This window comes from Macaca nemestrina, chromosome 20, assembly GCF_043159975.1.
Source record: "Macaca nemestrina isolate mMacNem1 chromosome 20, mMacNem.hap1, whole genome shotgun sequence".
In the NCBI taxonomy this organism is placed as follows: Eukaryota; Metazoa; Chordata; class Mammalia; order Primates; family Cercopithecidae; genus Macaca; species Macaca nemestrina.
The window spans coordinates 62,827,604-62,887,599 of record NC_092144.1 but is presented as its reverse complement, the minus strand read 5'-3'; the positions used below and the strand labels follow the sequence as shown (position 1 = coordinate 62,887,599).

Below are 59,996 nucleotides of genomic sequence, written 5' to 3'. Positions count from 1 at the left end.
CTCCCAGGCTGGAGTGCAGTGGTGTGATCTCGGCTCACTGCAAGCTCCGCCTCCCAGGTTCACGCCATTCTCCTGCCTCAGCCTCCCAAGTAGCTGAGACTACAGGCGCCCGCCACCACGCCCGGCTAGTTTTTTTTGTATTTTTAGTAGAGACGGGGTTTCACCATGTTAGCCAGGATAGTCTCGATCTCCTGACCTCGTGATCCACCCGCCTCGGCCTCCCAAAGTGCTGGGATTACAGGCTTGAGCCACCGCGCCCGGCCAGAAAAAAGGAAATTATCTGGGTGTGATGGTGCACACCTGTAATCCCAGCTACTCTGGAGGCTGAGGCAGGAGGATCACTTCAGCCCAGGAGGTCCAGGCTGCAGTGACCCGAGATCATGCCACTGCACTCCAGCCTGGTCAACAGAGCAAGATGCTGTCTCAAAAGAAAAAAAGGGGCAGGGGACTTCATTGGATATGATTAGTTGTGATATGTTGACTTCTATGTATATAATCTAATAACTTAAAATTTGTTTATATAGATGAGATTGAGAATTTTAAAATTCCTATCTCTAAGGCATGTACATTCTATAAATCTTGGCATCAGAGGTCAGCTTCCACTTGGAATCCTATTCAGCCCCAGGGTTCTGTCTTAATTCACTTGTTAGACATTCTCTTTCCTTTTCCCAGGGTGGAATAGGAAGTGGGGCAGTGAAGTGCGAGAAAAAAATCACTTTCTGTTATCATGTAATAGTTTTAATTTAATTAATTAATTGATATTTTGAGACAGAGTCTGGCTGTATCGCCCAGACTGGAGTGCAGTGGCGTGGTCTCCTCCAACTGCAGCCTTGCCCTCCTAGGCTTAAGCGATCCTCCTACCTTAGCCACCGGAGTAGCTGGGACCACAGGTATCAGACATCAAGCCTGGCTAGCTTTTGTATTTTTTTTTTTGTAGAAAAGGGGTTTCACTATGTTTCCCAGGCTGGTCTCAAAATTCTGGGCTCAAAGAATCCTTCTGCCTTGACCTCCCAAATTACTGGGATTACAGTTGGGATTCCATAGAGGAGCCACTGCACCTGACCTACATCGTCTTTTTTGTTTGTTTGTTGTTTTTGAGATGGGATCTCGCTCTCATCCAGGATAGAGTGCAATGGCACAGTCTCGGCTCACCGCAGTTTCCGCTTCCCGAGTTCAAACGATTCTACTGTCTCAGCCTCCCGAGTAGCTGGGATTACAGGCATGAGCCACCACGTTTAGCTAAATTTGGGTATTTAGTAGAGACGGAGTTTCTCCATGTTCGTCAGGCTGGTCTCGAACTCCCGACCTCAGGTGACCCGCCCACCTCAGGTGACCCGCCTACCTTAGCCTCCCAAATGCTGGGATTATAGGTGTGAGCCACCACGCCCAGCCCATAGTACTTTTTAAAAGGGACATCAGGGTGCAGTGGCTCACGCCTGTAATCGCAGCACTTTGGGAGGCTGAGGCGGGTGGATCACAAGGATCACAAGGTCAGGAGTTTGAGACCAGTTTGCCCAACATGATGAAATCCTGTCTTTCCTAAAAATTCAAAAATTAGCTGGGTGTGTTGGCACACGCCTGTAATTCCAGCTACTCAGGAGGCTGAGGCAGGAGAATCACTTGAACCCAGGAGGTGGAGGTTGCAGTGAGCCAAGATTGTGCCACTGTGCTCCATCCTGGGTGAGAGTGAGACTCCATCTCAAAAAAGAAAAATTGAAAAAAAAAAAAAAGGAACATCAAAGCCAGGGGTGATGGCTCATACATGTAATCCCAGGACTTTGGGAGCCAATCACCTAAGGTCAGGAGTTCACGACCATTCTGGCCAGCGTGGTGAAGCCCCATCTCTAGTAAAAATACTAAAAAAGTAAGCTGGGTGTGGTGGTGTGCACCTGTAGTTCCAGCTGCTCGGGAGACTGAGGCATGAGAATCGCATGAACTTGGGAGGAAGAGGTTCCAGTGAACCGAAATGGTACCACTGCACTGTAGCCTGGGTCTTCATCTCAAAAAAACAAACAAGCAAAAAAATAAAATAAAAAGCAAAAGAGACATCAAAAGTGCTTTTTTTCTCATTGTGTAATAGATTTCCTTTTTTTTCTTTCTGATTCCTCTTCATTTCTTTCTTTCTTTCCTTATTCTTTTTTTTTTTTTTTTTTTTTGCAGTTTGAGATAAATCTTAATTTTAAAAATTCCTTTTTAAATACATAATCACTTCTTCTGAAAGATGCCTTTGTGGCATCCAAAAATCAGCTCACATCGTTCCTTTCTCTACATGTATATGTTCTAGTTATTTTCCTGTTGACATCTGAATTTGTTAGATTTCTTAAAAACAATTTCAAAGTAGTTTCTGTTTGAAATTAGTTGTGTCTGTTTCAGATCGAGGTCTGCATGCTTTCTACTCTTTATTATTTATTGGAAACCTTTAACATCAAAATGTAGTTTAACCAGTTAGTCTATTTTTCAGTTTTCTTTCCTTATGTCATCTGTCAAAATCTTGAGCTGTGAGCTATTAAGTGCATGTTTCCCTCAAGGCACCTCTGGTCTATGTGGACAAATGTTGAAAGCCCAACTCCTCACTGTGGCTCCACAGCCCTGTGTCCAGGGCCCCTGCCAGTGTCCAGCCTCCTCCTGGGAGCTTGCCTCCATCTCCTGACTCCCTCTGCCCCAGGCATATTGCTTTTCTCTTTTCCCAAACATCAAAACCCTTCCTGTCTCAGGTCGCTGTCCCTGCTCTTACCCTGTGTCCCTAAATGATCATGGCCCTGTCCCTATCTCCTCCTTCAGGTCTAGGTTCAGAGCTGTCTCCCATGCCCTCCCACCCCCACCTGAAGTTCCCTCTGCCCATCAGTCTTTTTCATGTTACTCAGATTTTATTATCTCTGCATCAGTCATATCAGAAATGCTCTTTTTATTTTTTTTAATTTTTTTTTAGACAGAGTCTCACTCTCATCCAGGCTGTGAGTGCAGTCTCGTGACCTCGCTCCCTGCAACCTCTGTCTCCTGGGTTCAAATGATTCTTGTGCCTCACCCTTGCAAGTAGCTGAGATTACAGGTGTATGCCACCACACCCGGCTCATTTTTGTATTTTAATTTTAATTTTATTTTACTTTTGAGTCTCAATCTGTTGCCCAGGCTGGAGTGCAGTGGCACGATCTTGGCTCACTGCAACCTCCACCTTCCGGGTTAAACCGATTCTCCTGCCTCAGCCTCCCGAGTAGCTGGGATTACAGACACCCACCAAGCCCAGCTACTTTTTGTATTTTTAGTAGAGATGGCATTTAACCATGTTGGCCGGGCTGGTCTCGAACTCCTAACCTAAAGTAATCCACCTTTCTTGGCCTCTCAGAGTGCTAGGATTACAGGCCAGAGTCACCGTGCCTGCTCCTATTTTTGTATTTTTGTATTTTTTTTTTTTTTTTGAGACGGAGTCTAGCTCTGTTGCCCAGGCTGGAGTGCAGTGGCCGGATCTCAGCTCACTGCAAGCCCCGCCTCCCGGGTTTACGCCATTCTCCTGCCTCAGCCTCCCAAGTAGCTGGGACTACAGGCGCCCGCCACCTCGCCCGGCTAATTTTTTTTGTATTTTAGTAGAGACGGGGTTTCACCGTGTTAGCCAGGATGGTCTCGATCTCCTGAACTCGTGATCCGCCCGTCTTGGCCTCCCAAAGTGCTGGGATTACAGGCTTGAGCCACCGCGCCCGGCCTATTTTTGTATTTTTAGTAGAGACAGGGTTTCACCATGTTGGCCAGGCTGGTCTCGACCTCATGACCTCAGGGGATGCGTCTGCTTGGCCTACCAGTGTGCTGTCATTACAAGCGGGAGCCACCGTGCCCACCCAGAGATGCGTTTCTGCATGGATTATTTTGAGTATTTTGTGTCTCCGTTCATTGGAGGATACCTGTTTCCCATCTTGGCCACAGGACAACTGCAGCATCTACTCTGGGGTTGTGGTTCAGATGCTGAGGTGTCCTCAGGGAACACTGAGGCAAGTGTGGGGATGGTCCCACATTTCTTCTGGAAATTTCAACTCTAATTGGTCTGAACTTCCTGTGGCTATTTATTTCAGTCAAAATAAGAGGAGAAGGCCTCACTAAGGTCAGAAAAGCCCAACAGACCAGACCTTGTGTCCTCCGGCAGTGCCAAGGCATCCCCATTTTTGTCATCTGTCACTGCCTCACTCCAGCTCCCGGGTCTTCCGTGCTCTGCACATCACCAGGGCCCAGTTTGGCCATTATGGGCAGGGGCTTTGCCACCAGCAGGTGATGCACTCAGAGTCAGGGGTCCTGGATTCCCTTCAGGAAGGGTGGGGAGAAGATCAGGGTCCTGAAGGGCATGAAGGACACACCTCTACACAACTAGTTCTGTTCTGGAGGATCTGGAGGCTCCATGACTTCAGGAAAGATTCTTCCAAGGATCTTCAAACGTCAAATATTTCACGTTAAAAGCTACGGACCTTTAATTCTGAGCCTTGAGATGAAGGTGGTCATGCAACCAAAGTCCAGTGGCATGCAGGCGCAACTTTTTTTTTTTTTTTGAGACGGAGTCTTGCCCTGTCACCCAGGCTGGAGTGCCGTGGCGCCATTTCGGCTCCCTACAAGCTCCGCCTCCTGGGTTCACGCCATTCTCCTGCCTCAGCCTCCCCAGTAGCTGGGACTACAGGCGCCCGCCACCACACCTGGCTACTTTTTTGTGTGTTTTTAGTAGAGACAGGGTTTCCCCGTGTTAGCCAGGATGGTTTCGATCTCCTGACCTCGTGATCCACCCGCCTCAGCCTCCCAGAGTGCTGGGATTACCGGCGTGAGCCACCGCGCCCGGCCGCAGGCGCAATTTTTTAGAGTTTTCCTGGCCAGGCGTGGTGGCTCAGGCCTGAAATCCCAGCATTTTCGCAGGCAGAGGCAGGCGGATCACTTGAGGTCAGGGGTTAGAAAACAGCCTGGCCAACTTGATGAAACCCCCTCTCTAGTAAACATACAAAGCCATTACAAGGTGTGGTGGGGCGTGCCTGTATTCCCAGCTACTTGGGAGCCTGAGGCAGGAGAACTGCTTGAACAGGGGAGGTGGAGGTGGCAGTGAGCCGAGATCATGCCCCTGCACCCCAGCCTGGGCGACAGAGCAAGACTCCATACCAAAAAAAAAAAAAAAGGGTATACAATTCAGTTTCCTAATATCAATTTAAAAAAAAAGTTTTGACCAGGCGAGGAGGCTCAAGCCTGTAATCCCAGCACTTTGGGAGGCCGAGGCTGGTGGAACAAGAGGTCAGGAGTTTGAGACCGGCCTGGCTAATGTGGTGAAATCCCATCTCTACTAAAAATACAAAAATTAGCCGGGCATGGTGGCACGTGCCTGTAGTCCCAACCCAGGAGGCGGAGCTTGCAGCGAACCGAGATCACACCACTGCACTCCAGCCTGGGTGACAGAGCGAGACTCTGTCTCAAAAAAAAAAAAGTTTTCCTGTAAATAATTAGGAAGACTAAGCAGCCCCAGAGACAAGACCTCCTGGCATCATTGTCCCTTCTTCTGGAGTGATAAAGTAACCTTCCTTTAAGTGTATTAATCTGTCACCAGTCAAGTTGCTACAACTACTGGTCTTGAATGGAAAATGTGGTGATTCTGCTAAAGCTTCTCTGTCTTTCCCTGTGTGTGTGTGAAACATTAACGTCTCTACTTGGGAACACGGACCCCCTTCATTTGGAATTGAGGTTTCCAGGTGGCTATCCTCAAGCGTTGTGTTCACATAAACTCTATACTTAACCATGTATTCTAAATTTTATTATTTATGGCTGACGTCAGTTTCTGTCGGATTGTAGGGGCCTCACTAGAGAGGGCACCTGTCGCTATGTTGTAATATCACACTTGCCAAAATGACATGGATTAGCATTTTACCCCCTTCCTTTGCATGAAGCTAATTAGCTGACGCAGATGGTCACCTCCATTACCAAGTAGAGCCACAATGAACTATGTGTGACCAAGGGTGTTGTCAAGCCCTCTTCCCTGAGGACTGATTAGTGTTTATCTGAAAACATACACTTAGGCCAGGCATGCCTGTAATCCCAGCACTTTGGGAGGCCAAGGTGGGTGGATCACCTGAGGTCAGGAGTTTGAGACCAGCCTGACCAAGAAGGTGAAACTCCGTCTCTACTGAAAATACAAAAATTAGCCCAGCGTGGTAGCAGGTGCCTGTAATCCTAGCTACTCGGGAGGCTGAGACAGGAGAATTGCTTGAACCCAGGAGGTGGAGGTTGCAGTAAGCCGAGATCGTGCCACTGCACTGTAGCCTGAGTAACAGTGAGACTCGTGTCTCCAGAAAAAGAAAAAAGAAAACATGTACCTAAAGGGTTGTATAGAACAGTGAAGTTTCTTTCTCTGTTTTCAACCTCTCAGCTGTTTGTCTCTATTTCCCATCACATTCAGGTCTAAGGCTCTTTATTAATAAAATGGTTTTTCCTTCTTTCTTTGTTTTCATAGTGAAGATGATTTTTCATCTGGGGAAGATTTTTTTAGTTTTCATTATATTTTCTCAACATTTAAAAAGCGAAGTAAAGAGTATTTCTTGGGCCTGGCATGGTGACTCATGCGTGTAATCCCAGCACTTTGGGAGGCCGAGGTGAGGAGAGCAGCTATTTCTCTTACAGTCTCCTGTTTCTGAAGAGGAGGAGGAAGTAAAAGTTGAAAAACAGGAATGAAGTCAGTGGCAAGACCAGCCAGTGCCACTGATGACCAGACCTGGAGGTTAAAAGATTAACCCCCAACTCTAACCACATGTGCTCTCAATCTAACACGACCCTTTCACGTGGAACCACTTAGAGCTGTAAGCCCTTAAAAGGGCCAGGAACTCTTTCTTTGGGGAGCTTGGCTCTTAAGACGTAAGTCTGCTGACGCTCCCGGTCGAATAAAAACCTCTTCCTTCTTTAATCCGGTGTCTGAGGAGTTTTGTCTGCTGTTCCTCCTGCTACATTTCTTGGTTCCCTGACTGGGAAGCGAGGTGATTAAGGAGGCAGCCCCTTAGGCCGCTTAGGCCTGCCCTGTGGAACATCTGTGTGGGGGACTCTGGCCAGCTTGAGAAATGCGGATCCTGAGAGCGCTCCCGGGTAGGCAGTTGCCCTGGTGGAAAGCCTGTCGGAGCGGTGCACAGCAGGCCCCCACAGAGGATCAACCCAGTGGCTGAACACTGGGAAGGAACTGGCACTTTAAGCCTGGAAATCTGAAACTTGGTAACACTGGTCTTTGGAACTTGTCCCCTCCATTTGAGTAGAAGTGTGGCCTGATCACCCACGGTGTGCCTGTACCAGCACCTTGGTTTTTGACTTGACTTGGATTGCTTGATACTTTGGATTTGGTTTTGACCTGGCTTGGATTTCTGGATACATTGATTTTGGTTTTGATTCTCGTTTGGTGTAAACTGAAAAGGTGCGTGTGTGCCCTTTTTACCCGTTCTTTGTTCTGTGGTGTGCGTGTGGTGTTAGTGTGTTTTGTCTCGAGGAAACATGGGTCAGACACAAAGTAAGCCCACTCCGCTAGGAACTGTGTTGAAAAATTTTAAGAAGGGATTTAGTGGAGACTATGGGGTTGCTATGACACCAGGAAAACTTAGAACTTTGTGTGAAATAGATTGGCCAACATTAGAAGTGGGTTGGCCATCAGAAGGAAGCCTAGACAGGTCCCTTGTTTCTAAGGTATGGCACAAGGTAACTGCTAAGTCAGGACCCTCAGACCAGTTCCCATACATAGACACTTGGTTACAGCTGGTGCTAGACCACTCACAGTGGCTAAGAGGACAGGCAGCAGCAGTGCTAGTAGCAAAGGGACAGATAGTCATGGAAGGATCCCGCTCCACCCGCCGAGGGAAATCAACTCCTGAAGTTCTGTTTGACCCAACACCAGAAGACCCATTGCAGGAGATGGCACCAGTGATCCTGGCGGTGCCTTCCCCTTACCAGGGAGAGACGCTCCCCACTCTTGAGCCCACAGTGCTTGCATCTCCGCAAGACAAACATATCCCTAGGCCACCCAGAGTAGACAAGAGAGGATGTGAAGCCTCAGGAGAAACCCCTCCCTTGGCAGCTCGACCAAAACTGGGATGCAAATGCCCCTGAGAGAGCAGCGGTATACCGGGATAGATGAGGATGGGCACATGGTGGAGAGGCGTGCTTTGTGTACCAGCCCTTCACCTCTGTCGACCTTCTCATCTGGAAAAACAATACCCCATCCTATACGGAAAAGTCACAAGCTCTAATTGATTTGCTCCAAACTATTATCCAGACCCATAACCCCACTTAGGCTGATTGCCACCAGCTGCTCATGTCCCTCTCTAACACAGATGAAAGGTGGAGAGAGCTCCAAGCAGCAACCAAGTGGCTGGAGGAACAGGCACCGGCTGATTACCAAAACCCCCAAGAGTATGTAAGGACCCAGTTCCCAGGAACCGACCCCCGGTGGGACCCAAATGAAAGAGAGGACATGCAAAGGCTGAACCGACACAGGGCAGCTCTCCTGGAAGGATTAAAGAGGGAGCCCGGAAGGCCACAAATGTTAACAAGGCCTCTGAGATCATCCAGGGAAAAGAAGAAAGTCCAGCACAGTTCTGTGACAGGCTATGTGAGGCCTATTGCATGTATACTCCCTTCGATCCTGATAGCCCTGAAAATCAGCGCATGATTAACATGACTTTAGTCAAAGTGCAGAAAACATTAGAAGAAAAGTGCAGAAACAGGTTGGGTTTGCAGGAATGAATACGTGACAGTTATTTAGAAATAGTTAACCAGGTGTTTGTAAACAGGGACGCAGTAAGCCATAAGGAAAACAGCAAAGAGAATGAACGTTGAGCCCGGCGAAACACCAACCGGTTAGCTGCAGCAATCAGAGGGGTCCCCCCAAAGAGGCAAGGGAAGGGGGGCCCCAGGAAAGAGACTCAGCCTGGCTGTCAGAGCTTGCAGCATAACCATTGTGCTTATTGTAAAGAAATAGGACATTGGAAGAACAGATGCCCTCAGCTAAAAGGAAAACAAGGTGACTCAGAGCAGGAGGCCCCAGACAAGGAGGAAGGGGCCCTGCTCAACCTGGCAGAAGGGTTATTGGACTGAGGGGGACTGGCTGGGGGGTATAACGGGGAAGAGAGAATTTAACAGGGAGAGCTCAGGAGGTGCAGAGATGGGAGAAGAGGCGGAAATAGATGGAGATTGAGGATGATCTAAAGATTGGGGAGAAGGAGCAACAAGAAGTTAAATAAGTTGTGGATGGAACCCAGCTAATTTTTGTATTTTTAGTAGAGACAGGGTTTCAGCATGTTGGCCAGGCTGATCTTAAACTCCTGACTTCAGGTGATCCACCTGCCTTGACCTCCCAAAGTGCTGGGAAAACAGGCGTGAGCCACCACACCTGACCACCCATGTATTCTTGATTGAAAAAATTTGCTTATGTCTTAGTTCAACTTTCCCTGTTTTCTTTCCTTTCCTTTTCTTTTTTTGAGATGCAGTTTTGTTCTTGTTGCCCAGGCTGAAGTGCAATGGCGGGATCTTGGCTCACCGCAACCTCAACCTCCTGGGTTCAAGCGATTCTCCTGCCTCAGCCTTGCTGAGAAGCTGGGATTACAGCCATGCGCCACCACGCCTGGATAATTTTTGTATTTTTAGTATAGACGGGGTTCCTACATGCAGGCCAAGCTGGTCTCCAACTCCTGACCTCAGGTGATCCACCCACCTCGGCCTCCCTGTTTTCAAGGTCAGTAGTTGTGTGTTTACACTGCTGCATTTTGTAAATGTTACTGTACTTTTCTCATAAGGAAAAATTAAATGTTAGGAATTAAAGGCATCAGAACCTTGCAAAAGAAGTTTCTTTAGCCCAGGTATGTGAAAGATGCTTCTCTAATTCTAAAGGATAGGGTGATAAAGACCAACCCTCCCCATTAGCCCTTCCAGCCCCCCATGTAAGAATTCAGTCACATCTTCGTACTCATCTCAGACCTTCTCAGGGTAACTCTGTGAAAATGTTTTCACTGTGAGGATAGCACAGCTAAATCCAAAGCAGGTCATTCAGTCCCCGGCAGGGAACCCTCCACCGGCTTCCTGTGTTCCCTGGGACAAAAGTCCAGCTCTTCACTGTGGCTCCACAGCCCTGTGTCCAGGGCCCCTGCCAGTGTCCAGCCTCCTCCTGGGAGCTTGCCTTCATCTCCTGACTCCCTCTGCCCCAGTCACGTTTGCTTTTCTCTTTTCCCAAACTCCAAAACCCTTCCTGTCTCTGGTCATTGTCCTGCTCTTACCCTATGTCCCTTGGCAGCTCATTTACGATGCTGTCCTGTCCCTTTCTCCTCCTTCAGGTCTAGGCTCAGAGATGTCTCCCATGCCCTCCCACTGCCATCTGAAGTTCCCTCTGCCTGTCAGTCTCTATCACATTACTCAAGTTTATTATCTGTGTCAATCACATCAGAAACTAGGACTTTAAAAAAAAAAAAAAAAGGTCTCACTGTGTCCTCCAGGCTGTGAATGCAGTCTCGTGATCTTGGCTCACTGCAACCTCTGTCTCCTGGATTCAAGTGATTCTTGTGCCTCAACCTCCCAAGTAGCTGAGATTACAGGTGTGTGCCACCACACCCGGCTAATTTTTGTATTTGTATTTTATTTTAGAGTCTTATTCTGTTACTCAAACTGGAGTGCAGTGGTGTAATTTCAGCTCACTGCAACCTTCACATCCCAGGTTCAAGTGATCCTCCAACCTCAGCCTTCTGAGTAGCTGGGATTACAGATGCCCACCAAGCCCAGCTACTTTTGTATTTTTAGTAGAGATGAGGTTTCACCACATTGGCCAGGATGGTTTTGAACTCCTGACCTCAAGTAATCCACCCACCTCGGCCTTCCAGAGTGCTAGTATTATAGGCTTGAGCCATTGCACCCGGCCCAATTTTTGTATTTTTAGTAGACACAGGATTTCACCATGTTTACCAGGCTGTTCTCGAACTCCTGAGTTCCAGTGATGCTTCCACCTCAGCTTCCTAAGTAGCTGGGATGACAGAAACACAGACGTGCACCACCGTACCTGGCTAAGTATTTGTATTTTTGGTAGCGATGGGATTTCACCATGTTGCCCAGGCCGGTCTCAAACTTCTGAGCTCAAGCAGTGTACCCCCCTATGTCTCCCAGAGTGCTGGGATGACAGGCGTAAGTCACCACATCCAGCCTCTGCATGGGGTTTGGTCAGGGCTGGGTCTGTGCTCTGAAGGGGAGCTCATTCCACCCCAGCTCCCCACTGCTGCAGCGTGTGTAGGGGCTTCTCCAGAAGGGGAGTGGGAGTTTCCTATAGGGGTTTATCATCCCTGGTGTGGTGGGCAGCAGGGGGGACCGTACTTCCACAGACTGAGGTCTCCTTTGTATGTGTCATTGTGTTACAGGGAGGGGGTGTGTTGATTCTGAGCAATAAACAGCATATTTTTAACATTCAGGATTGATTTCTAAAGATTCTTGGTACGTGAGGAAGAAACCCTGAGGAAGATACCTGGAAAAGGAAGAGGAAAGCAGAGGAGTCAGGGATGGCTCTTCCTCAGGTGAGATGATATTCTCGGTGGATTGTTCTGTCTCCTTCTTTTCAGAAACGCTGGGCCTTGGAGTTGGGAATCTTCTCTGAGTCTGAAGCGTGCTGCCTGACAGGTTTGCTCACACTCACCCATGCCTTCCCTCAGTCTCTCTCATCTCGCTTGGATTCCATCTCTCATGACCCAGTGACATGAAGTTGGGAAGAGGCTGCACTGGGCATGGGCCTGGGAAGGGCTCACACCAGACATGGATGGAGATGGGGTGAGGGTCCCGTGGTGTCAGTGCTGTTGGGCAGCAGGGATTGTTCAGGGGCCACATCTGGATGCACTGTCAGCTCTCTGTGGACGAAGATTAGAGCAGCTGCCAATGGAAGTCACGTATTAATGTGCACAGAGAACATGGTAAATTCTAGAAAAGAAGACCAATAAGGGGAAATGTTTTCTGCCTGATTTTAAACTACATTTTTAGGTAATTGAGTGAGCCTGACCAACTTGGAGAAACCCTGTCTCTAGTTAAAATACAAAATTAGCCAGGCATGGTGGCATGTGCCTGCAATCACAGCTACTCAGGAGGCTGAGGCAGAAGAATCACTTGAAATCGAGAGGCGGAGGTTGCAGTGACCTGAGATTGCACCATTGCACTCCAGCCCAGGCAACAAGAGCAAAACTCTGTCTTAAATAAATAAATAAATAAAATGGAAATGAATGATACATGAATGATTCCATCATCATGTTAAGAATATAGAATCAACATAAATAATAGCAGGAGATTCATTAAACTATTCTTAGCACATTACGCTTATGGAGACAGTGGTGTTACTATGGAGAGACTTGTGAAGCAGGCTTTTGGTAAAAATGGTTATATTTTTTCTCAAATATGGGAGCAGTACTTATTTTTTTTTTATTCTAGAGGATAAAGCCATACTCTCATTCCACCTATTATTATTTTTGTTATTTGTTTCTGAAACAGAGTCTTGCTCTGTCACCCAGGCTGGAGTGCGGTGGCATGATCTTGGCTTACTGCAACCTCTGCCTCCTGGGTTCAAACTATTCTCCATCCTCCAGGCCAGGCAGTTGAAAGGGTGATTGCTTCCTCTAGGAAGCGGCGTTTCCTGTCTTCTTAGATCTGACAAGATTCCCCCCTGCCCCCAACTGCCAAAGTATCCTTTTCCAGCAAGATGAGATTCTTCTTCAGTTAAACAAAACTTGCTACTTTTTGTATATTTAAAACCTATATATTTGTGTACATATGTACACACGTGCGTACATATGTATACATATATGTATACACGTGTGTACATATGTATACATATATGTACACACGTGTGTACATATGTATACCTACATGTATGTGCGTGTGTGTACACATGTATACGTGTGTGTACAAATATGTATACACGTGTGTGCGTGTATACACACGTATACACGTGTGTGTATGTATGCACGTGTGTATGCACGTGTGTATATGTGTATACATATGTGTGTGTGTACATATGTGTATACATGTGTATGTGTGTATGCATATATGTATACGTGTGTATATGTGTATATATACATGTATATGTGTGTATATGTGTATGTATATATGTGTGTATATAGACACCCCCACACATATATACACACACATACATATATACACACATATGTATATATTTTGAAAATCTTTTATGGTTTGAAAATCTGGGACAAATGACAACCCTTTGTATTAACATTTAGTTTTTTGTGAATCTGTGTAGGTTTTGTTATGTAGCAGGACGAGCCGCAGACAAAACCCCTCAGACACTGAGTTGTAGAAGGAAGGGCTTTATTCAGCTGGGAGCCACGGCAAGCTATCGTCTTAAAATCTGAGCTCTCCGAGTGCACAATTTCTGTCCCTTTTAAGGGTTCACAACACTAAAGATTTCACATGAAAGGGTCGTGATTGAGCAATCTAGGGGATACGTGACAGGGGTTTCATGCACTGTGTGGTCAGAGTGAAACAGAACAGAGCAGGGAGTTTCATAATGTTCTTCTATACAATGTAGTTGATTTTTAACTACTAGGTTTAGGCCAGGTAGGCCCAGGCCTGGTTTTGGGCCTGGTGCCGGGCCGCCTGTCTGGTTTCACTTCCTTGTTTTTTTTTCTTAAAACAGGTACTGAGTATAAAACAATGTGAGAGGATCTCTCTCTTCCCTCAGTTATTTTGTGAACATTTACAAAATGGATTTTGTACTTTGAGTAATTTTGTTTTCGTGTATTTTATTTTGAGATGGGGTCTCACTTTGTTGTCTAGGCTGGAGTGCCCTGGTGTGATCGTAGCTCACTACAACCTCCACCCTCAGGGTCAAGCCATCCTCTCATCTCAGCCTTCCAAGTAATTGGAACCACAGGTGCCTGCCATCACACCTGGCTAATTTTTTATTTTTTTGAGATGGAGTTTCTGTTGCCCAGGCTGGAGTGCAGTGACGTGATCTGGGATCACTGCAACCTCTGCCTCCTGGGATCAAGCCATTCTCCTGCCTCAGCCTCCCACGTAGCTGGGATTACAGGCGTGTGTCACTGTGTCTGACTGATCTTTCACTGTGGGCATTGTCATCTGTGAAGACATCACTCGTGCTTGGTCTCATCTAGATACTGAATGTCACTTGGTGTGTCCATAAAAGTTTCAAACATTTCTATAACAGAAACTCTGCGTTGATTTTTTAATTTATTTCTTGTATTTTTTACAAACATAAGAAATTCATACTGACAGGGTGTCTTGACCTCTTCAAAAAGTATAATAAAGACATCATGTGAGGCCAGGTGTGGTGGCTCATGCCTGTAATCCCAGCACTTTGGGAGGCTGAAGCAGGCGGATCACAAGGTCAGGAGATTGAGACCATCCTGGCTAACCGGTGAAAACCTGTCTCTACTAAAAATACAAAAAAAATTAGCAGGGCGTGGTGGCGGGCACCAGTAGTACCAGCTACTTGGGAGGCTGAGGGAGGAGAAGGGCGTGAATCCGGGAGGTGGAGCTTGCAGTGAGCCAAGATCATGCCACTGCACTCCAGCCTGGGTGACAGAGTGAGACTCCATCTCAAAAAAAATAAAAAGAAAAAAAAAAGACGTCATGTGGTGAAAAATCCCTTACTTGGATTTGTCAGAACATTCACTACAATTAAATCCACGCTTTCCCCTCTCTCCTCTTCTCATTTTCTTTAAAGATAAGAACTCCTCCCATAACCATTTGGTTAAAATATGTTTTCATTTCAGGGTCTATTGACATTCAGGGATGTGGCCATAGAATTCTCTCAGGAGGAGTGGAAATGCCTGGACCCTGCTCAGAGGACTCTATACAGAGATGTGATGTTGGAGAATTATAGGAACCTGGTCTCCCTGGGTGAGTTTAACTTCCCTCCTGGGGATGTGCCCTTGTGAATCTTTGCATTTTCTCTTGTTTCTCTTGGGTGCCACATCCTTGCTTGACTCAAATGGAAGCCATATTGATTTTGAAATGAAAAGCTTCATGATGTAGCATCTGGACTTTCACTGTCCCCTTTGTTTAGACGTTCTGCTTTCTTCATGATACCTCAGTGGGGGCTTCAGGACTAAAGTAGGCATAAAACTTTACAGCAGGCTGGGTATGGTGGCTCATGTCTGTCATCCTGGCATCTTGGGAGACTGAGGCGTGTGGATCACTTTAGATCAGGAGTTCGAGACCAGCCTGGCAAATATGGAGAAACTCAGTCTCTACTAAAAATACAAAAATTAGCTGGACGTGTGGGTGCACACCTGTAATCCCAGCTCCTAGAAAGGCTGAGGAAAGAGAATAACTCAAACCTAGGAGGCGAAGGTTCTAGTGAGCTGACAACACACCACTGCACTCCAGCGTGGGTGACAGAGCAAGACTCTGTCTCAAAAAGCAAAAATAAAACCTTTTGGCAGACTTTAAACATCTCCAGTTCCCTGTTTGCTTCTCCTGTGCTTTCAATTCAGTAGTTCTTGGAAGAGAGCTCCATGTCCACATATTACATATTACAACGTTCCCCAAGCATTCAGAAGGAGGCAGTCAGTGGAGCAATTAGTGAAATATTTTCCTAGATTCATCTGTAATGTCTTCCTTCCTACAGAAACGTAGGGCTGGGACTCTAGAAAAGCTCCAGCACGTCATGGTCCTTTCTTTTTATAAGCAGGAGTCTCTTTCTGACCTGCTGTCTCCATGTTGGAGCAAGAGAAAGAGCCCTGGACGGTGGAGAGTGAAGTGAAAATAGCAACAAAATCCAGCTGGGAGGGAATGTATTACAGGTGTAAAGGCAGGTAAGCCCTGCCCGCTCAGATGGGCAGAGTGGAAGTTCCACCTTCCAATAGTATGTGGAGAAACTCTGCAAGTGGGAGAATTCTATGGGAAAATAAAAGTTTAAATCCTGAGATCTTTGAAAGGACGTCTTTCTTTGCCCTTGCTTATCTCTCCGCTCTTTCTTTTCTTATGACAGAGTTTCACTCTGTCGCTCAGTCTACAGTGCAGTGGTGTAATCTTGGCTAACTGCAGCCTCCGCCTTTCAGGCTCACAGGATTCTTGTGCTCCAGCTTTCTGGGTAGTGGGACTGCAAGCACTCACCACCATGCCCAGCTAACTTTGTGTTTTTAGTAGAGATGGGGTTTCACCATGTTGGCCCGGCCGGTCTCAAACTCCTGATCTCAAGTGATCCACCTGTGTCGGCTTCCCAAAGGGCTGGGATTACAGGCGTGAGCTGCCATGCCCAACCATTGTTATTATTGTAGATAGTTTTGTCTTTTAGTTCTTAGTAAACATGTAAGTGGTTGAAGCATGATTCCAGGGTGAATATAACAACCACGTTAGTGTCCATTCCTTTCAGTATGCAGAAGTGAAGTGTGTTGTATAGATATTTGGGCCAAGGTTATTGTTGCAGGTATGTTAAACATCTTAAACTTATAGTATAATAATGAAACTTAAAATTTCTGTAACCTGGTCGGGTGCAGTGGCTCATGCCTCTAATCCCAGCACTTTGAGAGGCCGGGGGGTGGGGGTGGATCACCTGAGGTAAGTTTACAACCAGCCTGGTTAACATGGTGAAACTTCATCTGTACTATAATTACAAAATGTAGCCAGGCACAGTGGTGGGCAGCTGTAATTCCAACTACTCAGGAGGCCGATCCAGGAGAGTCACTTGAACCCGGGAGGTAGAGGTTGCAGTGAACCAGGATCACACCATTGCACTCCAGCCTGAGCCTCCGTCTCAAAAAAAAAAAAAAAAAATCCATAATCTGCAAAAACTACTTCTCCAAGAGAACTTTTTTATTTGTCAGAATTATTTCTGTGTATGTTCCATTTTCATTAACATATTTTTACAGTGTTTTTTCATGACTTTTAATTTTAAATAACAAAAAAAGTTTAGTTATGAAGAAAAGGTACACATATGCAAGTTTCTGTATCTGTCCATTTGTTAATTTATGTATTTATGAGACATAGTTTTGCTGTCATCACTTAGGCTGAAATTCAATGCTGCGGTCTCGGCTCACTACAACCTCCGTCTCCAGGTTCAAGCAATTCTCCTCCCTCAGCCTCCCGACTACCTGGGATTACAGGCATGAGTCGCCATGCCCAGCTAATTTTGTATTTTTAGTAGAGATAGGGTTTCTCCTCGTAGGTTAGGGTGGTCTTGAACTCCCAACCTCAGGTGATCTGCCTGGCTCGTCCTTCAAAAGTGCTGGGATTACAGGCATGAACCACCATGCCCGGCCTATCTGTTTTTTTATTTACCTTTACTGGAAAACTTTGTATGTGCTTGTGGGTTGCAGTTACTGTTTAGCCTTCTTTCATTTTTTTTTTTTTTTGTTTTGTTTTCTTTGAGACAGTCTCAGTCTGTCACCCAGGCTAAAGTGCAGTGGTGTGATCTCGGCTCACTGCAATTTCCAACTCCCAGTTTCAAGCGATTCTCCTGCCTCAGCCCCCCAAGTAGCTGGGACTACAGGTGACTGCCAACACACTGGGCTAATTTTTTGTGTTTTTTAGTAGAGATGGGGTTTCAGCTTGTTAGCCAGGATTGTCTCAATCTCCTGACCACGTGATCCTCCTGCCTCTCAAAATGCTGGGATTACTGGCATGAGCCACCGTGCCCAGCCTGCCTCAATGTTTTTAAAACATGGTATTACTGGCTGGGCCCGGTGGCTCACGCTTGTAATCCCAGCACTTTGGGAGGCCGAGCGGGGCGGATCACTAGGTCAAGAGATCGACACCATCCTGGCTACCACGGTGAAACCCCGTCTCTACTAAAAATACCAAAAATTAGCCAGGCGTGGTGGCAGGCGCCTGTAGTCCCAGCTAATCTGGAGGCTGAGGCAGGAGAATGGCATGAACCCGGGAGGCGTCGGAGCTTGCAGTGAGCTGAGATGACGCCACTGCACTCCAGCCTGGGTGACCCGAGACGCCGTCTTTAAAAAATAAAAAAAATAAAATAAAATGTGTTATTGCTATTAGATGGTTTCAAGTATTGCAAGTTTTACAGTACAGACTCTAAACTTCCTTTGTTTCATTAGATTTGTCAGGCTTTGGTGATATTGATGATGAGATGCTCTTTTTCCTGTCTCTGTCATTTCACTGTCTTGTTAGAAATAGCTTAGACTGGCCAGCTGGGGTGGCTCACTCCTCTAATCCTAGCACTTTCAGAACCCAAGGTGGGCAGATTGCTTGAGGTCTGGAGCTTGAGACCAGTCTGGACAACATGGTGAAACCTCGAATCTACTAAATGTCAAAAATAGGCCAGATGCAGTTGCTCACACCCATAATTCCACTTTGGGAGGCTGAGACAGGCCAATCACTTGAGGTCAGTAGTTCGAGACAAGCGTGGCCAACATGGTGAAATTCCATCTCTACTAAAAATACAAAAGTTAGCTCTTCATGGTGGTGCGCACCTGTAATCCCAGTTACCTGGGAGGCTGAGGCAGGAGAATCACTTGAACCCAGGAGGTGGAGGTTGCAGTGAGCCAAGATCACGCCACCGCACTCCAGCCTGAGTGACAGAGTGAGACTCTGGGCTGAGGAGGGAGAATCACTTGGGGTAGGATAATGGTGCCACTACACTCCAGCCTGGGTGATAGAGCATGACTGAGTCTCAAAAACAAAGAAAAAAGGAAATAGCTGAAACTGGGAGGCTTAAGATACAGAAATTTATTTCTCATGAATTTGGAAAGCAAGAAATCCAAGAGCAAGGTGCCAGCCACATTGTTTCCTGGTGAGAGCCTTCTTCACGGTTTAACTTGGCCATCTTCCTGCCGTCTCCTGATATGGTGGAAAGAGGAACAGGAAATGAGCTCTTTAATGTTTCTTTATAAATGCACTGTTAGTATTCACCGGTAGTTAACACCCATGGCTCAATTCTCTCAAAGTCCCTGTCTGCAAGAACATCCTATTAGAGAATGCCAAATCTACCAAAGCTTCTTTAAGGAGAGTCGTTATTTATTTTATTTTATTTTTTTGAGATGGAGTGTCATTCTCTCGCCCAGGCTGGAGTGCAGTAGCATGATCTCAGCTCACTGCAACCTCAGCCTCCCAGATACAAATGATTCCTGCTTCAGCCTCCCAAGTAGCTGGGGTTAAAGGCACCCACCACCAAGCACAGCTAATTTTTTTGTAATTTTGGTAGAGATGGGGTTTCACCATGTTGTCCAGGCTGGTCTCGAACTTATGACCTCATGATCTGCCTGCGTCAGCCTCCAAAAGTGCTGTGATTACGGGCATGCACCACTGCACCTGGCCGTTACTCAATTCTTTTTTTTTTTTTTTTTTTTGAGACAAAGTCTCTCTCTAGTCCCCCAGGCTGGAATGAGGTGGCACAATCTAGGCTCACTGCTGCAACCTCTGCCTCCCAGTGCCAAGTGATTCTTCTGCCTCAGCTCTTCAGAGTAACTGGGATTACAGGCATCTGCCACCATGCCCGGCTAATTTTTGTATTTTTAGTTGAGATGGGGTTTCACCATGTTGGCCAGGCTGTTCTAGAACTCCTGACCTTGGGTGATCCACCCACCTTGGACTCCCAAAGTCCTGGGATTACAGGCATGAGCCACCATGCCCAGCCATAGTCAATTCTTATTCCTTATAATGCTGTGTATTTTCTTGACCTCATGTATTAGAAGGTAGTGATCTTAACATGTATTTCAGCTCTTATGTTGTGTACTGGTCGTAAGAACAAGTTGTGGCTTTTTTCTTTTAGTTTTTGTTTTTTTTTTAAGACGAAGTCTTACTCTGTCACCCAGGCTGGAGTGCAGTGGTGCGATCTCGGCTCACTGCAGGCTCTGTCCCCCGGGGTTCACACCATTCTCCTGCCTCAGCCTCCTGAGTAGCTGGGACTACAGGCGCCCGCCACCACGCCTGACTAATTTTTTGTATTTTTAGTAGAGAGAGTTTCACTGTGTTAGCCAGGCTGGTATCGATCTCCTGACCTCGTGATCTGCCCGCCTCGGCCTCCCAAAGTGCTGGGATTACAGGCGTGAGCCACCGTGCCCCGCCGGCTTTTTTTCTTAAGAGGGAATTGTTTAAAATTCTGTAGGCTGTATAAATCTACTTATTAGTTTCTTGCTTGTTTTATCGAGGGTTACAATATTTTATTATTGATTTTTATGACTTTACATGTGAGTTTTCAGTACGTGGTATGCAATATAACTGATACATTCCACTCATTAATGTGAAAAGTGCCTCCAGGTGCAGTGGCTCATGCCTGTAATCCTGGGATTTAGGAGGCCAAGACATGTGGGTCACCTGAGGTCAGGAGTTTGAGACCATCCTGGCCTACGTGGTGAAACCCCATCTCTACTAAACATATAAAAATTAGCTGGGCATGGTGGGGCAGGCTTGTAATCCCAGCTACTCAGGAGGCTGAGGCAGGAGAATTGCTTGAACCCTGGAGGTTGAGGTTGTAGTGAGCCCAGATTGTGCCATTGCACTCCAACTTGGGTGACAGAGCGAGACTCCATCTCAAAACAATAAAAATACGAAAACTGTTTTAAGAAGTCACAGAGTACCTGTTCCACGTGGATATAGGTAATTTTGTAACAGTTATTCAGAAAAATATGGTATTAACGTTTTCTTTTTTTTTTTTGAGATGGAGTCTCACTTTGTTGCTCAGGCTGGAGTGCAGTGGAATGATTTCAGCTCACCACAGTCTTCGCCTCCCAGATTCAAGCAATTCTCCTGCCTCAGCCTCCCAAGTAGCTGGGATTACAGGTGCCCGTGACCACGCCCGGCTACTTTTTGTATTTTTAGTAGAGATGGGGTTTTACCATGGTGGCCAGGCTGGTTGTACTCCTAATCTGAGGAGATCCACCTGCCTTGGCCTCCCAAAATAGTGGGATTACTGGCGTGAGCCCCCACGCCCTGTCTGTTTTTTGTTTTTTTTTTTTACTCGAAGTCTCACTTTGTCACCCAGGCTGGGGTGCAGTGGTGCGATGTTGGCTCACTGCAATCTTTGCCTCTTGGCTAAAAGTGATTCTTGTATCTCAGACTCCCGAGTAGCTGGGACTACAGGCACGGGCGACAGCACCTGGCTAATTTTCGTAATCTTTTGTTGTCTTCTCAGTGCTATGATTGTTTGATAATAAGAATTTCCATTGATTTTGATTATCCTTACAAGAGCTTGTTGTGGATTATTTACCAATATAATACATTGTCCAGTCCTTTAGCATTTATTTCTATACAGTAAATATGCTGTAAATATGAAGAATATATATTTTTCTTCTTCTTGTGACAGTGATAAAATTTTTGCAAACTATGACACACTTTAGGGTCACAGTGGACAAACATTTCTTACTTTATTTGTGCCCTATCAGTGTTTTGTCATGATACTGGAAATAGAATTCCATAGAAATGATTTGAAGGACATGTAATCACCCTTCATTTATTAAAGAATATTCCTCCTTTTGTGTTCCTAAACTTTGAAGCTCATGTTTGGGAAGTTTAAAATAAGTGTTGTTTTTGGTGTCGTATTTACACATTTCAGTATTATATACCATCTGTACTTAATTGGAAACCTATTGGTGTTTATATTTTGTAGCTATCTCTTCCAAATGCAGGATGAAGAAGTTCTCATCAACAGGGCAGGGCAATACAGAAGTGATCCACACAGGGACATTGCAAAGACAAGCAAGTCATCACATTGGAGAAAGTTGCTTCCAGGAAATTGAGAAAGATATTCATGATTTTGTGTTTCAGTGGCAAGAAGATGAAACAAATGTCCATGAAGTATCCATGACAGAAATAAAAATGTTGACAGGTAGTACAGACAAATATGATCAAAGGCATGCTGGAAATAAGCCTATTAAAGATCAGCTTAGATCAAGCTTTCATTTGCATCTGCCTAAACTGCACATATCTCAGCCCAAAGGGAAAATTGATAATCAAGTGGAGAAGTCTATCAACAATGCCTCCTCAGTTCCAACAGCCCAAAGAATTTCTTGTAGGCCCAAAACCCATGTTTCTAATAACTATGGGAATAATTTCTCCCATTCTTCATTACTCACACAAAACCAGGATGTACACATGAAAGTAAAATCTTTTCAATGTAATGAGAATGGCAAATCCTTTAATTGTAGCTCACTCTTTAAAAAACATCAGATAATCCATTTAGAAGAGAAACAATATAAATGTGACGTATGTGGCAAGATCTTTAATCAGAGGCGATACCTTGCACGCCACTGTAGATGTCACACTGGAGAGAAACCTTACAAGTGTAATAAATGTGGCAAGTTTTTTAGTAAAAAAGCACACTTTGCATGTCATTATAGACTTCATACTGGAGAAAAACCTTACAAGTGTAATGAGTGTGGTAAGAGGTTTGGCGGCAATTCAGCCCTCTTAGTTCACAAGACAATTCATACTGGAGAGAAACCTTACAAGTGTAATGAGTGTGGCAAGGTTTTTAATCAACAATCAAACCTTGCACGTCATCATAGGCTTCATACTGGAGAGAAACCTTACAAATGTAAAGAATGTGACAAAGTTTTCAGTCGCAAATCACACCTTGAAAGACATAGGAGAATTCACACTGGTGAGAAACCATACAAATGTAAGATTTGTGACAAGGCTTTCAGACATTATTCATACCTGTCACAACATACTGTAATTCACATTGGAGAGAAATCTTACAAGTGTAATGACTGTGGCAAGATGTTTGGTGACAATTCAGCCCTCTTAGTTCACAAGACAATTCATACTGGAGAGAAACCTTACAAGTGTAATGAATGTGGCAAGGTTTTTAATCAACAATCAAACCTTGCACGTCATCATAGGCTTCATACTGGAGAGAAACCTCACAAATGTAAAGAATGTGACAAAGTTTTCAGTCGCAAATCACACCTTGAAAGACATAGGAGAATTCACACTGGAGAGAAACCATACAAATGTAAGATTTGTGACAAGGCTTTCAGACGTGATTCACACCTGGCACAACATATTGTAATTCACACTGGAGAGAAACCTTACAAGTGTAATGAGTGTGGCAAGACCTTCGTTCAAAATTCATCTCTTGTAATGCATAAGGTCATTCATACTGGAGAGAAACGTTACAAGTGTAATGAATGTGGCAAAAGCTTTAATCACAAATCAAGTCTTGCATATCATCATAGACTTCATACTGGAGAGAAACCTTACAAGTGTAATGATTGTGGCAAGGTTTTTAGGACACAGTCACAACTTGCATGTCATCATAGACTTCATACTGGAGAGAAGCCTTACAAATGTGAAGAATGTGACAAAGTTTTCAATTTCAAATCACGCCTTGAAATACATAGGAGGATTCATACTGGAGAGAAACCATACAAATGTAGGGTTTGTGACAAGGCTTTTGGGAGTGATTCATACCTTGCACAACATCAGAGAGTTCATACTGGAGAGAAACCGTACAAATGTAAGGTTTGTGACAAGGCTTTCAGGTGTTATTCACACCTGGCACAACATACTAGAATTCATACTGGAGAGAAACCTTACAAGTGTAATGAGTGTGGCAAAGCCTTTAGTGCGCAGTCAACACTTATTCACCATCAGGCAATCCATGGCATAGGGAAGCTTTACTAAAGTAAGGATTGTCACAAAGTCTTCAGTAATACTACAACCATTGTAAATCATTGGAGAATCCATAATGAAGAGAGATCTTAAAAGTGTAGTAAATGTGGCAAATTCTTCAGACATCATTCATACACTGCAGTTCATCGGCGAACTCATACTGGAGAGAAACCTTACAAATGTCATGATTGAGGCAAGGTCTTCAGTCAAGTTTCATCCTATGCAAAACATAGGCGAATTCATACAAGAGAGAAACCTCACAAGTGTGATGATTGTGGCAAAGCCTTTACTTCAAGTTCACACCTCATTAGACATCAGGGAATCCATAATGGACAGAAATCTTACAAATGTCATCAGTGTGGCAAGGTCTTCAGTCTGAGGTCACCTGTTGCAAAATATCAGAAAATTTATTTTTGAGATAATAGTTCCAAATGCAATGAGTGTAGTAAGCCATCAAGCATTAATTGAATTAGAGTCAATTCAGCATTGACTCGAGTTTGAGCTGACTTAACATTGAGTTCAAGCATTAATTGACATTAAACTGTTTATGTTAAGAGGATTAGGCTGAGTGTGGTGGCTCTCACCTGTAATGCCAGGACTTTGGGAGGCCAAAGTGGGTAGATCTCTTAAGGTCAGGAGTTTGAGACTAGTGTGGCCAACAGATGTGAGCCACTTTTCCAGCCTGTTTTTTGTTTAACAAAAACTGATAGGGATTTTTTTTGTGTGTGTGTGAGCAATAAAGCATTTTAATCACCTGGGTGCAGGTGGGCTGAGTTTGAAAAGAGAGTCAGTGAAGGGAGATGGGGTGGAGCCATTTTATAAGATTTGGGTAGGTAGTGGAAAATTATAATCAAAGGGGGTTGTTCTCTGGCTGGCAGGGGTGGGGGTCACAAGGTGCTCAGTGGAGGAGCTTTTGAGCCAGGGTGAGCCAGGAGAAGGAATTTCACAAGGTAATGTTATCAGTTAAGGCAGGAACAGGCCATTTTCACTTTTGTGGTGCAAGGTCAACTGATAGGCATTTTTATGGGTATTGTGTTAAATCTAAATCACATTGGGTTATATAATTATTTAACAATATTAATTTTTCAAAACTATCAATATGGGTTGTATCTATGTTTTTAACCATTTTGATCAACATTTGTAGATTTCAAGGTACAAACTTCTCGGCTTTGTATGTTTATTCGTATTTCTTTAAGTTCTCTATCAAATGGAAGTGTTTAAATTTTCTTTTAAAATTGCTTATTGTTAATGTATGGAAATTCAAGTAATTTTTGGTGCTGATATTGTGCAAATCCACTGAATTTATTTAGTACCAGTAATATTTTGGTTGACTCATTGTAATTTTCTACACAGAATATCATGTCATCTACAAACAAATATAAATTTCTTTCTTTCTGATTTTGATGAGTTTTCTTTCTTTTGCTATTTAATTGCTCTGGCTAAGAGAGACAGTTTTGTGCGTGTGTGGGTTTTTTTTTTTTTTTTGAGACCGAGTCTCACTGTCGCCGAGGCTGGAGTGCAGTGGGACAATCTTGGCTCACTGCAAACTCCACCTCCCAGGTTCACGCCATTCTCCTGCCTCAGCCTCCCGAGTAGCTGGGACTACGGGCGCCTGCCACCACACTGGGCTAATTTTTTGTTTTTTTAGTAGAGACGGGGTTTCACCGTGTTAGCCAGGGTGGGGCAGACAGTATTTATTGAATAGAAGGAGTGACAGCATTCTTGAATTATGTGAGCTCCTATAGGAAAAGCATTCCATTTTCTGTGCTTGGTTATTTCCATTGTTGAGGTAGATTGCCTTCTCTATCTATTTTGTTTAGGATTTCTATGATGACTGGATGTTGAATTTTGTGAAATGCTTTTTCTCCATCTACTGAGGTGATGTGGTTTTCATCTTTCATTCTCTTCAAGTGGTATATCACATTGATTTGCTTGAATATGTTGAACCATCCTTGCATCCCAGAAGTAAGTGGCACTTGCATATCTACAATCCTTTTATATATCCTTTTGAATACACTTTTCTAGTACAAGGGGTCTTCAAGAAGCTCATGGAAAAATACGTATTATGAGAAAATTGTGCATGAATTTCACACTTTTTGGACCAAAATAAACTGGTACAAATCTGTTATAGCTTGTCTGAACAGGCTGTAGTTTGAGGCACTCAGAAGGATAAGACATGAGTTTGAAAAGAGACTCTATCAAAGCAATATCAATTCTGCTAAACTTGAAATAAGAAGAAACATCAAATTTACAATGAGACCAGATGCAGTGACTGAGGCCTGTAATCCCAGAACTTTCAGTGACTGAGACAGGTGGATCACGTAAGCTCAGGTATTCAAGACCAGCCTGGGCAATGACGGAGCAAGATACTATCTCAAAAAAAAAGAATACTTGTGGGAAAGTTTGGGTAGAGAAATAATATCATTGATGCTTTATGAACAGGTTATGGGGACAATGCCCAAAAAAACAGTTTGTAAATGGATAACTCATTTTGAATTGGGACAAGACAGTGTTGAAGGTGATGCAGGGAGCAGCAGGCAGATCACATCAGTTTCACAGAAAAAAAAAAAAATCTTGTTCATGCTGCAATGAAGAGGACTGACAGCTAACAGCAGAAACAATAGAGTTTGAGAACAGTCTGGTTAACATGGTGAAATCCTGTCTCTACTAAAAATATAAAAATTAGCTGGCATTGTAGCAGGACGAGCCGCAGACAAAACCTCTCAGACACCAAGTTGTAGAAGGAAGGGCTTTATTCAGCTGGGAGCATCGGCAAGCTACTGCCTTAAAATCCGAGCTCCCCGAGTGCACAATTTCTGTGCTTTTTAAGGGCTCACAACACCAAAGATTTCATATGAAAGCGTCGTGATTGATTTGGCAAGCAGGGGGTATGTGACACGGTCTGCGTGCACCGGTGGTCAGAGAGAAACAGAACAGGGCAGGGAGTTTCACAGTGTTCTTCTATACAATATCTGGAATCTATGAATAACATGGGTTGCTAAGTTATGAGTTGATTTGTAACTATTGGGTTTAGGCCAGGCAGACCCAGGCCTGGTTCTGGGCCTGGCACCGGGCTGCCTGTCTTTGGTTTTACTTCCTTGTTTTTTTCTTAAAACAGGTACTGAGTATAAAACAATATACAACAATGTGAGAGGGTCTCTCTCTTTCCTTAGCATAGTGGTGGCCACTTCTAATCCCAGCTCCATGGGAGGCTGAGGCCAGAGAATCCCTTGAACCTGTTATGCCTAGACCGTTTATTCCCCGAAGAAGACCACCAGAGTCCAGAGTCAAAGCTAAGCAGCAAGGATCTTTATTACAGGTTTGAACCTCGAACTCTCCTTCACTCGTGAAACGAGACGGGCAGGAGAGCTCCTCTACTGAGCTCCGAGCAGTGTTATATAGTCTAAGAAAAGTGGGCATAGAGTTATTATACAAATCAGATATATGATTGGCTAGTGTTTGAACAAGGCGATTTGGCTAACTATGATTGGTTCCCGCCATTTCTGATATTTTGGTTCAAACTTTGAGGCGGGAGAGCAGGTTTATGGCAGCAAGAGTTTATCTTACTTAAACACGTCTTGTGACCTTGCCTCAGAACTTACGAAATCTCTGGTATGTGCAAAGATTAGAGAGCAGAACAAGGGTGTAGCGGGTGGGGGGCGGGTACACATCTATCTTTGTGTCCTTTCAAACCCAGGGTCAGAGGTTGCAATGAACCACGGTGGCGCCATTGCACTCTAGCCAGGGCAAGAGCGGAACTTTGTCTCAAAAAAAAAAAAAGTCAAGCCCCTTCTCTTTCCTTTCTCCACCATCGTGGTGTGTACTTAACTCTGCTTCTCACCAGATCTTCTCACAACACTTCCAGGATTAAGCGATTCCTGGCCAAGAAACAAAAGCAAAATTGTTCCATTTCCTAGTGGATTCCGATGAAAACTGGTAAGAAAATCAGGTACAACTCCAAAAGGAGACATTGGACAAGAACCAAGCTGTGTCTATTAGAAATTGCACATGAGATGGCACACATATTTATGCTGTCTGAGTGTCACAATCATGTTACCATATCAAGCTGAAAATGTCACCATTATCTGGAGAATTGGACACGTTTTATTGGGAATACATATTTTTTTCTCTGTTATGAACGTGTTGGGTGGCTGGGTTCAGTAATAAATATGTGAGACTTTTCATTTAAAAAAAGTCAAATAGGCCGGGCGCGGTGGCTCAAGCCTGTAATCCCAGCACTTTGGGAGGCCGAGACGGGCAGATCATGAGGTCAGGAGATCGAGACCATCCTGGCTAGCACGGTGAAACCCCGTCTCTACTAAAAAATACAAAAAACTAGCCGGGCGAGGTGGTGGGCGCCTGTAGTCCCAGCTACTCGGGAGGCTGAGGCCGGAGAATGGCGTAAACCCGGGAGGCGGAGGTTGCAGTGAGCTGAGATCCGGCCACTGCACTCCAGCCTGGGCGACAGAGCGAGACTCCGTCTCAAAAAAAAAAAAAAAAGTCAAATAATGTAATTCCATGGAGTACCTTAATTTGTGTTTACTGTTATGGAAAATCTATATAAAGCAATATCAGTGTGTGTTATGCCCACACCGTTTATTCCCCGAAGAAGACCACCAGAGTCCAGAGTCAAAGCTAAGCAGCAAGGATCTTTATTACAGGTTCGAACCTGGAACTCTCCCTCGCTCGTGAAACGAGACGGGCAGGAGAGCTCCTCTACTGAGCTCTGAGCAGTGTTATATAGTCTAAGAAAAGTGGGCATAGAGTTATTATACAAATCAGATGTATGATTGGCTAGTGTTTGAACAAGGCGATTTGGCTAACTATGATTGGTTCCCGCCATTTCTGATATTTTGGTTCAAACTTTGAGGCGGGAGAGCAGGTTTATGGCAGCAAGAGTTTATCTTACTTAAACACGTCTTGTGACCTTGCCTCAGAACTTACAAAATCTCTGGTATGTGCAAAACAAAATCTCTGGTACGTGCAGAAAACCAGGTACTCACAGAACTTATGAAATCTCTGGTATGTGCAAAGATTAGAGAGCAGAACAAGGGTGTAGCGGGTGGGGGGCGGGTACACATCTATCTTTGTGTCCTTTCAGTGTCAAAGCATTATGTCTGTCACAAGCTTGTGAAAGAAAAATAAAAAGCCAAAGAGAAAAGTCAAGCTGGGAACCGACAGACAAACCTCCCTCCCATTTTATTCCTAAACAAGATAGCTAGAATGATTTTTTTAAAAGGAACATAGAGGCTGGGTGCAGTGGCTCACACCTGTAATCCCAGCACTTTGGGAAGCCGAGGCCAGTGGATCACCTGAGGTCGGGAGTTTGAGACCAGCCTGACTAACATGGTGAGGCGGAGGTTGCAGTGAGCCAGGATCACGCCATTGCACTCCAGCCTGTGAACGAGAGCCACACTTCGTCTCAAAAAAAAAAAAAAAGAAAAAAGAAAACCCAATGTTTGAAGACTATTTTACAGTCTTTGTTATTCACACCTGATAGAACACTCAGGAAAGAACAAAAAAAACACCCAAAATAGATTACAATTGGATGGGTGTGGTGGCTTGCCGGCAATCCCAGCACTTTGGGAAGCTAAGGTGGGAGGATTGTTTGAGTCCAGGAGTTCAAGGCCAGCCTGAGCATCATAGTCAGACCTTGCCTTTACAAAATATTAAAAAGTTAGCCGGCCTGTGGCCCCAGCTAGTTGGGAGGTGCGGTGGGAGGACTGCTTGAGCCCTAGAAGTCGATGCAGTGAGCAGTGTTCCCACCACTGTATTCCAGCCGGGATATATAACTAGGTCCTGTCTCCAGGAAAAAAAAAAAAAATTCCAGCTTGAAAATAAAATATACATTTTCTAATTAGAGAACACATGTAAAGTGAATTTAATATTACATCTAGAAATTATTGATGTGTTTTCAACGATGTTTATTGTACAATTATTATATTGCAGGGAAGAAATGTTAAAAAAAAAAAAGGATATGAGAATGAGGACTAAGCTCTGATTTTTTTTAACTTGCCCAAATTCCTATCTAAGGGGTCTGGGGAGTCATGCCCTACAAACCATAAATACTCATCAGATGGGTTTTATTTAATTCTATATATCCTGTCTTACTTTCCAGTCTGACTTTGGTGTAACATGTAACAAAGTCAAAATATTTTATCCCAAAACATGTTTCTTGCCATATTTTGAAAAGGTCCTGCAAAGCTGTTCTTTGTGAGGGGTTCATGTGCATCTGTAAAGAATCTCTGTTAACATAGCTAGATCTTTTTCTTCTAGGCCTTCCCAATCCTAAAGAGAGTAAGTAAGAATCTAGCACCTTTTAAATGTCTGAATAGAAAACATTTGTCATCTATTATCTGAGGGCAGCCAACAGAAGACTTCAAAAGAACCCTGTTCTCCACAGTCCTTTATCTTAACCTGAACGTTTCCTCGCTATTGATCCCAGGCATTTAGACAAACGCAACCAATTGTCAATCAGAAAATGTTTCAATTTAAAGCCTGGAAGCCCTCGATTTGAGTTGTCTCGCCAATTTGAGTTGTCCCGCCTTTCTGAAGCAAGCAATGTATTTCTTGAATGTATTTGATTGATGTCTAATGCCTCCCTAAAATGTCTAAGAACAAGCTTTTCCGCATCACCTTGGACACATGTTCTGAGGACCTCCTGAGGGTTGTGTCACGGGCCAATAACACATGTAAGAAATAAGTGGACATTTTATATGCACTGTTACAATGTCAGTGCTTTTTTTTTGAAATCACTTTTTTTTCTTATTGAGGCGGAGGAAGGAGCTCTGGGGTAGAGGGTCTTACTTTGTCGCCCAGGCTGGCCTGGACCTCCGGGTTCAGCGATCTTCCCGCCCCTGCTTCCTGAGTAGCTGGGACCCCAGCCTCTAGGCACCTCGCCCGCATCCCTGCTGTGTTTAAGCAGCAGGTGGTGACCTCACTCCTCGCTGGCCTGAGCCCTCCGCTCCGCACCCCAGGCGGTGGCCCTAGGGAAGTCTCTGGAGCTGAGCACAGGGTGGACTCTCCCACCCCAGTAAATGGAGAACTGAAAGGGAGAGGATTTCTCTTCTGTTCTGTGGGCCATCAGCATGAAATTGGAGGTTTCGCTCAGGCAAGGCTTTGTATTTCGCATTCTAGTTTGCATTCCTGCCCTAGACAACTTCCAGGCTTTGGACATAAATTGCTAAAATTAATTTCAATAGCAAGGAACTTTCCTGGATCCAATGACCGACTCACGTTGACTTCTCAGGGAGGTACTATTTCCCTGACTGCTGAGCTGATCCAGCCTCACTGGAGGGGTTTCGCCTCCAAAACCCAGAAAACAGGCGCGGAGAGCGAGATGGAGAGAAGCTCAGGCCCCGCCCGCTTCTCGCCCCACGGACCCCTCCCAGCCTAGGCCTCTTCTCCAGCCAGGCCCCTGGTTTCTCTACCCCGCCCCGGCCTCGCTCAGGCCCCGCCCACCTCCTCGGGGGGCCGCCCAGGCCTGGCCTCTGTCCTGCGCTCATTGACACAGACCCGGAAGCGGATGGCGTGGACTGAAGGTCACGCCGCAGCGCGTGAGTTTCGTTCTGTTTTATGTGTGCTTCCCAGGCCTCTGGTGCTGCTTGCTATACCGGAGACGCTGGGTCCCCACAGACCTGGAAATTGCGACCCCTCTTTCTCAACCTAGAGCAAACTTGAGACTTCCGGGTGAGAGTCCGTGAGTCCTTTCCTTTTGAGTTTAAAGTGGCCCCGAGTCAGGTCCTGTACTCGGTCTTTCTGCAGTGGGGTCGTTTAGACACCTCCTATCGCGGAATTTTCCTCTCAAAACCCTTCCTGACCCGTCCTCCCGCCTCGCGCTGTTTCAAATCCTCATCTGCGAGTTCGATTCCCGTCCTGGGCGCCTCCCAACGTCACTGTCGTCAGCTTCAGGAGCGCAGCGCCTCAACCCCAGTTCCCGGGAGGCCCCGTCCTCTGCCTGGTCCTAAGATCCTGCAGACGCCACCCCTGTCCGAAGGCGCCATCGCCCCCCACCTCCCTTCTCGTGCCGGCCCTGTTGCTCCCCAGTTCCAACTCCCGGAAAACGAATACATGCAATCCAGAAAGCACTCCACAGAGGGGAGTGGGCCCGAGCCAGCGTCTCCAGGGCCCCGTTTACAAAGTTTTATGGGGTCAAAGTATTTCTTTTGAGGTCCATATGGGCTACCCCTTATCTGGATAAAGGATTTGGCCCTTGGCCAACGAAATGCTGCGGTGAATTGGCCCGAGGCCAGAGCAGATGGGTGCCCTGTGCAGATGGAGGGTGTGGCCACTCCTGGGCTCTTTCCTTTCTATCTGAGACTTGCTGGAAGCGGGAGGGCGGTAGGGAGAGCGGCCTTTTATCCTTTGTTACTCCGGTGGGAAGATGGGGTTTTTCGTTTTTGTCTAGTTTTGGTAAGTTCGCGTTAATTGGTCTTAGATTCGCTGCCCCCAGATCCAGGACCCAGGTGTTTCCTATTTATTTATTTTTTTAATTGGAGGTGGGTCTCACTCTGTTGCCCAGGCGGGAGAGCGGCCACAGGATAAAAGCTCACTGCATCGTCGACATCCTGGGCTCAAGGGATCCTGTCACCTCAGCCTCCAGAGTAGCTGGGACCACAGTCACGCGCCACCACACCGTGTTAATTTTTGTGTACTTGGTAGAGACGGGCTTTTGCCTTGTTGCTCAGGCTGGTCTCCAACTCCAGGGCTCAAGCGATCCAGCTGTATCCCCCTCCCAAAGTGCTGGGAGGACAGGCATGAGCCACCATGCCTGCCTTGTTTCTTAATTAAAAAAAAAATAAAAATAAAAAAGGCCATGTGCAATGGCTCATACCTGTCATCCCAGCACTTTGGGAGGCCAAGGTGGGCAGATCAACTGAGGTCAGGAGTTCAAGACCAGCCTAGCCAACATGGTGAAACCTTCTGTCAAATAAAATACAGAAATTAGCCAGGTGTGATGTCGGGCGCCTGTAATCCCAGCTGCTCAGGAGGCTGAGGCAGGAAAATCCCTTGAACAGGGAGGGGGAGGTTGCAGTGAGACGAGATCATGCTGCTGCACTCCAGCCTGGGCAACAGCGAGACTCCATCTGAAAAAAATAAAATAACTACTTTTCAAATAAACTTTGGTAGAATCTTATGAGCTCACATCATTAATGTCCAACTCTGAGAGGTGTTCAAAATTTTCCTTTCACCCCAGATTTTATTAGATGTATATATTTTTAGCCATTTTAAAATAGTTTCTCTATGAAATTTGTTGTGTTCAGTTTACATAGAGGACTGCATGCTTTCTAGTCAGTATCATATATTGGAAACATTTACTAGTACCTGATAAATGATTTTAGGTTGTTTCTTTCTTTCTTACTGTTTTTTTTGAGATGAAGTCTCCCTTCTGCTCCCAGGCTGGAGTGTGATGGCACAATCTCCGCTCACTGCAACCTCCGCCTTTTGGGTTCAAGCTATTCTCCTGCCTCAGCCCCCAAGTAGCTGGTATTACAGGCGCCTGTCACCACGCCTGGCTAATTTTTGTATTTCTAGTAGAGATGGGGTTTCACCATGTTGGCCAGGCTGGTCTTGAACTCCTGACCTCAGGTGATCCGCCTGCCTCAGCCTCAGCAAATGCTGGGATTACAGGCGTGAGCCACCGCGCCTGGACAATTTTAGGTTGTTTCAATGTGTACTTTATAAAGCTATCAAGGACCTATTTGTTTGTTTGTTTGTTTTGAGATGGAGTTTTGCTCTTATTGCCCAGGCTGGAGTGCAATGGCGCGATCTTGGCTCACCACACCTTCTACCTCCCGGGTTCAAGTGATTCTCCTGCCTCAGGTTCCCGAGTTGCTGGGATTACAAACATGTGCCACTATGCCCAGCTGATTTTGTATTTCTAGTGGAGATGGGGTTTCTCCGTGTTTGTCAGGCTGGTCTCAAACTCCCAACCTCAGGTGATCCACCCACCTCAGCCTCCCAAATTGCTGGGATTTAAGGTGTCAGCCACCGCGCCCAGCCCCAGGACCTTTTTTCTTTACGCTAACATCAAAATTTAGTTCAAGTAGCCTATTATTCCATTTTCTTTCCTTATGTCATCTGATAAAATGGTGAGCTGTGAGCTTCTAAGTAAACATTTCCTTCAAGTTCCTCTGGTCGGTAATATTCCTTGCAGATGTTGAACGATGGGCTGGATTGTTTTGGAACCTTTTCCAGCAGAGCCCATGTGTTCATGAAGAAAACATTTCCTTACAGCTTATTTCTACCATTGCCTCTTTTTCAGTGTTTTTTGTTGTTTTGGGTTTTTTTTTTTTTTTTTTTTTGAGATGGAATTTCACTCTTGTTACCCAGGCTGAAGTGCAATGGCACGGTCTCGGCTCACTGCAACCTCCGCCTCCCCAGTTCAAGTGATTTTCTTGCCTGGGCCTCCCTAGTAGCTGGGATTATAGGCTTGTGCCACCACGCCCAACTACTTTTGTATTTTTAGTAGCGACAGGGTTTTTCCATGTTGGTCAGGCTGGTCTCGAACTCCCTGCCTCAGGTGATCCACCCGCCTCGGCTTCCCAAAGTGCTGGGATTGCAGTCATGAGCCACTGCACCCCGCCATGTTTTTTTTTTTTTTTTTTTTTTTTTTTTTGAGATGGAGTCTCACTCTGTCACCCAGGCTGGAGTGCAGTGGCGTGATCTTGGTTCACTGCAACCTCTGCCTCCCGGGTTCCAATGATTCTCCTGCCTCAGCCTCTCGAGTAGCTGGGATTACAGGCATACACCACCATGCCCAGCTAATTTTTGTATTTTTAGGAGAAACCGGGTTTCACCATGAAGAACAGGATGGTCTCAATCTCCTGACCTCATGATCCGCCTGCCTCGGCCTCCCAAAGTGCTGGGATTACAGGCATGAGCCACCATACCTGGCCTCTTTCACTGTTTTAAACACCTATAGCTATGTATTCACACTTGTGTTTATTTTTAATGTATTACTGTCATATTTCTGGGAAAATAATTACATGTTTAGGATTCATGCCATCAGAACCTTAGACATGGAGAGAGACATTTCTTTTGCTCAGGTATATAAAAGATAGTCCTGGAATTTTCTTTATTTTTTTTTTTTTGAGACAGTCTCTCTGTGTCACCCAGACTGGAGTACAGTGGGGCAATCTGGCTCACTGCAGCCTCTGCCTTCCATGTTCAAGCGCTTCTCTTGATTCAGCCTCCAGAGTACCTGGGACTACAGGAGCCAGCAACCACACCCAGCTCATCTTTGTATTTTTAGTAGAGACAAGGTTTCACGATATTGGCCAGACTGTTCTCTGAACTCTTGACCTCAAGTGATCTGCCCACCTCGGCCTCCCAAAGTCCTGGGATTACAGGTGTGAGCCACCTTGCCCGACCCCTCTTCACTAGTTTTTAATTTACATAATGAATTCTGATTTTGAACCCATGTATTGAGTTTTTCCATTTAGTTACTGTATTTTTAGCCCGAGAGTCTGTGTAGTTCTTCATAATTTCTCTATGTTGGTTGACCTTCTCATTTTCTTCATGCATTACTTTTATGATTTCTCGAAGTTGTGTCTTAATTCAATGAGCTTCCAACTTTTTGGGCAGTAGAAGTGATGGGATCTCACTGTGTCCTCCAGGCCGGAGTGCAGTTATGTGATCTTGGTTCACTTCAACCTCTGCTTTCCAGGCTCAAGCAATCCTCCCACCTCAGCCTGGTGAGTAGCTTTGGTTGTGTCCTCTCCAGGTTTTTGCTTATAGTGTCTGAACTGAAGTTAATTTAAGTGTGTGTGGATGTAATTTGAAGTATGTGCAGAAGTGCATTAATGGATAAGCCCGTGATTTTTTTTTTTTTTTTTTTTTTTTGAGACGGAGTCTCGCTCTGTCTCCCAGGCTGGAGTGCAGTGGCCGGATCTCTGCTCACTGCAAGCTCCGCCTCCCGGGTTCACGCCATTCTCCTGCCTCAGCCTCCCGAGTAGCTGGGACTACAGGCGCCCACCACCTTGCCTGGCTAGTTTTTTGTATTTTTTAGTAGCAAGGGGATTTCACCGTGTTAGCCAGGATGGTCTCAATCTCCTGACCTCGTGATCCACCTGTCTCGGCCTCCCAAAGTGCTGGGATTACAGGCTTGAGCCACCGCGCCCGGCCTGTATTTTTTTTTAGTAGAGACGGGGTTTCACCGTGTTAGCCAGGATAGTCTTGATCTCCTGACCTCGTGATCCGCCCGTCTCGGCCTCCCAAAGTGCTGGGATTACAGGCTTGAGCCACCGCTCCCGGCCGCCCGTGATTTTTTTTGTTGAGACAGTCTCACTTGGTCGACAGGCTGGAGTGCAGTGGTGCCATCTCAGCCCACTGCAACCTCTGACTCCAGAGTTCAAGGGTTTCTTTTGCCTCAGCCTCCCAATAGCTGGGACAACAGGGGCATGCCAAAAAGCCCAGCTAACTTTTGTACTTGTAGTAGAGAGGGGGTTTCACCATGTTGACCAAAATTGTCTCAATATCTTGATCTCATGATCTGCCTACCTCACCCTCCCAAAGTGCTGGGATTGCAGGCGTGAGGTAATGCGTGTGGCCAAGCCCATGGTTTATGTAGAAAACACATCATTTGCTCTCTCTCTATATATATATATATTATTATTATTTTGAGAAAATCTTGCTCTGTTGCCCAGGCCCGCATTGGGGAGGTGCCCGGGGCCTGTCCTGCAACACAAGGTGTTCTTCCCTGCCCAGAGCCAGCCCCTGGAAAATGGGCTCCTCCGACATGCAGTTGTCCAAACCCTCCTGTGATTGTGTGGGCCAAAGAGATCAGGAGACAGAGAGAGAGCAGTAAAAAACCTGAGACAGAGAAAAGAATGAGAAAGGCCCATAAAAGATGGCAACATAGAAGATGGGTGAGGGATTTGCCAAGAGACAGCAAAAGTGGGAAAAAAAAAAAGCAGCAGGAGAAAAGCAACTGGAGAAATGTAGAGAAAAGCTAGATGTACAGAGAGATGAAGGACAGCAAGGTGGGGAAAGGGGCAGCAAAGACGGAGGCTCATCAGGGTGAGGGAGAGGAGGGAGGGATTTGGAGCTGGGGCAGACAGAGCAGAGTGGTGCTGGTGGCAAGGAGAATGGAGGGAGAACCACAGCAGGGAGGACACCTGGGGATCTGGGGTGCCAGAGATTGGGGTCAGGGGGTTATAACAGGGAAGAGAGAATTTAACAGGGAAAGCAGAGGAGGCACAGAGATGGGAGAAGAGGCAGAAATCTGTGGAGATTGAGGATGATCTAAAGATTGGGGAGCAGGAGCAACAAGAGGTTAAGTAAGTTGTGGAGATGAAGCCTGGCTAATTTTTGTATTTTTAGTAGAGACAGGGTTTCACCATGTTGGCCAGGTTGGTCTCGAATTCCTGACCTCAGGCAATCCACCTGCCTCGACCTCCCAAAGTGCTGGGATTACAGGCTTGAGCCACCACATCTGGCCAGCCATGTTTTCTTGGTTGAAAAAATTTGCTTATATCTTAGTTCTACAGCTGACCCTCTTTCCCTATTTTCTTTTTGGTTTTTGTTTGTTTGTTTGTTTGTTTGGGACACAGTTTTGCTCTTGTTGCCCAGGCTGGAGTGCAATGGCACGATCTTGGCTCCCCGCAACCTCCGCCTCCCAGGTTCAAGTGATTCTCCTGCCTCAGCCTTCCTGAGTAGCTGGGATTACAGCCATGTGCCACCATGCCTAGATAATTTTTGTATTTTTAGTAGAGATGGGGGTTTCTCCATATTGCTCAGGCTGGTCTTGAACGCCTGACCTCAGGTGATCTGTCTGCCTTGGACTCCCAAAGTGCTGTGATTACAGGCCTGAATCACCCTGCCGGGCCTCCCTGTTTTCAAGGTCAGTAGCTGTGTGTTTACAGTTCTGCATTTTATAAATGTTACTGTAATTTTCTTGTAAGGAAGAATTAAATGTTGAGAGTCCATAGCATCAGAACCTTGCAAAAGAAGTTTCTTTAGCCCAGGCATGTGAAAGATGCTTTTTCAAAGAGAGGAGTAATAAGACCAACCCTTTCCATTAGCCCTTCCAGGCCTCCATGTAAGAATTCAAGCACACCTTCTCACTCACCTCAGACCTTCTCAGGGTAACTTGGTGAATATGTCCCCACTCTGAGGATATCACAGCGAAATCTAAAGCAGTCATGTCAGTCTCTGGCAGGGAACCCTCCACCGGCTTCCCGTGTTCCCCAGGACAAAAGCCCAACTCCTCACTGTGGCTCCACAGCCCTGTGTCCAGGGCCCCTGCCAGTGTCCAGCCTCCTCCTGGGAGCTTGGCCCCATCTCCTGAATCCCTCTGCCCCAGTCACATTTGCTTTTCTCTTTTCCCAAACATCAAAACCTTTCCTGTCTCAGGTCATTTCCCCTGCTCTTACTCTGTGTCCCTAAATGATCACAGCCCTCTTCCTTTCTGCTCCTTCAGGTCTAGGCTCAGAGCTGTCTCCCATGCCCTCCCACCCCAATCTAAAGTTCCCTCTGCCCATCAGTCTCTATCGTGTTACTCAGGTTTTATTATCTCTTTATCACATCAGAAATACTTTTTTTTTTCTTTTCTTTTCTTTTTTTCTTTTTTCTCCTCAAACAGTCTCACTCTGTCCTCCAGGCTGTGAGTGCAGTCTTATGATCTTGGCTCACTGTGACCTCTTGTCTCCCGGGTTCAAGTGATTCTTGTGCCGCAGCCTCCCAAGTAACTGAGATACAGGTGCCACCCGCCACCACATCTAGCTAATTTTTGTATTTGTAGCATTTTATTTTATTTTATTTTTAATTTTATTTTATTTTTATTTTAGTCTTACTCTGTCACCCAGGCTGGAGTGTAGTGGCCTGATCGCAACCCATTGCAACCTCCACCTCCCAGGTTCAAGTGATCCTCCAACCTCAGCATCCCGAGTAGCTGGGATTACAGATGCCCACCAAGCCCAGCTACTTTTTGTATTTTTAATAAGAGACAGGGTTTCACCATGTTGGCCAGGCTGGTCTAGAACTCCTGACCTCAAGTAATCCACCCACCTTGGCCTTCCAGAGTGCTAGCATTACAGGCATGAACCACCGCACCTGGCCCAATCTTTGTATTTTTAGTAGAGACGGGATTTCACCATGTTGGCCAGGCTGGTCTCGAACTCCTGAGCACAAATGATCCTCTCACCTCAGCCTCCTAAGTAGCTGGAACCACAGACACAGAGATGTGCACCACCAGACCTGGCTAAGTTTTTGTATTTTTGGTAGAGATGGTGTTTCACCATGTTTCCCAGGCTAGTCACAAACTCCTGAGCTCAAGAGATCTACCCACCTTGGTCTCCCAGGGTGCTGGGATGACAGGTGTGAGTCACTGCACCCAGCCTCTGCATGGGGTTTGCTGAGGGCTGGGTCTGTGCCCTGAAGGGGAGCTCATCCCAGCCCAGCTCCCCACTGCTGCAGTGTGTGGGGGCTCCTCAGGAGGGGAGCGGGAGTTTTCCTGTAGGAGTTTATCGTCCCTGGGGCAGTGGGCAGCAGAGGAGACCATATTTCCCAGGGTGGGGTCTCCTTTGTATGTGTTGTTGTGTTACAGGGATGGGGTGTGTTGATTCTGAGCAATAAACAACATATTTTTAACATTCAGGATTGACTTCTAAAGACTCTTGGTATGTGAGGAAGAAACTCAGAAGAGGAAGAGGAAAGCAGAGGAGTCAGGGATGGCTCTTCCTCAGGTGAGATGATATTCTCGGTGGATTGTTCTGTCTCCTTCCTTTCAGAAACGCTGGGCCTTGGAGTTGGGAATCTTCTCTGAGTCTGAAGCGTCCTGCCTGACAGGTTTGCTGACACTCACCCATGCCTTCCCTCAGTCCCTCTCATCGCGCTTAGATTTTATCTCTTGTGACCCAGTGACATGAAGTTGGGAAGAGGCTGCACTGGGCATGGGCCTGGGAAGGGCTCACACCAGACATGGATGGAGATGGGGTGAGGGTCCCGTGGTGTCAGTGCTGTTGGGCAGCAGGGATTGTTCAGGGGCCACATCTGGATGTACTGTCAGCTCTCTGTGGACCAGGATTAGAGCGGCTGCCAATGGAAGTCACCTATTAATGGACACAAAGTACGTGGTAAATTCTAGAAAAGGAGACCAATAATGAGAAATCTTTTCTGCAGTACATTTTTAGATAATTGAGTGAGTTACTGTGTTTCTGACTCAAAAAATTTTACTAATTAGAATGTAAAGTTCATACATAGATATGAATGATACAAGAATGATCCTATCATTATTTTAAGAATATGAAATCAACCTAAATAATAGCAGGAGATTCATTAAACCATTCTTAGCACATTAAGCTCATAAAGACAGTGGTGTCACTGTGGAGAGGCTCGTGAAACAGGTGTTTGTGATAAAAATGGTTACAATTTTTCTCAAATATGGCAGTGGTACTTTGTTTTTTATCCTAGAGGATAAAGCCATATTCTTATTCCACCTATTATCTTTTTTTTTTTTTTCTGAAACACAGTCTTGCTCTGTCACCCAGGCTGGAGTATAGTGGCATGATCTTGGCTTACTATACCCTCTGACTCACAGGTTCAAGCCATTCTCTATCCTCCAGGCCAGGCAGTTAAAAGGGTAATTGCCATGTTAGCCAGGATGGTATCGATCTTCTGACCTCGTGATCCGCCCGTCTCGGCCTCCCAAAGTGCTGGGATTACAGGCTTGAGCCACCGCGCCCGGCCCATAAAAATTTCAAACATTTGTATGAAAGGAGCTTTGCTTTGATATTTTATTCATTTCTTGTAGTTTTTACAAACATAAGAAATTCATACTGAGAGAACGTTATGGCCTCCTCAAAAATTATAATCAAATACCACTGGGAAGACATCATGTGGTGGAAAATCCCTTACTCGGATTTGTCAGAACATTCACTACAATTAAATCCACGCTTTCCCCTCTCTCCTCTTCTCATTTTCTGTAAAGGTAAGAACTCCTCCCATAACCATTTTCCTTAAAATGTGTTTTCATTCCAGGGTCTACTGACATTCAGGGATGTGGCCATAGAATTCTCTCAGGAGGAGTGGAAATGCCTGGACCCTGCTCAGAGGACTCTATACAGAGACGTGATGCTGGAGAATTATAGGAACCTGGTCTCCCTGGGTGAGGATAACTTCCCTGCTGGGGATGTGCCCTTGTGTGTCTTTGCATTTTCTCTGGGTTCTCTTGGGAGCCCCATTCTTGCTTGACTAAAATGGAAGCCGTATTGAGTTTGAAGTGAAAAGCTTCATGATGTAGCATCTGGACTTTCACTGTCCCCTTTGTTTAAATGTTCTGTATTCTTCATGATACCTCAATGTGGGTTCCAGAACTAAAGTAGGGATAAAACCTTATGGCAAGCCGGGTGTGGTGGCTCACGCCTGTCATCCCATCACCTTGGGAGGCTGAGGCGTGTCACTTCATGTCAGGAGTTTGAGACCAGCCTGGCCAACTTGGAGAAACCCAATCTCTACCAAAAATACAAAAATTAGCCAGATGTTGTGGTGCACACCTGTAATCCCAGCTCCTGGAAAGGCTGAGGAAAGAGAATCACCTGAACCCAGGAGGCCAAGGTTGCAGTGAGCCGAGAACACACCACTGCACTCCAGCCCGGTGACAGAGCAAGACTGTGTCTCAAAAAACCAAAAACAAAACCTTATGGCTGACTTCAAAGATATCCAGTTCCCTGTTTGCTTCTCCTATACTTTCTTTTTTTTTTCTGAGACGGAGTCTCGCTCCGTCGCCCAAGCTGGAGTGCAGTGGCCGGATCTCAGCTCACTGCAAGCTCCGCCGCCCGGGTTCACGGCATTCTCCTGCCTCAGCCTCCCGAGTAGCTGGGACTATAGGCGCCCGCCACCTTGCCCGGCTAGTTTTTTGTATTTTTTTTTTTAGTAGAGACGGGGTTTCACGGTGTTAGCCAGGATGGTCTCGATCTCCTGACCTCGTGATCCGCCCGTCTCGGCCTCCCAAAGTGCTGGGATTACAGGCTTGAGCCACCGCGCCCGGCCTGCTTCTCCTATACTTTCAATTCAGTAGTTCTTGGAAGAGAGCTCGATGTCCACGTATTACATATTACAATGCTCCTTCAGCATTCAGAAGGAGGCAGTCAGCGGAGCAATTAGTGAAATACTTTCCTACATCCATCTGTAATATCTTGTTTCCTACAGAAATATAGGGCTGGGACTCTAGAAAAGCTCCAGCACGTCATGGTCCTTTCTTTTTATAAGCAGGAGTCTCTTTCTGACCTGCTGTCTCCATGTTGGAGCAAGGGAAAGAGCCCTGGACCGTGGAGAGTGAAGTGAAAATAGCAAAAAAAAATCCAGCTGGGTGGGAATGTATTACAGGTGTAAAGGCAGGTAAGAGCTCAGATGGGCAGAGTGGAAGCTCCACCTTCAAATAGTGTGTGGGGAAACTCTGCAAGTGGGAGAATTCTGTGGGAAAAGGAAAGTTTCTATCCTGAGATCTCTGAAGGGACATCTTTCTTTGCTCCCACATATCGCTCTGCTCTTTCCTTATTTATTTCTTTTCTTTTCTTTCTTTCTTTCTTTCTTTATGACAGCGTCACTCTTTCGCCCAGGCTACAGTGCAGTGGAACGATCTTGGCTAACTGCAGCCTCCACCTTTCGGGCTCAAAGGATTTTTGTGCCTCAGCTTTCTTGGAAGCTGGGACTGCAGTTGCTCACCAACATGCCCAGCTAATTTTTGTGTTTTTAGTACAGAAGGGATTTCACCATGTTGGTCAGGCTGGTCTCAAACCCCTGATCTCAAGTGATTCACCTGCCGCAGATTCCCAAAACTCTGGGATTATAGGCGCGAGCCGCCATGCCCAACCATTGCTATTATTTTAAATAGTTTTGTCTTTTAGTTCTTAGTAAACATATAAGTGGTTGAAGCATGATTCCAGGGTAAATATAACAACCACGTTAGTGTCCATTCCTTTCAGTATGCAGAAGTGAAGTGTGTTGTATTGATATATGGGAAGAGGTTATTGTTGCAGGTATATTAAACATCTTAAATTATAGCACAATAATGAAACTTAAAATTTCCATAACCTGGCCAGGTGCAGTGGCTGACACCTGTAATTCCAGCACTGGGATGCCGAGCTGGGCAGATGACCTGAGGTCAGGAGTTCAGAACCAGCCTGGGTAGCATGGTGAAACTTCGTCTCTACTAAATTTACAAAAATTACCCAGGTGCAGTGGTGGGCAGCTGTAATCCCAGCTACTCAGGAGGCTCAGGCAGGAGACTCGCTTGAACCCGGGAGGTGGAGGTTGCAGTGAGCCGAGATCGCACCATTGCACTCCAGCCTGGGACACAGAGCAAGACTCTGTGTCCAAAAAAAAAAAAAAATAAAAATAAAAATTCCATAACCTGCAAAAACTACTTCTTCTCCAGCAGAACTTTTTAAATTTATGTCAGAGTTATTTTTGTGTATGTTGCATTTCTGTTAACATATATGTACAGTGTTTTTTCATACCTTTTCATTTTAAATAATATGAAAAAAAGTTTAGTTATGAAGAAAAGGTACACTTATGCAAGTTTCTGTATCTGTCCTTTATTAGTTAGTTAATTTATGTGTTTATGAGACAGAGGTTTGCTCTTGTCATCTAGGCTGAAGTGCAATGCTGCAATCTCGGCTCATCACAACCTCCACCTCCTGGGGTCAACCGATTCTCCTGCCTAAGCCTCTTGAGTAGCTGGGATTACAGGCATGCGCCACCACACCCAGCTAATTTTGTATTTTCAGTAGAGACAGGGTTTCTCCTTGTTGACCAGGCTGGTCTTGAACTTTTGACCCCAGGTGATCTGCCTGACTTGTCCTCCCAAAGTGCTGGGATTATAGGCGTGAACCACCACGCCCGGCCTACCTGTTTTTTTTATTTACCTTTACTAGAGAGCTTTATATATGTTTGTGGGTTGGAGTTACTCTTTAGCTTTCTGTCATTTTTTTTTTTTTTTTTTCATTGAGACACAGTCTCAGTCTGTCACTCAGGCTAAAGTGCAGTGCTGTGATCTTGGGTCACTGCAACCTCCACTTCCCAGGTTCAAGCGATTCTACTGCCTCAGCCTCCCAAATAGCTGGGACTATAGGGGAGTGCCAACATTCCAGGCTAATTTTTGTATTTTTTTTTTTTAGCAGAGATGGGGTTTCACCTTGTTAGCTGGGATGGTCTTGATCTCCTGACCTCATGAATCTCGCACCTCACCCTCCCAAAATGCTGGGATTACCATGCCCTACCTGTCTCAAGGTTTTTAAAACATGTTAGTGCTATTAGATGGCTTCAAGTATTGCAAGATTTATAGTACAGACCCTAAACTTCCTTTGTTTAATAAGATTTGTCAGCCTTCGGTGATGTTGATGAGATGCTGCTGTTCCTGTCTCTGTCATTTCACTGTCCTGTTAGAAATAGCTTAGACTGGCTGGCCACGGTGGCTCACGCCTCTAATCCTAGCACTTTGGAAGACCAAGGTGGGGAGATTGCTTGAGGTCAGGAGTTTGAGACCAGACTGGCCAACATGGTGAAACCTCGAATGTACTAAATGCCAAAAATGGGCCAGGCACACTGGCTCACACCTAAAATCCCAGCACTTTGGGAGGCTGAGACGGGTTGATCACTTGAGGTCAGTAGTTCGAGACAAGCCTGGCCAATATGGTGAAACCCCATCTCTACTAAAACTACAAAAATCAGCTGTGCATGGTGACATGCACCTATAATCCCAGCTACTTGGGAGACTGAGGCAGGAGAATCACCTCAACCTGTGAGGTGGATGTTGCTGTGAGCCGAGATCATGCCACTGCACTCCAGCCCGAGCGACAGCGTGAGACTCTGGGCTGAGGACGGAGAATCACTTGAGGTAGGATAATCATGCCACTTACACTCCAGCCTGGGTGACAGAGAAACTCGAACTGAAAAACAATGAAAAAGGAAGTAGCTTAAACTGGGAGGCTTAAGACAGAGACATTTATTTCTCATGAATTTGGAAAGTGGGAAATCCAAGAGCGAGGTGCCAGCCAAATTGGTTCCTGGTGAGAGCCTTCTTCATGGTTTAGCCCAGCCATCTCCCTGCTGTGTCCTAATATGGTGGAAAGAGGAACAGGCAATCAGCTCTTTAATGTCTCTTTATAAATGCACCGGTCCTATTCACGAGTAGTCAACACCCATGACTCAGTTCTCTCAAGTCTGCATCTGCAGGAACTTCCTATTAGAGAATATCAAATCTACCAAAGATTATTTGAGAAGTAGTTATTTATCTTATTTTATTTTTTTGAGATGGAATCTCATCTTGTTGCCTAGGCTAGAGTGCAGTGGCCCGATCTTGGCTCACTGCAACCTCAGCCTCCCGGGTTCAAATGATTCCTGCCTCAGACTCCCAAACAGCTGGGATTACAGGCACCTGCCACCACACCCAGCTAATTTTTTTTTTTTTTTTTTGTATTTTTAGTAGAGATGGGGTTTCACCATTTGTTCCAGGCTGGTCTTGAACGTATGATCTCATGATCCACCTGACTCAGCCTATCAAAGTGCTAGGATTACAGGTATGTGCCACCGTGGCCGGCTGTTAGTCAGTTCTTATTCCTTATAATGCTGTGTATTTTCTTCACTTCATACTTCAGAAGGTAGTGATCTTAACACGTATTTCAGTTCTTATGTTGTGTACTGGTGGTAACTACAAGTTTTGGCTTTTTTCTTAAGAGGGAATTGTTTAGAATTCTGTAGGCGGTATAAATTGACTTATTTTCTTTCTTGTTTTATCATGGGTTGCAATATTTTATTGATTTTTATGAGTTTTTGGTGTGTGGTATGCAATATAACTGACACATTCTCTTCATTAATGTCACAAAGTGCTGCTGGGCACAGTGGCTTATGCCTGTAATCCCTAGGACTTTGGGAGGCCAAGATGTGTGGATCACCTGAGGTCAGGAGTTCGAGACTAGCCTGGCCAACATGAAACCCCATCTCTGTTAAAAGTACAAAAATTAGCTGGGCATAGTGGCGCATGCCTGTAATGCCAGGTGCTCGGGAGGCTGAGGCAAGAGACTTGCTTGAACTCAGGAGGCGGAGGTTGCAGTGAACGAAGATTATGCCATTGCACTCCAGCCTGGGTGACAGAGTGAGACTCCATATCAAAAAAATAAAAATACAAAAATGTTTTTAAAAAAGTCACAATGTGCCTGTTCCACATGGATATAGGTAATTTTGTAACAGTTATTCAGAAAGATATGGTATTAAAATTTTCTTTCTTTTTTTTTTTTTTGAAACAGAGTCTCACTCTGTCGCTCAAGGTGGAGTGCAGTGGTGCGATCTCAGCTCACCACAATCTTTGCCTCTCGAGTTCAAGTGATTTTCCTGCCTCATCCTTTCAACTAGCTGGGATTACAGCCACCCGTGACCAGGCCTGGTTACATTTTGTATTTTTAGTAGCCACGTTGGCCAGGCTGGTCGAACTCCTAACCTGAGGTGATCTGCCTGCCTCGGCCTCCCAGAGTACTGGGATTACAGGTGCGAGCCACCACCCCCTGCCTTTTTTTATTTTCTGAGACGGAGTCTTACTTTGTCACCCAGGCTGGAGTGCTGTGGTGTGATGTTGGCTCACTTCAACCTTTGCATCTTGGTTTAAATTGATTCTTGTGCCTCAGCCTCCCGAGTAGCTGGGATGACAGGGCGGGCCACCACACCTGGCTAATTTTTGTAATCTTGTCAGTGCTATGATTGTTTGATAATACAGAATTTCCATTGATTTTGATTATCCTTACAAGAGCTTGTTGTGGATTATTTACCAAAATAGTACATTGTCTGGTTTTTTAGCATTTATTTGTATATACTAAATATACTATATATATGAAGAATATATATTTTTGTCTTCATTGATGTGACAGTGATATGTTTTTTGTGCAGTGTGATACACTTTAGGGTCACAGTGGAAAAATACTCCTTACTTTAGGCTTACACATATTTGTGCCCTGTCAGTGTTTTGTCATGATATTGGAAATAGGCTTCTATAAAAATGATTTGAAGTACATGTAATCGGTCTTTATTTATTAAAGAATCTAGTTGTTTTGTGTTCCTAAATTTTGAAGCTCATGTTTGGGAAGTTTAAGTATTTTTTTGTGTGTGATATTTACACATTTCAGTATTATATACCATCTGTACTTAATTGGAAACCTATTGGTGTTTATATTTTGTAGATATCTCTTCCAAATGCATGATGAATACATTGTCGTCAACAGGGCAAGGCAATACAGAGGTGTTCCACACAGGGATATTGCAAAGACAAGCAAGTTATCACATTGGAGTATTGTGCTCCCAGGAAATTGAGAAAAACATTCATGACTTTGTGTTTCAGTGGCGAGAAGATGAAACAAATGACCATGAAGCACCCGTGACAGAAATCAAAAAGTTGACAGGTAGTACAGACCAATATGATCAAAGGCTTGGTGGAAACAAGCCTATTAAAGATCAGCTTGGATCAAGCTTTCATTTGCATCTGCGAAGACATAGGAGAATTCATACTGGAGAGAAACCATACAAATGTAAGGTTTGTGACAAGACTTTTAAGCATGATTCACACCTGGCACAACATACTAGAATTCATAGGGGAGACAAACATTACACATGTAATGAATGTGGCAAGGTTTTTGATCAAAAAGCAACCCTTGCATGTCACCATAGAAGTCATACTGGAGAGAAACCTTACAGGTGTAATGAGTGTGGCAAGACCTTCAGTCAGACGTCACACCTTGTATACCATCATAGACTGCATACTGGAGAGAAACCTTACAAGTGTAATGAGTGTGGCAAGACCTTTGCTCGAAACTCAGTCCTTGTGATTCATAAGGCAGTTCATACTGCAGAGAAACCTTATAAGTGTAATGAATGTGGCAAGGTTTTTAAGCAACGAGCAACCCTTGCAGGACATCGTAGAGTTCATACTGGAGAGAAACCTTACAGATGTGAAGAATGTGACAAACTTTTCAGTCGCAAATCACATCTTGAAAGACATAGGAGGATTCATACTGGAGAGAAACCATACAAATGTAAAGTTTGTGACAAGGCTTTCCGGAGTGATTCACGCCTTGCAGAACATCAGAGAGTTCATACTGGAGAGAGACCTTACACGTGTAATGAATGTGGGAAGGTTTTTAGTACAAAAGCATACCTTGCATGTCATCAAAAACTTCATACTGGAGAGAAACTTTACAAATGTGAAGAGTGTGACAAAGTTTACATTCGCAAATCACACCTTGAAAGACATAGGAGGATTCATACTGGAGAGAAACCTCACAAGTGTGATGAGTGTGGAAAAGCCTTTAATTCACCCTCACACCTCATTAGGCATCAGAGAATCCATACTGGACAGAAATCTTACAAATGTCGTCAGTGTGGCAAGGTCTTCAGTCTGAGGTCACTCCTTGCAGAACATCAGAAAATTCCTTTTGGAGACAGTTGTTTCAAATGCAATGAGTACAGCAAACCGTCAAGCATTAATTGACATTAGAGTCAAATCAGCCTTGACCTGAGTTTGAGTTGACTTAACATTGAGTTCAAGCATTAATTGACATTAAACTGTTTATGTTAAGAGAATTGAGCCAGGCACGGTGGCTCACACCTGTAATCCCAGCACTTTGAGAGACCAAGACAGGTAGGTCACTTGAGGTCATGAATTTGAGACCAGCCTGGCCAACAGATGGGAGCCACTTTTCCCAGCCTGTATGTTCTTTTATTTATTCTTTTAAGATGGAATCTTGCTCTGTTGCCCATGTTGGAGTACAGTGATGTGATCTCGGCTCACTGCATCCTCCACCTCCCAGGTTCATGCGATTCTCCTGCCTCAGTCTCCCAAGTAGCTGGGACTACAGGCTCCCGCCACCATGCCTGGGTAGTTTTTTGTATTTTTAGTAGAGACGGGGTTTCACTGTGTTAGCTAGGATGGTCTTGATCTTCTGACCTTATGATCTGCCCGCCTCCACGTACCAAAGTGCTGAGATTACAGGTGTGAGCCCCCGTGCCTAGCCTGTTTTTTGTTTCTTTAACAAAAATTTATAGAAATTTCTCTTGAGTATTGTGTTGAATCTAAATCACATTCAGTTATATAATCATGTATCAATATTATTCCATTCAATATGGCTTGTATCTCTGTACATGTTTTTAGTCATTTTGATCAATGTAGATTTCAAGGTAGAAATTTCTCACCTTTTTATGTTTATTCCTAAGTATTTCTTACTTTAAGTTCTTTAGCAATTGAAAGTGTTTTTAAATTTTCTTTTAAAATTGTTTATTGTTAATGTATGGAGATTCAACTAGTTTTTGCTGCTATTATTCTGTTCTGCAAATCCAATGCATATGTTTATTAGTTCCAGTGCATTTTGGTTGACTCTGTGATTTTCTACACAGAAGATCATGTCATCTACAAACTATTATAATTTTACTTATTTCTTTCTGATTTGGATGAGTTTGATTTCTTTTGCTATTTCGTGGCTCTGGCTAGGACAGCCAGTATTGATTGAATAGAAGGGGTGAGAGCATTCTTGCATCATGTGAGATCCTACAGGAAGAGCATTCCATTTTCCCTGATTGGTTATTTCCACTGTGGTTGTTTCATGCATGGTCTTTCTATTGTTGAGGTAAATGTCCTTCTGTATCTATTTTGTTTAGGATTTCCATGATGACTGGATGTTGAATTATGTGAAATGCTTTTTCTCCATGTATTGAGATGATGTGGTTTTCATCTTTCATTCTGTTCAAGTGGAATATCACATTGATTTGCTTGAATATGTTGAACCATCCTTGCATCTCAGAAATAAGTGGCACTTGAATATCTACAATCCTTTTTCTATCCTCTTGAATACAGTTTGCTAGTACAAGGGGTCTTCAGGAAGTTCATGGGAAAATACACATTATGAGAAAATTGTGCATGATGTCACATTTTTTGCACCAAAATAAACTGGTACAAATCTGTTATAACATGTCTGAACAGGCTCTAGTTTGAGGAACTCACATGGGTAACACATGAGTTTGAAAAGAGACTCATTCAAAGCAATGTGAATTCTGCTAAAGTTGAAACAAGAAATATCAAATTTACGATGAAACCAGATGCAGTGGCTCAGGCCTGTAATACCAGCACTTTCAGAGGCTGAGACAGGTGGGTCACATGAGCCCCTGGTACTCAAGACCAGCCTGGACAGAATGGTGAAACCCCCTTCTCTACAAAAAATACATAAATTAACTGGGCATGGTGGCACATGCCTGCTGGTTCAGCTTCTGTGGAGACTGCAGTGGGAGGATGGCTTGAGCCTGGGAGGTCGAGGCTGCAGGGAGCCATGATCATGCCACTGTACTCCAGCGTGGGTGACAGAGACAGATAGTGTATCAAAAAATGAATTTGGTAAAGTTTGAGTAGAGGGACAATGAAATCATTGATGCTTTATGAAAAGATTATGGGGACGATGCCCGAAAGAAATCACCGGTTTGTAAATGGATAAGTCTTTTTAAGTTGGGAAAAGACAGTGTTGAAAGTGATGTACAGGCTGGGCGTGGTGGCTCACACCTGTAATCCCAGCACTTTGGGAGGCCGAGGCAGGCTGATCATGAGGTCAGGAGATCGAGACCATCCTGGCTAACACGGTGAAACCCTGTCTCCACTGAAAATACAAAAAATTAGCCAGGCATGGTGGTGGGCTCCTGTAGTCCCAGCTACTCAGGAGGCTGAGGTAGGAGAATGGCGTGAGAAGGAGCTTCCACCTTCTTCTCCCAGCTTCCATCTGGGAGGTGGAGCTTGCAGTGAGTCGAGATTGTGCCACTGCACTCCAGCCTGGGTGACAGAGCAAGACTCCATCTCAAAAAAAAAAAAAAAGAAAATGATGTACAGAGTGGCAGACAGACCATCCACATCAGTTTTGTAGGTACAACTGTCAAAAGAAGACACTGGAGAAGAGCCAAGGTGGGTCTATAAGGAATTGCACATGAGACGGCACACATATTTATGCTGTCTGAGGATCCAATCACGTTACCATATCAAGCTGGAAATGTCACCACTATCTGCAGAGTTGGACGTGTTTTATTGAGAATGATTTTTTTCTCTCTGGATCTGTTATGAACACCTTGGTTGGCTGGGTTCAGTAATAAATATGTGAGACTTTTCATTTTAAAAAAGTCAAATTACTTAATTCTGTAGAGTATTTTAAATTCTGTTTTTTTTTTTTTTTGAGATGGACTCTTCTGAAAATTTTCTCATCTTCTCTAACCCGGTTCATGATGGACCCTTGGACTTTACTGTTATGGAAAATCTATATAAAACAGTATCAGTGTGTCAAAGCATTATGGCTGTCACAAGCTTGTGAAAGGAAAATCAAAATTAAGCCAAAGAGAAAAGTCAATCTGGGAACCGCGTCAGGCAAACCTGCCTTCCATTTTATTCCTAAACAAGATAGCTACAAATATTTTTTTTAAAAGCTACGTATGCCTCTCCCAAACTGGAAGCCTCAAGATCTCCACCCTAAAATAGTTCTGTTGAATTTCACCCTGGCAATATAAACTAATAGCTTATCTTTCCAGGTGTGAGACAGAACCCATGCCTCTGCACACCTGAGACAAATGCCTATCCGATTGCTTTCACTGCCCTATAGTGTATGTAAAAATGCAGGGTCACTGAGCCAGTCTAAGGCATAAGTGACTATTCCTCCTCCCCCCTCACATATAAATTGTGTATTTAGTGAAAGGCTGCCCAAAGACTCAAAGAATGTGATTGTTACCTACCTGTGACCCAGAAACTCCCCAATTCCAGTTATTCTACCTTTCCAGACCGGACCAATGTATGTGTGTATTGACTGCCGTCTTGTGTGTCGTAAAATGTGTGAAACCAAACTGCAGCCTAAACGCCTTGGGCACACGTCATCAGGACCTCCTGAGGTTCGTGTTAATTGGCCTTAGAGGGCCCCTGTCCGCAGACCCAGGACGCATGTGTTTCCTTTTTCTTCATTTCTATTAAAGATGGGTCTCATTCTGTTGCCCAGGCATGAGAGCGGTGACAGGATCAGAGCTCACTGAAGCTTCAATCTCCTGGGTTCAAGGGATCCTCCCACCTCAGCCTCCAAAGTACCGAGGAACACAGCCATGTGCCACTGCACTGGGCAAATTTTTGTGTTCCTGGTAGAGATGGGCTTTCATCATGTTGCCCAAGCTGGTCTCAAATTCCAGGGCTCGAGCGATACAGCCATATTGGTCTCCCAAGGTGCTGGCATTACAGCCATGAGCCACCAGCCCAACGTGTTTCTTAATTAAAAAAAAAAATAGGCCAGGTGCTGTGGCTCATGCCTGTAATCCCAGCACTTTGGGAGGCCAAGGTGGGCGGATCGTCTGAGATCAGGTATTTGAGAACAGCCTGGCTAACATGGTGAATCCTCATCTTGACTATAATATAGAAATTAGCTTGGTGTGGTGGCAAGTGCCTGAAATGCCAGCTACTTGGGAGGCTGAGGCAGAAAAATGGCTTGAATTTGGGAGGCGGAGGTTGCAGTGAGCTGAGATCGTGCAACTGCACTCTCGCTGGGCAAGAGCGAGACTCTGCCTCTAAAATAAAATAATATAAATAACTGCTTCTCATAAGAGCTTTGGTAGATTCTTATGAAGTCACATCATTGTTTTGCAACTATGATATGTGTTCAAAATATTCTTCTATGACCCCACATTTCATTAGATATATTTTTTTAACCATTTTAAAACTGATTTTCTCTGAAATTTGTTGTGTTCGGTTTGCATTGAAGACTGCATGCTTTCTAGTCTGTATCATAATTGGAAACATTTTCTGGTACCTGATAAATGATTTTAGGTTGTTTCGATGTGTACTTGATAAAGATATCAAGGAACTTTTTCTTTATGCTGACATCAAAATTTAGGTGAAGTGGCCTGTTATTCCATTTTCTTTGTTCATGTCATCTGATTAAATGGTGAGCTGTGAGCTGCTAAGTAAACGTTCCCCTCAAGTTCCTCTGATCCATAATGTTCTTTGCAGATGTTGAAGGACGGGAAGGATTGACTTGGAACCTTGTTCCAGCAGAGCCCCTGTGTTCATGAAGAAAACATTTGCTCAGATCTCCTTTGTACCGCTGCCTCTCTTTCCGTATTTTAAACACCTATAGCTATGTTTTTACAATTGTGTTTATTTTGAAGATATTACTCTGATTTTTCTGGGAAAATAATTACATGTTTAGGATTCATGCCATCAGAACCTTAGACATTGAAAGAGGCATTTCATTTGCTCAGGTATATAAAATTGTCCTGGAATTTTTTTTTTCTTTTTTTGAGATGGAGTGTCACTGGGTCACCCATGCTTTAGTGCAGTGACACAATCTTGGTTCACTGCAACCTCTGCCTCCCAGGCCCAAAGGTCCACCCCAGTCAGCCCCTCAAATGGCTGAGACCACAGATGCACACCACCACACCTGGCTAATTTTTTGTACTTTTGGTAGAGACAGAGTTTCACTGACCCCTGAAATACTTCGCCAAATAGTGTGTGGCTTTTCCTGTAGGAGAGGGTCATGCTCAGCTGTAATTTCAATTTTAAATGGATTCCTGTCCTCCCAAAATGTAAAAATCACAAATACCAGAATGGAAAAAAAACGAGATTAGACTCAAATCATCTTGAAATTTTTGTCTCTTTCCACATCCACTGCTTTTCCTAATCTCATCTCACAGCTTTAACCCACCTACCCGTGTCCCCTGCAGGCCTCTCCCCTGAGCTCTACAATCCTGTGTCCAGTTGTCTCCTCAGCTTTCTGCTGGGACATGAAACAGGCATCTCCACCTTCATGTATCCATAAGTGACTTCCTGAACCCCTAAACACGTTCCCTTACAGTCCTACACGTCTCAGATGAGGGTGTCGGTGTTCTTCTGGAAACTTAGCCAAACTTGACAGCATTTATTTTAAGTATGGGAGATAAATGGCATTATTTGTAAGTGTTGTCATTTATAATGTAAAGAGAAATTTCCATGTATACATAAAAGGAAAGAGAAAATACATGATTTCCAAACTTCTTTTGAGGTGTGAGAGAAAAATGTTTCAAGACCTCATCCTTATGGATCTGGGCCCCCACGACTCCTCTGACTTCATCTCCTGCCTGGTCCTCCTGGCTTCCTCTGCTCCAGACACGCAGGCTTCTTTCCTTTTTCTGGGACTGAGGTTGCTCCTTTCTCAGGGCCTTCACCTAGGATGTCCCTCTGCCTAGGATTCTTCGTCCCCTCAGCTGCAAGTGACAAGCAGCGTTTCTTCCCTAAGTCTTTGTTCTGACATCATTTTTTCTACGGAAACTTTTGTGATCACCCACAGTCCCCCGTTTGACATGGCAGCCCCACCTTCACCCCCACCTCTGGTCCATGTTGCCTGTTCTGTGTGATTCTTTTTGCTCCTTCGCTATTCACTGGATCCTGGTGGGAACAAGTCCCCAAGCAGACAGCAGAGCCAGAAGGTGGGGCTGTGCTGGGCTGGCGCCCTCTGAGGGGAGCTCAACCCTGACTTCACATTAGAATTCTCAGGCATTTTGCAAATACATCTTTTATGCTGTTTTATCAGAGATTGCTATTATCATATATTTAAACCCACCCTCAGTAATATTTACTATAGTGCTGGTGATTCTCATCGGTGTCCAGCATTTAACATCAAGGCAGTTTCCTCCATGTTGAGAGCTGAGATCAGCCTGTGATCCACAGGGAGGTGAGGGGATTGTGGTCTGCATGGGGTTTGGTTAGGGCCAGATCTGTGCCCTGCTGCAGCGTGTGTGTGTGTGGACTATTCCAGGAGGGGAGCAAGATCTGAAAACGGGTCAAAATTAGCCTTGTAGATCTTCCCATGGCACGTTCTTATCTCTGCATGATCTCAGGTGCAGTGGGCAGCAGAGGACCATCTTTCTCCCGGGTGAGGTCTCCCCCGTGTGTGTGTTTTGTCACAGGAAAGGAGTGAGTGGTTTCTAAACATTAAATCTCTGATTTTTTCACACACAGGATTTCCAAAGACTCATGTTACATGAGGAAGCCACCAAGAAGAGCAAAGAAAAGGATCCAGGGATGGCTCTTCCTCAGGTGAGTGATATTCTTCGGTGGATTCTGCTGTCTCTTTCCTTTCTGAAATGCCAGGTATTGTAGTAGCCAGTCTTCTGTGAGTCTGAAGCATCCTGCCTCACACGTTTGCTGGCACTCACCCAAGGCTTTTCTCAGTCCTTGTCATCTTCACTTAAATTCCATCTCCTGGCCGGGCGCGGTGGCTCAAGCCTGTAATCCCAGCACTTTGGGAGGCCGAGACGGGTGGATCACGAGGTCAGGAGATCGAGACCATCTTGGCTAACACAGTGAAACCCCGTCTCTACTAAAAAATACAAAAAACTAGCCGGGCGAGGTGGCGGGTGCCTGTAGTCCCAGCGACTTGGGAGGCGGAGGCAGGAGAATGGCGCAAACCCGGGAGGCGGAGCTTGCAATGAGCTGAGATCCGGCCACTGCACTCCAGCCTGGGCGACAGCGCGAGACTCCCTCTCAAAAAAAAAAAAAAAAAAAAAAAAAAATTCCATGTCCTATAACCTAGTGAATGAGCTTGGGAAGAGGCTCCCCTGGGCATGGTCCTGGGTAGGGCTCACACCAGACATGGATGGAGACGGGGTGAGGGTCCCATGCTGTCAGTGATGTTGGGCAGCAGGGATTGTTCAGGGGCCACATCTGGATGCACGTTTAACTCTTTGTGGACCAGATCAGAGAAACTGTATATGAAAGTCATACATTGTGGGGGGAAAAAAAGAGACCAGACTGTTACTGTGTCTATGTAGAAAAGGAAGACATAAGAAACTCCATTTTGATCCGTACTAAGAAAAATTCTTATGCTTTGAGATGCTGTTAATCTGTAACCTTAGCCCCAACCCTGTGTTCACAGAAACATGTGTGTATTGAATCAAGATTTAATTGGTCTCAGGCTGTGCAAGATGTGCTTTGATTAAAAAGTTCTTGCAGGCAGTATGGTTTGTGAAAGGCATCACCATTCTCCATTCTCGATTAACCAGGGACACAATGCACCAAGGAAAGCCGCAGGGACCTCTGCTCAAGAAAGTCTGGGTATTATCCAGGTTTCCCCCACTGAGACAGCCTGAGATATGGCCTCGTTGGGAGGGAAAGACCTTACAGTCCCCCCGCCCAACACCTATAAAGGGTCTGTGCTGAGGAGGATTAGTGAAAGAGGGAGGCCTCTTTGCAGTTGAGATCACAGGAAGGCATCTGTCTCCTGCTTGTCCCTGGGAATGGAATGTCTCAGTGTAAAACCCGACCGTACATTCTATTTACTGAGATAGGAGAAAACAGCCCTATGGCTGTAGTGAGACATGATGGTGACAATACTGCTCTTTACTGCACTGAGATGTTTGTGTAAAGTCAAACATAAGTCTGGCCTACGTGCACATCCAGGCACAGCACCTTTCCTTAAACTTATTTATGACCCAGAGTCCTTTGCTCACGTGTTTTCCTGCTGACCCTCTCCTCACCATTACCCTGTAGTCCTGTCACATTCCCCTCGCCGAGATAGTAGAGATAGTGATCAATAAACACTGAGGGAACTCAGAGGCTGACGCTGATGCAAGTCCTCACTTGCTGAGCGCTGGTCCCCTAGACCCTCTTTTCTTCCTCTATACTTTGTCCCTGTGTCTTATTTCTTTTCTCAGTCTCTTATCTCCACCTTGCAAGAAATACACACAGGTGTGGAGGGGCAGGCCCCCTTCAGCATATTAATACGCACTGGTATCTGGTAAATTCTGGAAAAGGAGACAAACTACAGAAGATACTTTGCGTCTGACTTTGTAATGCATTTGAAGCTACACTAGTGAGTCACTATGTCTCTGACTCCAAACTTTTTTTTATGAGACAGGGTGTCACTCTGGGGCCCAGTCGGGAGTGCAATGGAACCATTCTATTAACAGCAGCCTCAAATTTGTGGGCTCAAGTGATCGTCACATTCGCCTCCCAAGGAGCTAGGATGACAGGCATGTGCCACCACGCCAGGCTAATTCTAGTTTCAGAGAAGGTGAGAATGAGAGCTGTGTACAGAATGAGGGAGGGAAGCAGTGATGAAGATGAAGGGGACCCTGGGTGCAGATGAGCGGGGAGTTGATTGGATGTGATGATGAAGTGATGACGTGTTGCTTCCTCTGTTTGTAACGTAATGAATTTAAGTCCCTCTGGTCCATAATATTATCTGCAGGTGTTGAAGGATGGGCTGGACTGACTTGGAACCTTGGTTTAGCAGAGCCCATGTGTTCATGAAGAAAACATTTGCTCAGATCTCATTTCTACAGCTGCCTCTTTTTCAGTGTTTTAAGCACCTAGAGCTATGTGTTCACCATTTTTCAGTGTTTAAAACACCTGCAGCTCTGTGTTCACAATGTGTACATTTTGAACATATTTCTGTGATTTTTCTGGGAGTGAGTAATTACATGTTTGGGATTGATGTCATTAGAACCTTAGACCTTGAAAGAAGTTTGTTTTGCTCAGGAATATACAAGATGGTTTTGGAATTTTTTTTTCTCAAAGTGGCATGTCACTCTGTCATTAAGGCTGGAATGCAGTGACACAGTCTTGGATCACTGTAACCTCTATGTCCCAGGCTCAAGCATCCCAGGCATCAGCCTCACAAGTAGCTGGGACCACATATGTGTGCCAGGAAGCCTGGCTAATTTTTTGTATTTTTGGTAGAGATGGGGTTTCACCATGTTGGAGAGAGGGAGAGAGAGAAAATGTCACTCTGTGGCTTAGTTCTGGAGTACAATGGCACAATGTTGAGTTTACAGCAGCCTGAAACTCTGGGCTCAAATAATCCCCACTTTAACCTCCCAGAGAGCTTGAATGATAGGCGTGTGTCACCACATGCAGCTAATTGTTTTATTTATTTATTTATTTATTTATTTATTTATTTATTTATTTATTTTGAAATGGAGTCTCGCTCTGTTGCCCAAGCTGGAGTGCAGTGACGGGATCTCAGCTGACTGCAACATCCACCTCCTGGGTTCAAGCAATTCTCCTACATCAGCCTACTGAGTAGCTGGGATTACAGGCATGCATCACCATGCCTGGCTGATTTTTTTGTGTTCTTAGTAGAGATAGGGTTTCACTATGTTGATCAGGCTGGTCGGGAACCCCTGACCTTGTGTTTTTTCACCTCAGCCTCCCAAAGTGCTGGGATTACAGGCCTCAGCTACCATGCCCAGCCAGACTTTGCACTTTTAATAACTTGGAATGGATTGGAAAGTGGAGATACACATCAGTGATACAGCATGCTTTATCACATCATTGATTTTATGTATTTATTTATTTTTGAGGTGAGTTTCAATCTGTCACTCAGGCTGGAGTGCAATAGTGGGATTTTTTTCTCACTGTAACCTCCGCCTCCTGGATTACAGTGATTCTGTTGCCTGAGCCTCTTGAGTAGCTGGGATTAGAGGTGCACGCCACCACGTGTGTAACACCGTGATGTGATGTGTGTGCATGAATACGTGGATGGATAAGCCCATGGTGTATGTAGAAAACTCAACATTTGTAATAAGTTTTTATTTACAATAATTGTAATGATTTTAAGTATTTTCCATTGTTGTCAACTATCACAATAATGAGTAGGGACTGGATGTGGTGGCTCATGCCTGCAATCCCAGCACTTTGGGAGGCCAAGGCTGGTGATCAGGAGTTCAAGACCAGCCTGACCAAAATGGTGAAACTCTTGTCTCTGCTAAAAATACAAAATTTAGGATGGGCGCAGTGGCTCACGCCTGTAATCCCAGCACTTTGGGAGGCCGAAGTGGGAAGATCACAAGGTCAGGAGATTGAGACCATCCCAGCTAACAAGGTGAAACCCCATCTCTAATAAAAATACAAAAAAAATTAGCCAGGCATGGTGGTGGGCACCTGTAGTCCCAGCTACTAGGGAGGCTGAGGCAAGAGAATGGCGTGAAACTAGGTGGCGGACCTTGCAGTGAGCGGACAGGGAAGACTGTCTGAAAAAAAAAAAAAAAATTCCATCTTCTATAACCCAGTGACATGAGTTTCCATAGAGGCTGCACTGGGCATTGTCCTGGGAAGGGCTCACACCAGCCATGGGTGGAGACGGGGTGTGGGCCTCATGGTGTCAGTGCTGCTGTGTAGCTGGGATTGTTCAGGTGCCACATTTGGATGCATGTTTAGCTCTGTGTGGACTGGATCCCAGAAACTACACATGAAAGTCATACATCAATGTGCACTGATAGCTCGTACAATCTGGAAAAGGAGACTAATAAAGGGAGATATTTTGTTTATGATTTTGTAATGCATTTGAAGCCAAACTTTTTTTTTTAAATTCAGAAATACCTTAATGTGGATTTGTCAGAACATATTCTTTGATCAAATGATACTTAATCTCATTTTGTGTGAAGGTGACAACTCACTCCTCCATAATGTTTTTTTTTTTTTTTTTTTTGAGACGGAGTCTTGCTCTGTCGCCCAGGCTGGAGCGCAGTGACCAGATCTCGGCTCACTGCAAGCTCCGCCTCCCGGGTTCACGCCATTCTCCTGCCTCAGCCTCCCGAGTAGCCGGGACTACAGGCGCCCGCCACCTCGCCCGGCTAGTTTTTTGTATTTTTTAGTAGAGACGGGGTTTCACCATGTTAGCCAGGATGGTCTCCTCCATAATGTTTTGTGGAAATGTGTGTTTCATTTTAGGGACGCGTGACTTTCAGGGATGTGGCTATAGAATTCTCATTGGCGGAGTGGAAATGCCTGGACCCTGCGCAGAGGGCTTTATACAGGGCCGTGATGTGGGGAACTACAGGAACCTGGAGTCTGTGGGTGAGGAAAGTGTCCCTCCAGACATGAGGAATCTGTCCTTGTATGTCTTGGCTATTCCTGGTTTTGTATTCTCTTTTGTGATTTTGCCCCATACCTGCTTTTGATGTACATAGCTGGGATTACAGGAACACGCCACCATGCCCAGTGAATTATTTTGTATCTTTAGTGGAGACAAGGTTTTGCCATGTTGGCCAGGCTTGTCTCGAACTCCTGACCTCAGTACCCGCCCACCTCAGCCTCCTAAAGTCCTGGGATTACAGGCTTGAGCCACCGTGTCTGGCATTGGTTTTTTTTTTTTTTTTTTTTTTTTTGAGACGGAGTCTCGCTGTGTCTCCCAGGCTGGAGTGCAGTGGCGTGATCTCGGCTTACTGCAAGCTCCGCCTCCCGGGTTCACGCCATTCTCCCGCCTCAGCCTCCCAAGTAGCTGGGACTACAGGCGCCCGCCACCACGCCCTGCTAGTTTTTTTTGTATTTTTAGTAGTGACGGGGTTTCACCATGTTAGCCAGGATGGGCATTGTTCATTTTTAACAAGAAAAACTTTGTTCAGTTTGTTGTGGGATCAACCCTGTAACAGTTACAATTTTCATCAATCTTACTGAGGGAGCTTGTGAGGATGAATGAGATGCCCAT

At 45.1% G+C, this 59,996-nt stretch overlaps 2 protein-coding genes across 11 annotated transcripts; both read left to right on the top strand.

The window, feature by feature from the left end:
- The first annotated feature begins 10,574 nt into the window (after positions 1-10,574).
- LOC139355336 (zinc finger protein 888) lies at positions 10,575-24,945 on the top strand. Of its 2 annotated transcripts, none has more exons than XM_071086088.1 (3): positions 10,575-11,528; positions 14,748-14,874; positions 21,542-24,945. In XM_071086088.1, the coding sequence occupies exons 1-3, from the start codon at positions 11,514-11,516 to the stop codon at positions 23,557-23,559; spliced, it is 2,160 nt and encodes a 719-aa protein (XP_070942189.1). In that variant the 5' UTR covers positions 10,575-11,513; the 3' UTR covers positions 23,560-24,945. The 2 variants fall into 2 exon arrangements, with proteins under 2 accessions (XP_070942189.1, XP_070942188.1); XM_071086087.1 differs by lacking the exons at positions 10,575-11,528; positions 14,748-14,874 and adding exons at positions 15,668-15,791; positions 20,594-20,715 and having other exon boundaries at positions 21,542-23,922.
- Positions 14,749-49,443, top strand: LOC139355384 (zinc finger protein 320). 9 transcript variants are annotated; one of them, XM_071086132.1, is made up of 5 exons: positions 30,373-31,236; positions 37,101-37,390; positions 39,146-39,233; positions 40,528-40,654; positions 46,719-49,443. In XM_071086132.1, exons 3-5 carry the CDS (start codon positions 39,219-39,221, stop codon positions 48,020-48,022), a joined length of 1,446 nt encoding a protein of 481 aa, XP_070942233.1. In that variant the 5' UTR covers positions 30,373-31,236; positions 37,101-37,390; positions 39,146-39,218; the 3' UTR covers positions 48,023-49,443. The 9 variants fall into 9 exon arrangements, with proteins under 9 accessions (XP_070942231.1, XP_070942233.1, XP_070942235.1 ...); XM_071086134.1 differs by lacking the exon at positions 37,101-37,390 and adding an exon at positions 35,166-35,243; XM_071086130.1 differs by lacking the exons at positions 30,373-31,236; positions 37,101-37,390 and adding an exon at positions 14,749-14,874.
- The last annotated feature ends 10,553 nt before the right edge of the window (positions 49,444-59,996 follow it).

What these genes read in the sequence shown, in the direction of transcription:
- LOC139355336 (XM_071086087.1), top strand. Translation starts at nt 15,694, where the DNA reads ATGTTGGAGCAAGAGAAAGAGCCCTGGACGGTGGAGAGTGAAGTGAAA. An exon ending in TATTACAGGTGTAAAGGCAG is followed by an intron (nt 15,792 to 20,593) that starts GTAAGCCCTGCC and finishes TTTTTTTTTGAG; the next exon opens with ATGGAGTCTCACTTTGTTGC. An exon ending in CCAAGTAGCTGGGATTACAG is followed by an intron (nt 20,716 to 21,541) that starts GTGCCCGTGACC and finishes TATATTTTGTAG; the next exon opens with CTATCTCTTCCAAATGCAGG.
- LOC139355384 (XM_071086130.1), top strand. An exon ending in TAGGAACCTGGTCTCCCTGG is followed by an intron (nt 40,655 to 46,718) that starts GTGAGGATAACT and finishes TATATTTTGTAG; the next exon opens with ATATCTCTTCCAAATGCATG.